A 72,089-nucleotide genomic window follows, 5' to 3' on the forward strand; every position below is an offset into this window, starting at 1 on the left:
CGCACCCTTTTGGGTATGGTGACCCACAAATCCAACTTTACTGTTTTGGTGACCCATCAATTTAATGTCAGATGGATTTGGGACCTCAGCTCTTCAGTAGCTGTGAGTTTTGTGTATTGTAACTGCGAGTTGGCCTCTTTCACAACCATTACTTGAAGGATCCAAATTTCCTTAACAGATTGGAATTGGCGGAATAGCACTTAGAAAGTTATTCACCATTTTCTTTATGGGAATGTTTGACCGTTGCCTCTCTGATGTTTGGGTTACAAGTATCAACACAGCATTGCACTACAAGCAATAATTATTTGGGGTTCACTTATAAAGCCTGTCACCCGCTTGCACAGCCTTTGCAATCCACAAGTTGGGAAATGCTTTAGCCACACCCGACTTATCTGTGCATTCTAAATCATGTGATTGAAGTCATGTGGCTCAAAAGAGCAGAGATGGGCCAATTGCTCTCATCCCCACCACCGCCCACTGTATATGCATTGGGTAAGGTTTGAGGGGAAGAACCTGCCATAAGTGCATAGGCTTTCTCCATTATTTTGAATGCTTTCCACAGTTTTCAGTAGAAAGCTATTGTGGCAAGCACCTGTGGATTGTGCCCATCTGTTCTCTGTCTTCCATAAACTGTGGACATTTAGGAAAAAGACACCAAATTAAGTGATGGATATGAGAAAATATTGGGAAAATCGCATTATTATTTTTCAGTTCTCTTCATTTTTCCAACTCTGAACACTTTCCCAACAGCTAACTAAAATTTGCCATAGCAAGTTTGGCTTTGAAAAACAGATACACCACTTCTTATTTGGCGATCACTTGTAGCTGAGTAAGATTGTCTTCCATAAACATGGTTTTAACAATGAGTCCGTAAGTGACTGTGGAGACCAATCCTGGATCCACACGTCCTTCCACAGTGGGGACATTGGTTTCCAGGTGGGAGTTGATCACGGTGTGGATTTGCCACGCGTGCCTTCCTCTTAGCACATTTCTCCCTTGCATCCTGAGTTCGAGTGTCTTCAAAGCCCATGACACCTTTGGTAAAGGCTGTTCTCCAACTGGAGCGCTCGCAGGCCAGTGTTTCCCAGTTGTCAGTGTTTATACCACATTTTTTAAGATTTGCCTTGAGACAGTCTTTAAACCTCTTTTGACCACCAGCATTACGCTTTCCATTTTTAAGTTCGGAATAGAGTAGTTGCTTTGGAAGACGATCATTAGGCATCCACACAACATGACCAGTCCAACAAAGTTGATGCTGAAGAATCATTGCTTCAACACTGGTGATACACCACTAAACTCTTCAGAATATGAATGCAGATGTTGCCATCTACTGGCCATCTGCAAAATTATCCCAGAAGGGGGGAAATGCACAGAATAAGGCAAAGATAATGCTTTTTTGACTGGGAGGCCTGTTCAGTAATTTGTTCCTCTTCTTCTTTCCCACTCCTGTTTTCAAAATCCAAAAACTACCACATGGATCCAGACTAAATTAGTTGCATTTGGTTCCCATTGAAATCAGTAGGACTTAAGTCATGAGTAGAATCATAGAATTGCAGAGTGGAAATGGACTACAAGCGTCATGTAGTCCAACCCCTTGCAATGCAGGAATCTTTTGCCCAGCGAGGAACTTGCACCCATGACCCCAAGATTAAGAGACTCATGCTCTATGAACTGAGCTATCTCACTGATTACAACATAGTGCTTTCAACTATCTGACTTTTAGAAGACATCTGAAGGCAGTCCTGTATAGCGAAGTTTTTAATGTTTCGCTATTGTTTGATGTTCTAATTTGCTGAAAGTTGCCCAGGCAGATGGGCAGAATGTTGTTGTTGTTGTTCAATATATGTTCTGAATGTGCCTGAAACCTGAAACCTGCAGTCTCAATCCCACTTAACCTGGGAGTAAGTCCAATCGAAATCAGTTTAAATGAAATCATCATCATCAACTTACTTCTATGTAGACATGGTTAGGATTAAGCTATTAGATAGTTTCACATAGTTCCTAATAATAATAATAATAATAATAATAATAATAATAATAATAATTTATACCCCGCCCTCCCCAGCCAAGACTGGACTCAGGGCGGCTAACAACCAATAATAAAAACAAGTTGATTAAAATACAACTTAAAAAACAAGATTAAAATACAACATTAAAACATTAAGATGCAGCCTCTTCACAGGAGGATACCTGTGATACCATTTTAAACCATGGCCTACCCAAAAGAATTCTGGGAGTTGTAGTTTGTTAAAGGTGCTGAGCATTGTTAAGAGACTCCCATTCCCCTCACACAATTACACTTCCCAGAGTTCCCTGTGAGGTGGCATTAACTGTTAAACCATTCTGAGAATTGCAGCTCTGGGAGTGGGGGAAGAATAGGGCCTTAACAGAAGTAAGCAAAATAATGATAATTGTAAGTAAAGCTGCAACATGATACTGATTCAAGGGCTATTTGCTGAGATAAAACATGACAAAGATGCAGTAACTGAGGGGGGTGGGATTCAGGGATGGAAATGTCGTTCTGCCTCATAAATTGTTTAGCCACAAAGGTCGGTAGGATTACAGCATAAGGGGTAGGGGAAGAAAGAGAAAGAACAAACCCTATCCAGTGTTTGAAATCTGCTGATTACTTCCCTAGGAAATAGACAGGGAGATCAGGTTTTGGATATCACAGGGAAACAATTAATGCGAAACCCAGAGATCTTGAAACATGTGTGTCTAAATCCAGCTCTTCTCTTCCAGCTGTTCTTTAGAATAGCCATATAACTTTGGGAGCACATTTTTTTTATGCTGCAGATTTCACATCAATGCCAGCCTAACGGCACCTGTGCCTTGACCTCTGCTCCGAGCGGGAGGAGAAGCCAGGAAGCCGGATGGATTTCCTGGGTGAAATTATTTCTGTATTATGAGGAATGCTGTTCTTCTTCAAATACGCCAACCTCCTTCGGCAATTGCAGTGCTCTTTGTAGCTTTTGCATTGTGGGGCACTCAGACTTCAGACCTACCCGAGAGATAACTTGGCAAACCAGAGATCTTGGATTTTGTCAAGTTGGTCTAGGCACAGAGGGACATCAGTGTGGCACCCACGGGTGCCCATGTGCCCATAAAGACCTTCCTTGGAATCCACTGGGTCCCTCCCCTGCCCACTCTGAAATTAGGCTTGAAAGAAGCATTCTGCGGTAACCAATAGAACAGGTTGTGGTTAACACCTTTGTGTCACAACCACAACAGTCTCTCCAATTTTGCAAATATGCTTATGGGTCCCCTAAAATATTGGTGACCCCTCTAGAGTTTGAGAACAAGTAAAGAGGTTGTGTAGAATGTGATTAATGTATTACTGATAAATTATTTTATTAGATGAAAGCTAGAGCTCAAGCTGGACAGCTCAGTTGGTTAGAGCATGGTGCTGATAACACCAAGGCTGCAGGTTCGATCCCCATGAGGGACAGCTGCATATTCCTTCATTGCAGGGGGTTGGACTAGATGATCTTCAGGGTCCCTTCCAACTCGATGATTCTGTGATTGAAAGGGAGGGGCACAAGGTCATCCAGATATACCTGGATGGCACGTCCCAAGTTCTCAACATTCGCAATACTGGCTGGTCCTGATGTGAGTTGGAGGCAAACAAGGCCTAGAAGGTCTTACTTTCCCTTCTCCTGTTGTAGAACATATACCCATTTCTTACATATGGATAATTTTAGGCATATTATGAGGAAATGACATTATGTCCAGGTGATCCCTCCTAATTTTAAAAGGCTGCCAATTGCTACATTTCTCCCCAAGCCATGTTTAGTCCTGACTTTGCATTGCAAAGCGAGACAAAACAGTCGAGGGAATGAAAGTGACGCTGAAACCATCCCAATGTGCGGGGCAGACCTTGGTAATATGGCACCCTGTGCAAAGCCAAAATTAGATGTTTTCCACCCACTCTCGTGCTGCCTTCCCAAAGTTGGGTAAGAGAGGCACCTGCTTTGGGAAAGAGTCATGAGGAGCTCTGGCAGGGTCCTGCGTCCCTCCTTCCTCCTTCCCAAAATTAGGCAAGTGCTAACTATGCTTTGGGAAGGGGGAAGGAGAACTCTAGGACCTTATCAGAGCCTCACACCTCCTCCCCATAGTCCAGAGCTTACTAGGCTTTGGGAAGGAAGCAGGGAAGTCCCCTCTGTCTTCTGTCAAGTTGTCCTAGACCCATGTTAAGGATAATGATTTGCTTTCCTGAAATGGAAATGTTTGTTTATGTTAAATTACTGTGTACTTTTTAACATGGGTTGCTGTTTTCCCCTCAGGCAGTAGCTGTCATGTGATTGGCTGACTGTGAGTCACGTGAGAGAGGCATTCCATTCTGTTGTGACTGTTATTCTAATAACTGTCATTTTGTAACTGTCTTTCTGCTTCTCTCTATCTGTGAGGGAGAATGGCTGCTGAGAGAGGTTTCTCAGGATACTACTGTGTGTCATTGTGATCTGTCTGAAGTGAAACAAAGAAAGATTCCTAAATGTTAATATGGCGAAACCTGCGCAGGAGCTCTCTGTAAGGAACAGAGAGAATACTGCTGAGGTAAAAGAAAAAAGCCGTTCATAAGAAACTGTAAGGCCTGAATAAGGTAAGACTCCGGTGCAATTCTCAACACTGTTTTGTTTATAAGTCTAAGTAAGAAGACTTCAGTCTACAATTCAAGTGAGAATGTACCCTTGTTTGAACAAGCATGTGATTGTAAATACAGTATTCTCAATTATATGTTTATGAAAGTCAGTCCTTTTTTTTCTTAAAAAAATGTTTAGGGGCACTCTCATTTTCCTAATATTGAAATACTGCCCCTCAATAAGGCCAAACTTAGATTCACAGAATGTTTAGGGGTATGCGTACCTCTGCGTCCCCCCAGAAAAAAAAGAAAAGCACTGGTGAAAGTAAACAAAGAGTCTGGACATTATATAGTCTTCACAAAGAAGCTATCAATCACCCAGAAGAGTTATTTAGCTTCCTAGCTGTAACCTACTCTGCTACTTTGCATTTCATCAAAATTTATTTTACATGCATAACAACCTGACTCTGTGGTATGTTTTCTCCATCCTAGACCCCACATCAGAGATAGCCAACATGGTATCTTCCACATGTTGTTGGATAACAACTCCTGTCATCTCTGACCACTAGCCCTGCTGGCTAGGACTAGTGGGAGTTGGATTCTAGCAACATCTGGAGATCTATCTCTACCTTACAACTGGAAAGCATACAATATATCTGAAATGCACTGTGATTCCTTTCCATACCCATCAATCTAAGCAAACTACAGCACTGGGGGCTACGCTAAACTCAAGGCATGTGTTGGCAGAGGTCTTCAGAACATAGCCCATAGCCTCCAAGCCCTGCAGGTTCCCTGTCATTCCAGAAATGAATAGCAACTAGCTCCACTGTGTCATCGCAAAGCGAAGCTGAGATAGTCCCTTGCCTGGAATTTTAAAAAGGATTGGCTGTATCTGGAGCATAATTAAATTATAGAAAAACACTATAAATAAGTATATGTTTCCTAGCCACAGGAAAGGAAGAGTTATAGATAGGTGCTCTTGGGGAAGTGATGGATATCTTCAGGCTGAGAACGGCAGAGAGGTAATTTTCCCCACATCAATAATAAAGACCTTTAATTCTTCGCTTCCACTTGAGCCGATCAATAGAGGTTACAAATGTTCGGCATAAGGCAATATATTCCAGCCTAAGTTTACATTTAAAATGCCAAAGGATTTGGCCCCCAGCCAAGTTTAATAAATAAAATAAAATAAAATCTCTGCGTGGAGAATAAATCACCCTTTGGAATTCTTGGCCAGCATGATAAAGCTTTAACACTTGAGGGAGTTTATTCACCGTTGCACAGCCTTACGTTTAGCTTCATTGGAATCAACAGGCCGCACAGGCCGGGCCTCAAGTTGAACAGAAAGAAGAGGCAATGAAGCATTTTATAGGTGTTTTCAGTATCTGTTTGGATTATTGCAAAGGACTGAGGGCCAGTTTGCTTGATCCATATAAATGGAGGCTGATTGGGATTATTACAGAGTTTGGCACATCCGTCAGACAAGACACAATGTTAAATATATCTTTCTATTTAATGTGCTTTTTTCTTAAATGCACACAGATAACAGTTACTGGGGGCGGGGGGAGCTGATAAGCATATGGGGGTATGCAGGCAGGCAGGGAGGGAGGGTAGGAAGGTAGGAAAAGGATTAAGTGTCCTTAACTCCCCACCTTAGCCACTGATAGGTAAAGGTAAAGGGACCCCTGACTATTAGGTCCAGTCGTGGCCAACTCTGGGGTTGCAGCACTCATCTTGCTTTATTGGCCGAGGGAGCCGGCGTACAGCTTCTGGGTTATGTGGCCAGGATGACTAAGCCGCTTCTGGCGAACCAGAGCAGCGCACGGAAACACCGTTTACCTTCCCGCCAGAGCGGTACCTATTTATCTACTTGCACTTTGACGTGCTTTTGAACTGCTAGGTTGACAGGAGCAGGGACCGAGGAACGGGAGCTCACCCCGTTGTGGAGATTCGAACCGCCGACCTTCTGATCGGCAAGTCCTAGGCTCTGTGGTTTAACCCACAGCGCCACCCATGTCCCAGTTAGCCACTGATATTCCTCTCTAAATTCCCTTCTCACAAAGATGCTTTTAATTTTTCTGAAAACAGCACTTAGACTTTGTCATGGGAGTTTTACAAGTCCCATGTCATTAAGCTGTGTCCAGGCCAACACTTTCCCCCTGAATTTCATTTCTATGTACTTCTGAATATCTCGTCTCTGGAATAGTACCTCTACACACGATCCCCATTCATCTAGGATTTCAATGTGTGTGTGTTTTTAACACCTCCCCACCAACCCCCTGAAATATATAGCACTGACATTGTGTGCTTGTAGAAGCAAACAGGGAGAGCTCCCCAAAATGGGGATGTGGCTTGAAACTGAGTCAAAGAACTGGGTTTGGTTTCTACTAAGATAAATGATCAACAAATATTAGCAGGGCATCTATGGCAGTGTACAGACTCCTGTTTACTCTGCATCCAGTGAACTCCCGCTGCTGGTTTGGAAAGCAGTGTACACACAAGGTTAGCAACCCATATCTCTCCTGTCATTTTAGTCCAAAACATTTGGAAGGCATCAGATTGGGGAACCCCTGCCACGATCAAAGTAGCATTGCTGTCATGATGCAGAATTTTTGGATACCAGATAAAATGCCCGGGAAAACTGAAAACTTAGGTCAAAAACTTCATTTCACTGGAGATTTTGCAAAAAAAGAAGAAGCGCTCAACAACTTTTGTGTTCATATTTTCACTTCTTGAAATATGGCAACCAGGTCTGGCAAGTAGAAGCTCACACAAGAAATTACATGTGGGTGATAGATCTCAGAATCTGGTGTAGACTTTGCCATGTTATTGGGTGACTGTATGGGAGGAACATATTCAGGTGTTTGTCTGAATGTGTGTCCATGGATGGAGAACAGGAGTGTGCCCACAAGCCCAACACATACCTCTAATGCCCCCCTGAGGCAAGACACAGTGATAACAGCAAGAACCTTTATTGAGCTGACAGAACTGGACAACAGGGGCAAAGCAACTGTTTATATACATTTCTGAAGGCCTGGGCCACTCCCACTCCCAACGTGATTGGCTGTCTAAACTTCCAAGCTGAAAATCAGAGTTTAAGGGCCAATGGCAGAGGCCCAAATCCTGAAATGTTCTGTGATTGGATATCATGTATCGAATCAGAACACAGGGGCTCAGAATCCTTAGTCCAGACTCAAGCTCAGGCAAACACAGTCCACTGAATACATAACACACACACCCTATATGCATTGTCCCACATGCTCAGTCCCTGGCCATCCCCATACTGAGTGAGGTAGGTCTTCAGTGGGCTTCTGCTCATGTTTGCTTGACTGTGCAACATTTGCAGAACCTTCTGTGCAATCAGAGCTGGATCCCCAATCGCATGAGGTGTCGTACTCAAGTTCAAGAAGACACATGTAGAAGCCCCCTAACTCAACACTGAGGATGGGGGGAGGGTCCAAGATGCAGGAGAATGTTGGGTGTGGGGCTTGAATACATACCCCTGTCCCCATCCAAACTTCCGAATGCTTGTGCATGCCAGCATATTCCCGAACACACTTGTGGTTCCACCTTGAACGGTGAAGAGATCCAAACTTGGGCAAGTTAATGCCATCATTCTGCCTCATAGATTTAAAACCTTGCTGATTTGACTGGATTTATCGTTGAGGTCAATAGCTGCTGTGCTGGACCACAAAAAGTAATGAGATAATTAAGCTAAAACCTATGTCAGAGGGAGAGGAATATCTTAGCTTTCGGCATAAATCCACTGTTAATGTACTAGTATGGTCATTTACTGCACAGAGAAATCACTCTTATTGAGCTTGAGACATATTGGTTAATATAGTACGTAGACAGTTTGGCCTACGGGGAAAAGTTATGTAGCCACAGCGCTGGAAAAGGCTCTATTGTCCTGTAGTGTTAATGGAAATGCAAAGCGTTCTAATTTATAAGGCCACAAATTTCTATAAAATGTGGTTATATTACCTCCCTCCATATATCTGAGGTGAAGAGGCAGAACTCCCAGGTCAGAAAGCACTGCTTTGAGTGACGGTTTGTTCCTCCTTTCTGAGGAATTAATTGCTTGTTCAAGGTGCTTGGCCTCTCAGCTCTTGGTCTCCCTGTATGGATTTAGAATAGCTGGAAGCATGGACAGCCCTTGACTTGAATTTCGTTCTCCAACTAGTTGGCCAGTCCACTGTAAAAGAGAAGGAAGAGAGAGAGAGAGCAAGCAGAGTCCATAGGGGAATTTTTATTCAAACTACAACACACTTGGATGTTTAACCCTTCCATCCCCAGCCATGAATCCCTCAAAAATCCCACCCAGGCTGCAATTAATCTTGAAAATAAGGGTTCCATTGTCTCCAATGGGAACATTTTTCCTAAGGCTAATTGCCTTAGAAAATATTCATTTTTAAACAGATCTATACTCATAATTTTGTGGTTCTGGCCCAACTGAATGTTGCCTGTATGGGACTGCTTCTTCCATAGAACACTGACTTATTGGTTAAAAAAATACCGTATTTTTCACCCTATAGGACGCACCGGCCCATAGGACGCACCTAGTTTTCAGGGGGGGAAATCAAGGGAAAAATATGATTTGCCCCCCGCAGCTCTGGGAGCAGCGGACAGGCTGCACGCAGCCTGTGCGCTACTCCAAGACCTTCTCCCTACTTTTGCGGGAGGTGGCGGAATTCCCCCACCTCCCGCAAAAGCCCACAGGAGCCCCATGTGACTCCTGTGGGCTTTTCGACCAGGAGGGAGAAGGGACTGAAACGGCCAGTCAGTCCCTTCTCCCTCCTCAGGGAAAAGCCCCCAAGAGCGGCGCGCTCTTTAAAGGGTGCACGGCTGCTGCAGGCTTTTCTAGGAGGTGGGGGAATCCCCCACCTCCTAGAAAAGCCGCGGAGCCCCTTTAAAGAGCGCACGGCTTTTGTGGGCTTTTGCAGGAGGTGGGGGAATTCCCCCATTTCCCCCAAAAGCCCGCAGGAGGGAGAAGGGACTGACTCGGCCAGTCAGTCCCTTCTCCCTCCTTGGGGAAAAGCCCCCAAGAGCCGCTCGCTCTTTAAAGGGTGTGCGGCTCCTGCGGGCTTTTCTAGGAGGCGGGGGAATTCCCCCACCTCCTAGAAAAGCCGCGGAGCCCCTTTAAAGAGCGCACGGCTTTTGCCTGCTTTTGCGGGAGGTGGGGGAATTCCCCCATCTCCCGCAAAAGCCCACAGGAGGGAGAAGGGACTGACTCGGCCAGTCAGTCCCTTCTCCCTCCTTGGGGAAAAGCCCCCAAGAGCCACTTGCTCTTTATTTTTTATTTTTTCATTGATAGTTTGTTTTTTTGTTTTTTTAATAGATATTTATTAAGAATTTTCCATTTTAATACATTAAAAAACCAAAACAAAAAACAAAAAAAGGAAACATATACATTTTACAATCCTTATTTTTCTATAACATATTTCCCTGACTTCCCCACACCTCCCCTTCTTATATTCCAATTCAAATTGTTAATTCAACAAGTTCTTATCCCCAATTTTTAACCTTTTTATATTTAGTTCAATTTAAAAAACCAATTTTACAACATCAAAATGTATACATCAGTGCTCATTCTTAAATCTTAAATCCTTTTTCTAAAGTCGACCCAAATTCCCTTCCACGAATTCCCCACTTTTCATACTAATAACAGAATAAAAAGAAAAAAGACGGATTATAATTATACACCCTTTGGATCCCCAAACCCCACCCCATCCCCTTTCCCGGTTTCAATCCCCAACAAATGTCCATCAGTCTTAATCTGCTATCAGCCTGGAGATCTCATGTCCGAGGCTCTTAATTCTCTCTCAGTTCCTTTCTGCCGGTTTTTTTGATAGTCCTTAGTATTAAACACCAAATCTCGGAGACGCTCTGGCCCGATGGGGACAATGTTTCTTCCAGCCAGACCTCCATACTTAAAAGTGGAGCCCAAATCTTGTTTCTTACTCCTTTCAAGTCCGAATGTCCCCAAAGCTCCAACTTTCACCTTAATCAAATTTGTAATCCTTGGGTCTTCAGATCTCCACATAAGGAGATCTCTCCATTCTTTAATCTCCAGCTCAGACCAGATTTTCATCATCAAGTTCTTATTTTTCTTTATAACCATCATGTCAGGCCTCTGCCTCTCCTTTGTCATCTGCAACATTGCATCTCCTCCTTCCTTTTCCTCAGAAACAACATATATCTCTTTCTCCACACTCTCAAAGTTCACAAATTTCTCCTCTTGTCCAGCTGCATGAACTTCCTGGATCAAGTCCTTATCAAATTCAATGAATTTGCTTACTCTTAAGTCCAGAGTTGCAACGTTGGTAGCCAAAACATCAATTTGGCCTTGTAACTTTCCCAAGAGAAAAAAAACTCTGTCCAATTTAGCTTGAATTTTCCCTCCTTCAGTCATTCTTGTAATGTCCCAAAACCCCCTCTAGAGGGATTTTGGTTACTTAGTATTCCTTCCAGTTCAAATCCAAAAATCAAGTTAGTTTGTGTCAGGGGTTTAGGAGCAGAGGCACGGGCAAGGGAGGAAACAGAGAGCGAAGGGGAGGAGGCAGAAGAAAAGATGAGTGATGACGACGACCCGAGATCTCCTAGTCTTTCCAGTGAATCAGAGGATTCACAGAAAGGAGCACCAGTGGCCAGGGCAAGGGGGGAGTCTAGGGGGGCACCCCAGGAAGATAGAGCCAGAGGGGACTCAGGGGGGAGCAGCTGGAAATCGGGACCAGCGTCACCGCCAGGAAGCAGGGAAGAGGAAGGGAGCCAGGGGGGAAGCGCTGGCAGCTCACCACAGGAGGGAGGGCATGAGTCAGGAGTGGCCACACCTCCATCGGGGAGCGAAGAAACGGTTAAGAGGAAAGTGGAAGGTTGGGCGCGCGCGCCAAGTTCAAATGCAGAGGAAGGCGGCGCAGTAAGCAGCCCCGAAAGGGAACCAGGTCCTAAAGCCCGGCGCAAGGAGGCAGGAGGGTCCGGGTCAGCGTCAGAAGAATCCCGGAAGGAAGAAGCCCCGGGGGGTAGAGGGACCCAGAGGAGGACAGTCAGGCGGAAAAGGTGGAGCAAGGCTAGGATATTAAGTTGGTGCACACGCGGCGGAGACTCAGACGGAGCTTCGCCGACCTAGCTACTAGACGTAGAGTTGCGCGCAGCAGCGTGAGAATGGAAACTGTAATTCAATAAAGACTTTTACTTAATGATCGCTGGCTAGCGTGATCCTCTGTGAGCTAGGATCTTCAAGCAGCTCTGACAGTTTGTATCAGTTTTTCCTTGTTTTCGACAAAATATAGCCAAATTGTAACAAATATAACCAGCAGAGACAATAAAACCAAGTTCTCTTTTCCCGTCTTGACAGCTACTTTGACAGCTGTCAAACTCTTCAATATCTCTTCAACAGGCTCTCTCGCGGATCACTCCCGGGTCCGGGGGGGTGGCACTTCAGCTCCCAAAATTAGCTCTTATCCTCCGCTTGCTCTTTAAAGGGTGTGCGGCTCCTGCGGGCTTTTCTAGGGGGTGGGGGAATCCCCCCCCCTCGTAGAAAAGCCAGCAGAAGCCGCGGAGCCCCTTTAAAGAGCGTGCGGCTTTTGCCTGCTTTTGCGGGAGGTGGGGGAATTCCCCCATCTCCCGCAAAAGCCCAAAGGAGGGTTGGAGAGTAGCGGGAAGGCGTCACACACCTTCCTGCTGCCCCCCATCCTCTGGGGCTGGCGATGGGGGAAGCACTGCTTTCCCCACCGCCAGCCTCGAAGCCGGGTTGGAGAGTAGTGGCAAGGTGTCGCGCGCCTTCCCGCTGCCCCCCATCCTCTGGGGCTGGTGATGGGGGAAGCGCTGCTTTCCCCCACCGCCAGCCTCAAAGAGCAGACTCTCCTGGCTTCAGCGGAAGCAACGCGAAGCCTCCGGAGCACAGGCTTCAGAGGCTTCGCGTTGCTATCGCTGAAGCCAAGGAGTCTGCATTCACCCCATAAGACGCACACACATTTGCCCTTCATTTTTGGAGGGGGAAAAGTGCATCTTATAGGGCGAAAAATACGGTAAATAAATCCTGATATGTAAAATTAGATTCTCTTTCCCCCTCTCTCCTCAAAATCCCATTTCCTGGATTTCAAAGATACTTTGGTTACACCCACACTCTACATTTAAAGCACTCTCCAACCACTTTAAAAACCACAGAAACTTTAGTTTGTTAAAGGTACTGAGTGAGCTGTGAGGAAACCCCCTCGCAGAGCTATAATTCACAGCACCTTTAACAAACTACAGTTCCCGAGATGGTTTCTTTGGTGGGGGGAAAACCATGACTATCAAAGTGATATGAGAGTGCTTAAAATGTATGGCATGCTTTTTTTAAAAGGAGCATTTCGTACAAAAATGCAAATGTATAATCTACGTATTTTGACAGATCCAATGTATGTTTGACGTCCTGCTGGTACAGCCTAACTTCCATCTGTGAAGGAAAATGAATTTCTGTAGTTTATAGCATATATGTAACTCCACATAACTGTACAAGCAACTCCCATTTGTACAGGGTTTGCATTTGGATGCACTGCACATGTCGGCGGGGTGCATGTAAGCCTGCCCCATTCTGCCCTGTTCTGCCCCCTTCTGGGGCTGAAAACACTGCACACATCAGTGGTTGTGTGTTTGCAGAACGCCTGCAATCAGGGAGTTACATGTACCATAGTTTACTAGCTGTAAAGGCATTTGATGGGTAGTGAGGCAGGAGGAGTCCACCTTGTTACCAGAATCCTACTCGCTCCTTGTATCCTACCTTATACTTCCACTCATCAGAATACATTTCTGCATATCTGGGGAGCTCCCCTTTACAGGAAAAAAATCACTATCTTGACTGTGGGTGGCCTCATTTTGCTGCCAGCTGATTGGCACAAAGCCACAAAGTGTGGCACTAGAAGGGGCGATTGCAAAGAGACCCCCCTTATTAACTTCTGCCTCCAGTCACATTTTGAACAAAGGCTAGATTAATTGCCATTTTGCAAATTATATGTTCCATGTTTGGGAATCCTAAACATGGCAAAACGACAAAGAAAGAAGACAAAACAATGGGCCGGTCCGCAAAAATGGTTTGATGAAACGACTTAGTAAAGTTCTGTTTAGCAGAGCCTGTTGTTGTCTCTCTTCAGTGTCACAATGTGCCAGGAATCAAATCAAAAGGCAGGAAAATAAAATAAGAGAGACGTTATTAAAGAGGGGGGAAATAAAACTTACAAAGGCTTTTCAAAAAAAATGTAGGCATTACATCCCCAAGAGCTCTTTGTACTTCAGCTCCAATAGATGACTAGAAAGTCTCTTCCAGGAAGGATTTCTCTCGCTTTTCTTCAGAAAATAGGCCACCTGAGTGTTTGGCTTCTTGCTTACCTTGCTGGCATGTGAACTCATAAGTATTTAATCAGAATTTTCTTTTGCTCAAAGAGAAATTTCTTTGAGGCAAATCCTTCTAAGGCTGAGCTTTGTTGTCCTGTGAAGCGTGCTTATTTCTCTCTGATTTTCAAGAATCGCTACATAAGAAACTCCAGAGTCTTCAATAAAAGTATGAATTTTTCCCACATTTTCTTGGCACACATCTTTAAACTGGAGGTGCAGCTGCCTGCAAGGGATCATTAGTTTAAATGAAATGAAGAGGTGTTTCTAATTCGGATCCATTCAGAAGGAGAAGAAAGAGGTAGGAAGGATGAGGCTCAGGTGTATATTTAAAAGAAAGGTTATGTTAATGTGTACAGGGTAACCTCCAGGCTGAGGTTGTGCAGGAAAGGGTCTGTGTTCCTCTGGAGAACTGAGACATGGCGGAGACTGCTGTAGCTTTAAGATATATGGTTTATTCGCCTACTTACACCTTCGTTCTGCATGGAGAGAGTCCAGATCTTACAGCATAGACATTTCAAGAAGGTTTTGTCCCCCGCAACAGTGCAGCCTGGAGTCCAAGGCATCTCTCCCAGCCAGCTTTCAGCCATCCTGCCCAAGATGGATCCCAATCTTTCTTCTCCCTTCTTCTTCCCAGAACACCCTGCTAAAAACGCTCCTTTCCTGTCACCTCACACCCAGTTACCCTAGCAACCTTCCAAATCCCCAGTTTCTGTGAGTGCCTGCAGGTGGTTGGAGGATGGATGGCAGCTAACAGATTGAGGTTGAATCCTGACAAGACAGAAGCACTGTTTTGGGGGGACAGGGGGCGGGCGGGTGTGGGGTATTCCCTGGTCCTGAATGGGGTAACTGTGCCCCTGAAGGACCAGGTGTGCAGCCTGGGAGTCATTTTGGACTCACAGCTGTCCATGGAGGCACAGGTTAATTCTGTGTCCAGGGCGGCTGTCTACCAGCTCCACCTGATATGCAGGCTAAGACCCTACCTGCCCGCAGACTGTCTTGCCAGAGAGGTGCATGCTCTAGTTATCTCCCGCTTGGACTACAGCAATGCTCTCTATGTGGGGCTACCTTTGAAGGTGACCTGGAAACTGCAATTAATCCAGAATAGACTGGTGACTGGGAGTTGCTGCCGGGACCATATAACACCGGTCCTGAGAGATCTGCATTGGCTCCCAGTACGTTTCCGAGCACAATTCAAAGTGTTGGTGCTGACCTTTAAAGCTCTAAACAGCCTCGGTCCTGTATACCTGAAGGAGTGTCTCCACCCCCATCGTTCAGCCCGGACACTGAGATCCAGCGCCAAGGGCCTTCTGGCGGTTCCCTCATTGGAAGAAGTGAGGTTGTGGGGAACCAGACAGAGGGCCTTCTCGGTAGTGGCGCCCACCCTGTGGAACGCCCTCCCTTTGGATGTGAAGGAAATAAGCAGCTATCCTATCTTTAAAAGACATCTGAAGCCAGCCCTGTTTAGGGAAGTTTTTAATATTTAATGCTGTATTGTTTTTAACACTCGATTGGGAGCCGCCCAGAGTGACTGGGGAAACTCAGCCAGATGGACAGGGTATAAATAATCTGTTGTTGTTGTTGTTGTTGTTTCTGTTCATACCTTGGGGCCAGGGGAAGGACAGTTCTCTTGCATTGCCAATGGCTCTCAATGGCTCTATATTGTTCCTTAATGGCTGCAGCTTGGCCAGGTTTTTTGCATTGGCAGGTTCAGGAATTCCTCTGCAGCTTGTACTTCTTAATTCATATCTCAAATAAACAAAATCCTACAATTTATTAACTTCTAGGGTTTGAGGGGGGTCTCCCCCAAATCTATAACAGTATAAAAGGGGTCTTCTTCCTTTTTAACCCGATGATCCCATGGAGGCCCAGTCTTCCTGGACAATCTTAGGTGAGGCTCTAGATTACTGTGTTCCACTTTTTCAGAGATTCCCTGTTGTCAGATGAAGCTGACATGGAATAAAAATTTGCACCATTGTTGCAGCTGGATAGCTCAGTTAGTTAGAGTGTTGTGCTGATAACGCCAGGGTTGCAGGTTCAATCCAGCTACATATTTCTGCATTAGACTAGATGATACTCTGGGTCCCTTCCAACTCTATGATTCTACCGAGAATCATAATTCTCAAGGCATTAAAAAAGCCAAACACACTGAAGCAGACACAAACATTGCCACACAATGTGCTCCAAATGATGAACAATATGTGTTGATTAGCAGCATGTATGAATGCAGACATTTCTGTGGCTCCTTCGGGAGCCACCTCAGACACTACCCTGATTGTCTGAAACAGGATTTCATGACAGTATTGGATAAGTTCTGCCTCAGAAGCTTATGCCTGTAGTTCTAATAGTCAATAGAATTGGAAGGGACACCAAGGGTCTTCTAGTCTGGAACAGAGCAGTATAGAAACTTTCCTTCTGGAGGGAGGAAGAGGGTGAGAATTCAAATGCCGATTTGCTGACAAGGATCCCCACATTGCATGAAATGTTTATTTGGTCCTGACAGGTTTGCTGTGCTGTGCTTTCTTTCAATAGTCCAAATGGTCAGGTGTTTATACAGTCTGAGCCAGAAAGATGGAACAGGCAGGCTGTTCCTCGTGCTATTTTCTCTTTTAGAGGCAAATGTTTTGCCTTTCTGTAAGCAAAGCCTGAACTGGCGACACAGAGAAACTTAGATATATGTAAACGTGCATAAATCACAACTGCGGATTTGTACAAAATGGGCACTGGTGGTAGTTGTAACAAATGCATACGCTGTTTTCCCCCCTGAGATCTGCCCATGCCTTCAATAATTTTGCGTACTAAGGAGGCTTCCAGACTGTTGCTATTTTCAAATCATTCTCTGAAAAGCCTTTGGATAAAAGTTCACTTTCCAACAAGTTTACTTGAGGCTTGTCTTGCCTTGTTGTGATGTCATTTTGACCAGGAATGGATTTAGTAAACTGGCTAAAGATAACATTGGCCGAGATGACAGGCAGAATCCGTGACCAACGAAAAGAGACGGTGGAAGAGGAGTGGAAAAAATTTAAAAGCTACCTTAAGGACTACTATAAACTTAATGAATGCTAAAATGTTGTGGTTTCCAGAAGCAAAAGGGTACAGGGATATAAGGTTAGACTATAAAAGAGGACTAAGATGATAGAGATTGGAAAGTAACAATTGGGAGTTGCTAGTTGAATTATGGACATTGGGATGCAGAGAGGGGGGGTATGGGGAAGTCCAAGAAAAGAGGTTTATGAAAATATGTTTGAAATTATACGTGTATGTTTGTCTTTTTTTTAGTGTTTGTTTGTTTTTCTTAAAAATGTTGTAAAACCAATAAAAATTTTATAAAAAAAAAAAAAATAAACTGGCTAAAGATAACCTGGCCTGGTGCCTGCGATTTTCATAGCATGGTGCTGTTACTAATATGTCCCTAAACTATACAATTGAAAGGAGTGCTTTCCAGTGGCCTGACCTGGGGCTTGTGATTCTAATATTGTAACACACCACCCCAATCTCAAAGTTGTGTGAGATTCCAGGGGGTTCCAGGTGCTTCCATTTGGGAATGAGGCACAGCAGAGATTGTGGTGTCTTTATGATATATGGTTTATTTACACATAATTTGTTTAATAGGTTATTGTATTTTAGTGTTTTGTTGGAAGCTGCCCAGAGTGGCTGGGGGGACCCAGCCAGATGGGTGGGGTATATTATTATTATTATTATTATTATTATTATTATTATTATTATTATTATTTACAACCTGAGCATGTGATGGAGGGGGTTCACAGCATTAACACCCACAAAGGGGTATTATTTCTCTCATAGCCCAGCCTTGGATTCAAACAGAAATCAACAATTGCTCTGCCTTTTCAGCCTGCAGCTTTTCCTCCAGCTTCTGGCTCACATAACTTACAGCTATCAGCTCTGGCTTTATTCCTCCTCAATATCTGCAAGCTGAAGGACCTATTTGCTGTCACCCACAGAGCACCTTCCTTTTCCCTCCTTATATTTCACTAGGACGGTAGTCTGGCTGTTTCTGGAAATTTGAAGGGTCCAGGGATTAAGTGACTGACATTCAGTTTAACGGCGCAAGTCTTGATTAAATTCTAACACTTACTGGATCCAGGAATTCAGAGGAGTCTGGCACCCACACAATACTATACTACTACTAATTATAATAGTGGTGGTGATGGTGGTGCTGTTGCATTGATGATGAGGCACTTAAAAAGTTTATTAACTGGTCCACCAATACTCCCAGTACAGTGGTACCTTGGTTCTCAAGCTTAATCCATTCCGGAAGTCCGTTCCAAAACCACAGCTTTCCAAAACCAAGGTGTACTTTCCTATAGAAAGTAATGCAAAACAGATTAATCTGTACCAGACTTTTAAAAACAACCCCTAAAACAGCAGTTTAATGTGACTTTTTCTATCTAATGAGACCATTGATCCATAAAATGAAAGAAATAATCAATGTACTGTACCATAAAATTAATAAGATAGTACTGTAGATGATAAAAATTAAAATTAAAAAAAAATCTTACCTGTACTGATGATAGTCATTGTTTGGATGGGGGCTTTTATCCATTTCCGCAGTCACACATTCAATCAATCAATCAATCAATCAGTAGCTGAACTGGGTTCCACACAGTCACAAAAACAAATTAACCGAAAAAGCCTCAAAACAAAAAGGCAAAATAAATAGCAAAAACAAAAGTGCTAAACTTAATCTATTCTGGAAGTCTGATTGGCTTCCGAAATGTTCAAAAACCAAGGCACAGCTTCTGATTGGTGCAGGCACCCCCAAAACAATAGCTGACAGCCGCATCAGACGTTTGGCTTCCGAAAAAATTTTTGAATAATAATAATAATAATAATAATAATAATAATAATAATAATAATAATAATTTATTATTTATACCCCGCCCATCTGGCTGGGCCTCCCCAGCCACTCTGGGCGGCTTCCAAAAAAACATTAAAATACTGTACTATATCAAACATTAAAAGCCAGAACACTTACTTCCAGTTTTTCAGTGTTTGGGAACCAAGGCATTTGAGTACCAAGGCGTTTGAGAACTAAGGTACCACTGTAATTTTAAAGTGAGCCACTTGGAGGTGATGAATCACAGAACCATAGGGCTTATCTAGTCCTAGACCGTACAATGCAGGAATCTCAACTAGATCAATCATACATGACAGATGGCCATCCAGCCCCCACTTTAAAACCTTCAAGGAAGGAGAATTCCCCACCTCTCATGGGAGTCTGCTCAACCCCCGAACAGCTCTTGCTTCAGAGTTAAGAAGTGCTGATTTAGAATAGTTTATTGATCTCATCCTTCAACAGACGTGCTTCTGAGATAGTTAAAGAAAGTTCCCAAAGCTAAAACAGTGAGAATCAGAAAGCACAGCAGGTAACAGATCACACTTAAGTTTACTTTCAGAGTAAATTATTCATTTGTACAGGAGCATCTCAGATCATAATATTCCATCTAAAGCTCAAAGACAAATTAGTTTTTCAGAGGTCACAAACTGGTAAAGAATAATTGTGAGATTTATTGTCAGCAGTGGTCTTTAAAAGCAAGCCTGCAAGAAGGTGGACATTACTGAAGGCGCAAATAACAGCATCTTAATAAATGGTTTGCATCCTTGCTGCCTGACAGTTTGGGTGTCTACTTTCTAAGGAGGCCCTTTGGAAAATAGGCTGAAACAGAGTACACCCATTTAAAATTTTAAAATAATGGGTGATAGCCAACTAAGCGCTACTCAGAGAAGACTTACTGAAATAAATTGGTTTATCTTACTTAAGTCCAATGGGTCTACTCTGAGTATGGCTAACACTGGATATGGCTCAATGAACTTTCAAACTGACCATTTTTCTTGCTTGGGTCATGAAGTTTGAATGGCTGGAGTTAAGTTACCAGAAGAAGAATCTATGGAATGACTAACTCCAGCTGCATAGCATGTCACTTTCACTTTCCTAACTGCAGAAAGGCTGCGTTGTTGTTTTTAAAGTGAAGTTTTTGCACTAGGGCTCTTTAATCCACCTTAATCCTAAATTTGCAGTATATGCTTGAATCACTCCTCATGCCCCATTTCCACATGCTCCTTTTCAAGATGCCCTCCACACCTGCTCACACACCCACACTTTATAGGTGATTGGTGCAATTTGCCATTTAGCATGGGGGTGAGGTGCTGCTGCTTGGGAAACATAAGCCCAAGGTCCGCTTGGACACACTGAAGCAACTTTGCAGTTATTTGGATCCCAGCCTGTGCTCTGGGGCACAGCCACATAGGTAAGACATATACAGCCACATACAAATACTGTATTTACTCCAATTTAATGTTCACCTCTTTTTGGCCAAATTATGTTGCAAAAATTAAGGTGTGCATTAGATTTGATGGCACATTTACATTCGCCAGCAAATACTTTTTTTTGTTTCAAGGTTCTGAAAACTGAGGTGCACATTGGACTCAGGTAAATACGGTATTTATGGTTAGGCTGACTGGAAGAGAGATTGTTCTTTTCTTTTAAAGGTAAAGGGACCCCTGACAATTAAGTCCAGTCGCAAACGACTCTGGGGTTGCAGTGTCATCTCACTTTACAGGCCGAGGGAGCCGGCATTTGTCTGCTTCCACAGACAGTTTTTCCGGGTCATATGGCCAGCATGACTAAGCCGCTTCTTGCGAAACCAGAGCAGTGTACAGAAACACCGTTTACCTTCCCACTGGAGCGGTACCTATTTATCTACTTGCACTGCATGCTTTTGAACTGCTAGGTTGGCAGGAGCTGGGACTGAACAACGCGAGCTCACCCCGTCCCAGGGATTCGAACTGCCAAATCTTTTCTTCTTTTTTCTTTTCTTTTGGAAAATATTAAATGCAAAGCTGTAACATACAGAGCATGCCTACATAAAACTGAAATTTAGATATAACCAAAATTACAAATATTTAACATACACTGGGTGCTCCATCATGGCAAGTTTAACCCTACTCACTCATCCAATTTGCACCAATGAGGCCTAGATTTGAAAGTTCCTTCTCTGTATGGGCAGCAGCAACAGAAGTGATTCACTTTAATATTACTAGCTTAAGTACCTTGGCATTCGATTTTGGGAAGCCCCCCTCTCTAGACCCCTTTCCCCTGTCAGGAGCTTGTCCTACACTTGAGTAGGACCCTGGCAGAGACACACGCCCAACTGACATGTTCTCTCCCTCCTGGTCTTTCGTTTGAGAGCTTCAAAAGCTTTCTTCAGCCTGAACATCACAGCGACTGATGTCAACAGACACCGGCACACTTAGGGATCCGCAGAGCCTTCGCAGTTTGTGTAACAGACCTCAGCAACTCAGCATTTTGGCTAATCTACTTTATTTACATATAAACACACACGGAGCACTGCAACATGGCTCCCTCTCTCTCTAGCATCAGATAGCAAAGTGAAAGAACAAAGGACACAGTAACACAAACATCCTGTCTCCGTCACTTCCCACTCTGTGGAGTCAAAACATACACCGTCATGTGATAGACAAAAATCCCATGACTGCAGTCATGGAGCAGGAATTCTAGCATCCCCATCCCTCAGCTGCCTTGTTCAAAATGGCAAGCCAGCGGACAGATAAGAGAGGCCTCTGTTTAGTCTTACTGCCTCCCATCCTGGAGTTTCCCTTCACTCAGGCAACTTTGCCTGGTTGCATCCTCTTAGCATCTGCCTGTGATTAAAGAAAGATAAAGTTGGGCCAGATTGCTGGCTCACCAGCCTTTTAGTTTTAATTTCTGTTATTGATATTGACCTCGGGTCTTGCCTGACTTTTACTTTCATTTGAAAGTAAGGAGCCTGTTTCCATGGTGACAAATGCTGGGCACTGTGATAAAGCAAATTGCTGATGAAATAAATAATAATTATGGGCCTCGGTTTGAAAAGTATTATTTTTCCTTTCATTCAAAACTATCAGTGGGCAAGATTCTTCATGCAGGCTTTATTCCTTCCTGGTTTGGCTCCAGGGAAATAAAGCGGAAGGGCTATTTACCCTTGTTTCCACCTCTACTGGGTGCTAATAGATGTTGTTGTATGTGAAGCAGAATCTTCATTGTCTGGGCACCCTTGAAAGAGTCACAATCTCCACACGTGGGGAAATCCAGAACAGGAAGCCATGTGGGGAAGGTACAACACAGTCTGCAGAAGGGAAGATATGAGAAAACGAGATTCGGTTCTATTTATCTTGCAGATGTTTAAAAGTAATCTATTATTTTGCCATTTTTCAGCTCAAGTAACACATGGTAGTGGTCCCATGTGGCACAAGGGTCAGAGGCAAAGGCTTACATTCATGCACTCCACTCTGTCTTTCATCCAGGCAAGGAAGAGGCATTATCCAGCCAGGCAAGAACACTCAAGAAGGGAGTGAAGCAGGACAAGTGAGAGGTGTGGTCTGGCAAGAGGGGGTGTGGCCTGTGGAGAGTCCTGAGGGAAAGACAGACATGGAGTTAAACTTGCAGTCAGGTGCCCAATCCTGTCACAGAGCGAACCAGCCACAGCAAATTACATCGCTCAATGTTGGAGTTCACAATTAGCAAAAACACAATCTTCACAGACTTGGCTGAGCATCAAGCCTAATGAGCACAGCAACTCATCCCTGGTAGGTCTTATGAAATCAGTTGCCAAGACTGAAAGACCCTACTTCCCCACAACCATCTAAATGTCCTTCTCTCCAGGGTTTTTTCCAAGCAATCGGAGACTACGCCTGCCTGCAGCCTGTCACTGCTCCACCCATTTCAGCCCTCTCCTGGTTCTGGGAGACAGGTAGGCAGCAGAGATACCCATGACACTGCACCAGCCGAACTCATCTTTGTGCCTCCTTCCACTCGCCTGCTTCAGCTTCTGCCTCTGATTCTGGACTTCTCTCTGCCACAGACTCTCCCCTCTCACTTAGCCCTGTTACCTCTTTGCCTCCTGACCCATCCTCTTCCCAGTCTTCATTGAGCTCCAACTCTCATCCTTCCCAGCCACCATGGAATGATGCAAATTGTAGTCTGGCAACATCTGGAGGGCCACCAAAGATTCTCCATTCCTGCAATAACTCCTGCAGGTGCCATTGTACTCTTTATTCAGAGGTCCTTGGGTAAAGGTCTTAACTCAGTCTGCTTTGCATGCAAAAGGTTCCAGATTATGTCCCCAATATCTCCAGGTTGATGGGGGAGAGACCCCTGTCTGAAATCCTGAAGCGCTGCTGCCACTGTAGATAATACAGTGGTCTAACTCGGTATAAGGAAAGGACCCCTTGTTGTCTTAAACCTATGCACACAAACAGTTACTCTGGCATAACAGCCCATTGGATCCATTTTAGCCTCTGTTTTGTTCTGTTTACACCGCAGGAGTGAAATCAGAGGTGGCCTTGGCTGTGATTTGACAAGATCAAAGGCTCTTGCTTCTTTTTATCCTCGGATAAATGATCGTGTGAATAATGTTATCACCCCAGGACGGTGCTCACATTTCTATACAGAAAACACAGTGACCTATTAATGGTCAGCAAGGAAGTGTGGCTGAACCACCCTAGAATTCCTTTGTTGTGTAATGGAATACGTTTGGTCATGGGGAATAATTTTATGCTCGCTGCCAAATTATAACACATGGCTTCAACAAAGAGAGAGAAATCAGTCTCTTTAAAGCCCCTCAAAATATCACTGCCAAGAAAGTTGGGGGTCTCAGGGAATGTCACTTGTCCTTTTTTGTGGTAACTATGGAACCAAAACACAGCACCACAATGGAGCTTTTGTAGATGGTATCTGCAAAGTGACGATGGGCCGAGTGGGCATGGGAACTGAACAGACGCCACATCCTTCACAATACCCCCTTCATCTCATGGATGAAGAGGTCAGGCAAGACATTTTAGAGGAACTTGTGCTTCTCTTGCCTGGGCCACACCTGTTTGCAGAGGCCAGGCGAAAATTCATCACGGCTAGCACCTTTCAGGAGATGGGAGAGGGCAGGTATAATGTTGGCATCTCCTGGAAATCATTTAACCGAGAGAGGCCGGCTGTTTACCTCCATACCTCAACCTGCCACTTTCTGCCTCTCATCTGCAATGTGTCCATTTGTCTTGCTTTGTAATCTACAGATCATCTTGCTGACAAGAAACCCTCCTTCCCCCAGCCGCTGAAACTCGAAACCTGGAAAATAACATGGCAGGAAACTGTTAATCTCGGGTTTTAAAATATAAGCTGCAACACACAAAGCTCACCCCTGACTGTCCGCCAAGTTCCTGGTGCTTCAGCCTTTTGGACTGCCAGTGTCTGTCACTACCCTGCCAGCGAATATGCCTCATTCTATTGTCCTGCCAGGCAGGGAGAGAAAAAGGGCAACAGTAACTTCATCCTCTATTCATCAGCAAGAGAGGACAGTTTTTTTATGTGCCTTTATTATGGATGCTCATTTCCTAGGGGTAGGCAGCTGTAATGTTTGAATAAAAGCCTTTCGAGAGAGGACGGGGAGCAAAAATGGAACCTATAATTTAGCAACCAGGTGTGTTGCTGAACTTTGGGCCTAAGAGCCGTGATGCATTGTTCTGTGTTTATTGAAGGATTGCATGGAATGTGGAAAAACACTGAGTTGGAGAGTTTCTCTGAAAACTACAGTAAATCTTTAGTGACAGTGCCATCCCATGTGGGACTTACTTCCAGGTATATATGCCTAGGATTGGAGACTTACCTGTGTCTCTTCCTAAGGCCTTCAGCTGTGTCAAATTTGACTTCCTGGGAGAGCAATACAAAGGTACCTAGAAGCAAGAAATAAATTCACAATGCATTTAGAACAGCAAATTTCAAGGACTCCATTGGAAGTCAGTGGTCACATCCACACCATGGCTTCCCCTAAAGAATCCTGGAAACTGTAGCTCCCAGAACTACAGCTCCCAGCACCCTTGACAAACTACAGTTACCACGGTTCTTTGAGCTTTAAATGCATGGTGTGGATGTAACCACTGTATATTAAATGGTCTGTCTTAAAAGTAATCAAGTTACATAAAGAGAATAATCTGACTCATATTGAAAGTTTCTTCTTTTTAAGATAACTTCCACACCGGTTCATTAGCATTGCTGGGGCACGGTTTTTCTGCAATCAATTGGAAGCAAAATTAAATGGGAGTTCTACACTACACAACCCATACGCCCCCCCCCAAAAAAAAATCCGACAATGCTTGTACCCACAGCCCAAATCCACCTTTGTACTTAAATTACAGAAAAGGCTATGTTTCTCCCAGCTGCTGTCCCTTTAATTACTAGGTTCCACCATGTCCGTTCCAGCCAGCAGTTTCTGCCACTGTAATTAGTTGTTTCCTGTTACTTCCATAGCTGCAGCCTTCCTAATTTGTTCCTTGATTAGTCAGATGGTCCTCTTCCATTTGAGGATGGGGGCTTTATTCTCTGGTTTCATCATTGCAGGCAAATAAATTGCTCCTTGCTTTTTATTTAACTGTTTGGCCTGATTCAAGCAGGGACTTTCTTGTGTTCTTTTCATGTGTTTCTTCCTGCTCACTGATCTCAGAATCACGACTCATTCCTATTGTTCATTCGTTCATTCATTTATTAACATCCACCAGATTCCATTTGGGAAGGTACACCATTAACAGGACACAATTCATTTGAATGAGCCCCCCTTGTATTGTGGAAGGTGAAGATCAGACTGTCACTCAAACTAAATCGGATATAAATAAAAGTTCAGAAGATGACGCATTCCTGGAGAAGTAAATGGTTCAGAAAGAATGACTCGGGGCAGCCTAAGAGTAGTTATAATGCTTTTTATTATTTAAAAATAATGGACTATGAGCAATGTGTCAGCCAAAAACAAAAACAATAAGTTACTGTTTAAGCTCACTGAAGAAGGAAGTATGAAGCATGAGAAACTTCAGAAGTAACTGGCATATAAATATCACTTACTGTTACAATGGATGAGTGGAGGAGCCAACATCACAGCTGCAGATGGGATTACAGACAATGCAATGTTTGATGGTGATGTGAAATTTAAAGCACTTTAATTCTAATTGTTAATTATCTCAGGGACCATTTTGTAGCATGCTGGGCCAAGCGGAACAGCATGAATCACTGTCTAGCCTTAATATAAATTATAATGCGGCTCATGCCAATGGTGGGATGACATAGACAATTTTATAATGGCATATCTCCTGGCATTATTTATTTGGGTGTTTCTGACCTACCAAGGCTTTTTTAAAGAAGCTTGAATTGGCTTTCTTTGGTCACATTGTATCCTTTTTTAAGGATGTATGAGCTCTTGTTATTAACTTTTGTATCATGCTTAGTCTTCATTGCTCAAAGTACATGAGCAAATGTATGCAGCAGATCTTGTCTTTGAGAAGAGCATTGTCTCAACGTTGGCTTTTGTATTGAAATTACCTGCCATGTAGTAAACTCAAGCAGCTGAAGAATGTAATTGTAAAGATCCGTTTACACAAACATGGCACTTGTGGTAAGTGAATTAGCTCTCAAATATCGAATGCACAATATGTTTTTCCAGTTCATGTCTGGCTTTCATGATGCCTCAAGATGGAAAAAAAAGAACCTCATCGCTGAGCCACACAACCTGAAAGCATCATTACAGTCAGATTTCCATTCCAATAAACATGTTCATCCAATGACCAGGACAGAACCATTGAGTCATGCATCAGGTGACTCACAAGTGCAAGATGGTGCCAATATAAATTTCTGACTCTCCTAACCAGATCTGAGCATGGTCTTTGCCCATTCCTAAATGTTTTTATCTGCTTTTCATTTTACCATCAATCCATCTGTTCAACCTTCCCCTATCTCTTATACTTACCCCCACTTCCAAAGGTTGAATACCTGGTTCTGCAATGTATCTCCTGGTAGTGCTCAAATTATGGCAAGGCCAGTGGGAGGCCAACCACTTTTTGTGTGTGGTGCCCACCTTAACTAACATTCTTAGGAGGCTATGGGGGTTCATGACCTTGCAGAAATGGGTAGGGGGCTGGCAAGTGGGGTTTATGGATTTTTACCCCATAATCTGAGAACTGTCTCCTAGTGTTCAGCTTGCTTTGCGCCTTAAGTCTTTCTCTTGACTAAGATTATTAAGTAGGGTTGCCATCTCTCTCTCTTTTTATTGGTCTTGCTCCCATGTGTTTAGCAGCAGCCAGCCTGATGTACAGAAATATAGCAGGCTATTTCCATGCTGGGACAATTGTCACCTGATAAATTTATGCTGGGTGCTGAATCATGTGTGATGTGCTGCGCCCAAAGCACAGATCCATACAGGAACATAATTTTCTTAACTACAGTTATTCACTGAACAATTACTTCTTCTGGTAGCAGACTCAAGCTGTGAGTGCTGATAGACATGGATCGAGAACACTGAGGAGTAAAAGGGAAGTATCAGCATGCTTTGGGGGAACCCCAAGATTTGTGAAAGTAGGGGCAAGATAAGGGGGCACTCCCCCCAAAAAAATCTGAATGAGGACTAAGCATGCTTAGTAGCCACAGAATTTTGAGTGTCTGTCAAAAAATAAAACAGAAAACAAGAGGTGTGAGATTGGATTGCCTTATTTGAGCCTCTTGTCTAATGATTTAGACATAGAAGGGCATTGCCATGTCCTGCCCCAAATAGACTCGGAGCTCCCAGGAAAGCAGGCTATAGTTGCACTCCTCTGAGCCAAGAGGCATAGCAGCCAATGTAGAAGAGTCACTTTCATCAAGGTCAGGTTTCCGTAGGCAATGTGAAGGTAAGCTTGGGCAAAGTGAAGTCTTGATCACAAGGCCGAGGCTGTTTTGCAGAGCAGAATAAGGGAGAATTAGGCAGCAGTGATCAGGACCTTGGACAGATCACCAGTTGAAGGTTTCTCACCTATAACAATGGGAGCTGTTGCTTCAGCAAGGGTGCAAAGATCTCCTGAGACCAGCCTTGTAGTACGGTTGACTCTGCTTCAACTGTTTAGAGTACTAAAGTTTCTGGTTATAATGCAAGGGCCATAGGGAGAGAGTCTTCTGAAACAGGTGAGTCCGGTTAAGCCACATCTTCTAATCTGGAAGGACCAAGTAGGGGGAATGAAGACTCCTTGCCCTGGTTGTTGTTGTTTTGAGCAATCGTATCTCTCTTGGTCCACAGTTAGCTGATACAACCACACACATTCCTACAAGTTGCTTTCTTTTCATGGGCAGTTGGTTGTAATCATACATAACTGGACCATAGATTAGCAGGGTTCGGGAAGCTTCGTCAGTTCTCAAGGATAGTGATAGACAGCAGGAAGACCCACCAGTGGATCATAGGACAGTTTCTCAAGGAAGGAGAAAGACAGAGGCAGAAGCATACCAAAAGAAAAACAAAGGTGAGGCTAGTCTGAATCTGGTATTAGTACCTTACGATAAAAAGTGGGATTTTTTAATATATATAATACAGTGTTACTTTTAAGCTTGAGGCTTACACCTGCCTCTTCCTTTATTTTTTCCAGTCTCTGGTGGTTCCCTAGTGCCTGCTAGTTGCTGAGATTCAGGCTGAAGCAGCTAGATTAAGTAGACCTATTTATTGGTCAAATGTAACAAAGTGCTATGCTATATTCTTAAGATAGGGTGCATGCTCACACTCACTTAACACCATTCAGGTATGCCTTAACCATGAAGCAAACTTGAGTATTCGCTCTTGCTTTATATATTGCCAGGAGCAGCCAGGTCTAGATCTAGGAACCTTTGGCTGTGTTCGTGGTTGCCCCTCCCACCCCCACCAATATAGCAGAACAGTGACTTGGAACAACTTTCATCAGGAAAGTCCTTTCAAGTTCGGGACTGGCACTCACCCATCCAAGCTGGTCATTGAGCCCTCCTGGACAGGAAGTTTTGTAAAGGGTTTCCTGTTTGGGCTGGGATTTGCCTGAGCAAAGAGGTCTTCCTGGCTCCAGTGAGTTTTTCTGTTCTGACTCCATGGCTCAACTGCTAATTTCTGGCTCACTTCAGGCTGCCGTCTGTGGCTCAACACTGACCCAATTTTTTAAAAACATTGGTAGAGCTAGGCTACACACACACTATATATTTAAAGCACATTTGAAGCACGTTCTTTCCCTCAAAGAATTCGGGACACTGTGGTTCACACCCCACAGAGTTGCAGTTTGCAGCAATCCTTAACAGACTTCACTATACAGAAATTCTTTGAGGGGGTAAATGTGCTTAGCCTATGCTTTATATAGTGTGTGTACACAGCCTAGTATTTCTGCAATAGAAGAAATGAATTCTATATAGTGTGTGTACACAGCCTAGTATTTCTGCAATAGAAGAAATGAATTCTTAGATGCACATATACTTTGAACATTTTTACATGACAGGCCACAAGTTATTTAGATTAAAACTGCATATTGGGTTCTATAGCAAGCTAGACCTTGGGTCATTGGGTAGCTCAAAAAACTTTTTAAAAAATCACACCCAAGCCAATGATATTTTTTGAAGATATAATCTGAGGAGATAGTTTTGCAGAGCCCCATGGCTTGAAATACTCCGTAGTCAAAGAGATGCAATTGTCATTCTTCATTAATGCTTCCCTTGTTACTGCACAGGGAGAGTTATTCTCACTGCAAAGCAATTCTTATGAGCCTCAGAGTCTCTGCCATTCTCCCCTGCTTCCATGGGCAACCTTTAAATTGACAAGGTTCGTTTTCTTGTCCCTGAAGACTTAAGTTTTGAAACAAATCAGCCAGCAGTGGAAGAGATCCAAATGCTTCCTTGTTAATAGAGTCTGAGAAGTCTGCTCCCAGGATAGTAAGCTTGTCTTTAAGATTCATTACAGCTTGACCATGTAACTTGCTGACTGTGCTCACGCAGCAATTCGTAAAATCATCAGAACAGTATTCGGTCCCTATGCAAAAGACTCCTGAATGGCTTCAACAGGTTTTTGGGGTGTTTTTTTTACCTGAGCCAAGTTCTAGTGCAGGAAATCAGCAGCACTGCTGTAACAGTTCTTTCTCTCTTCCCCCCGTGGGTTGCACAAGGTTGCAAACTATATCTCAGTCATGTGCTTTCAGCATTGTGACACCAATTCTCTAGAATTCCCTTTCCTTAGAAGTGAAACAAGTGCCAACATTGTTAGGGATTTCATTGTTGGTTTGGAAGCCTTCCTTTGCTCCCAAGCCTCCTCAAGTTAGTCTATCTTATCTTTGCCTTTTTAAATTCTTTCTGGTTTTGATGTGGTGTTTTTTTTTTAAAAAAGATTTAATAATACTGTTTTAGATCTGAACACCACTCATATATTCTGAAAATCAAGCAATCAGTGTGGAACTTTATATATTCTGTAAATCAAGCAATCAGTGCGGAACTTTACTTGGAATGGATCTGCCAAAAACTCCTTATAATGTTCCCTCTCACTCCATCTTATAGCCCAAATCCTCAGCAGAGGTGTAACTCCATGATATTATCTTGCCAGATCAACTGGGGATTGAGAGAGTTTACAGCAAAGTAACTTTAGCTGCAACTGCTAAGCAGCACTGGATAATGAAGCTGCCTGCTATAACCAAAAAGTCGGAGGGGGGGGGAGGTGTTTCCCCAGAAGAAGGAAGAGGAGGAAGAGAAAGTCCCACTCAGTTAAAGTAGAATCAGCGTGTAAGGCTGCAATTTGGAATTGAATCTTTCAAGACCAGTCCCATTCACTTTACTAAGGCTTGTCAGGATTCAGCCTTGAGGAATAGGGACTATTTTCAGGTGACACAATGTGTGCCCAGGAGGGTGACCAAGGAGGGTGGACTGGAAACCAAGCCTTATGAAGAATGGTTAAGAGAGTTAGATATGTTTAGCTTGGAGAAGAGAAGACTAAGAAGTGATCTGATAGTCATCTTCAAATATCTGAAGGGTTATCCATGGAAGATGGAGCAAGCTTGTTTTCTGCTGCTCCAGAGGGTAGGACCCAAAGCATTGGATTCAAATAACAAGAAAGGAGATTCTAATTAAACATTAGGAATATCCTTCTTACCATGGATTGGGCAACCTCAAAGGGGGCGGACTCTCAATGACTGGATATTTTCTAAACAGAGGTTGAAGGGCCATCTGTCTGGGATTATTTAGCAGTAATTCTTGCATGCCAAGGGGTTGGACTCATTGGTTTTTGGGGTCACTTCCAAACCCACAATTTTATTATACTGTTATTCTATTATTCTAATTCTACAAGCATACTGAACTTAAATAGAGGGACCTGGGACATATGATCAAACCCAATATTTGGAATGAATTATGGACTAAAAATATAAAATTCACGGCTTGCTTCCTTATGAGGGAAAATCTTATGAAAATGTACTATAGATGGTACTTGACCCCTGTAAAACTAGCAAAAATAAATAAATCATATAATAACAAGTGCTGGAGTTGTAAGGAACATACAGAAACATACTACCATATGTGGTGGTCCTGTCTAGAGATACAAAGATTTTGGAATATGATTTATGAAGAGATAAAGAGATTGATAAAAACTACATTTAGCAAAAAACCGGAAGAATTTTTACTAGGAATTGTTTCAGATAATATTCCCAAAAACAAAACCAGGTTATTTACGTATGGGACATCATCAGCAAGGTTTATAGTGGCAAAACACTGGAAAGATAAAAATACACCCACTAAAGATGAATGGGTAGTCAAATTGTGTGAGTACTTGGAGCTCGCAAAGCTGACAGATGCGATAAGAGATAAACCTTAAAAGATGGTGAAAGAAGTATGGGAATGTTTAAATAATTATCTAGGGGATAAGGGTTCATCAATAAAGACCTGGTTACGTTTAGAATGATACTGCATAGAGAAATGTTCCCTGATACCAAGATGAAGGATTCTATGGAATGCAGATAGAGAGAACTGATAAGTATAATGATCTGTTGTGACCTTGACGGAAGCGTACAATAGACGAGCCTTCTTGGCTCATACCCCCACCCTTTCTTTTCTTCCTTCTCCTTCTTTCCTCTTTCTTTTTTCTTTCTCATAACGTTCTATCTTCTATGCCATGCACTTTGATACTTTTTGTAGTTTTTTAGCCTTTTCCATTATTATTATTATTAAGGATTTTTCTTTTGTAATTTTGATTGTTTATATTTATCTGTATTTGTTTAAAGCAAAAATAAAAAGAGGGCCTTGGATAAGGCCATTTCCTTTTTTATGTAAAATGGGGAGATGTGGGGACAGCAAACCACTTCCAAATCTACTAGAGATGGATTTCGCCCCGATAAAGCACCATTCCTGTTTATATGCTTGTATGGTTTGTCATAGCAAAGATCTTGCTGTTACAGTACATCGGCCGCCAGGTGGCAGTCCCCACAGTGCCGTTCCTTGAGCCATCAGAAACACAATAAACGTGTTACCTCGCCAAGAAAAATGTTATTGCATTATCCTTTCCGCAAAGTTAGTTTTCTTCTGAGTGCCTGCGGAAGTTTTCGAGGTTCCCGTACCTTAATGTAGCTCACCAGAGCTACACTGTGTATTTTCTTTCCTAAATAGTTCCATGTGGTTCCTTGTTTAGATTATTGCAGATTTTCCTCATTGTCATGGGACCAGTTCCAAAAGCCTTTGAGGGGACGTGCACCTTCTCTTCCCTTTTACATTCATAGAAGGATACAGTCCCCAGGGGGGCGTTGATAAAAAGGTGGCATTTCTTGTGAATTTGTTTGTGGCTCCTTTCTAAATGAAAAGAGGGTGAAAGAACTGTAAAGGTGATAGCAGGAATTCTACACATTTTCTTTCTTTGGTCCTGGTACTTGGCAGCAGACAAACCAACGGATGCCATGGGTCCTCCAGTGGAATATAAGTGGCATGGTATATGTGGAAAACAGAAGGCAAAACTTCACTCTTGTGTCGATGAAGGACCAATGCACGTGTTGTGACTGCCATATAGAGATGGCTCTAAACTGCTACACATGGAGCTATGTCACTAGATTAGTGAATCATATGAAAGCAATGTCCAACCATATGAACTTAGTGCCTTGCAACATGCACCCCCCATTTAATGTTCTGGAAAAGTTGTGTTACCATGAGGGCATCTTTTTGCAAATAGGTAGCTTTTGTGTCATTTTCTTTGCTGGGTCCGGTCTACTGAGTGCACATAGTTGCATAAAGTATAGTAAGAATGAGGGAGGAAATAAACTGTCACTTCTGTAGAAGGGAGCATCTCTAAGAAAGTAGGAGGAAAGAGGAGGAAGGACCTGAGAGATCACAACCACTCCCAGGTCCAGCCCTACCATTAGACAGAGTGAAGCAGCCTCACCAGGCAGCTGGTTGGATGTGTCATGCAAGGGCGGCAAATGGTTAGTTAGTTATTTGGTTTTATTTACTTTATTACTCTCGCCCTGACCTAGCCACTGTGATCCACGCGACGGTCACCTCCAGACTGGATTATTGTAACTCGCTCTACGTGGGGCTGCTCTACGTGGGACTGACCCAGAAACTCCAGCGGGTGCAGAATGCTGCAGCGAGACTCCTTACGGGGTCCTCACTGCGAGATCACATTCACCCAGTGCTATACCAGCTGCACTGGCTCCCGGTGGAGTACAGGATCAGGTTTAAGGTGCTGGTTTTAACCTTTAAAGCCCTATACGGCCTAGGACCCTCGTACCTACGGGACCGCCTCTCCTGGTATGCCTCACAGAGAAACTTACGGTCTTCAAATAAAAACATCTTGAAGGTCCCAGGCCACAGAGAAGTTAGGCTGGCCTCAACTAGAGCCACGGCTTTTTCTGCTGTGGCTCCGATCTGGTGGAACACTCTGTCACAAGAGACTAGGGCCCTGCGGGACTTGACATCTTTCTGCAGGGCCTGCAAGACAGAGCTGTTCCACCAGGCCTTTGGCCAGGGCGCAGCCTGACTCCATCCCTCGGCAATCTTTGCGGAGCTCTGGCCCAATGGTTGCCAGTGGCTTGATTTGAATTAATTTTATAATGAATGATTTTAGAGTGTTGTTTGTGCTGTACTTTTGTACTGTTTTATTGTTGTTTGCCGCCCTGAGCCCGGCTTCGGCTGGGAAGGGCGGGATATAAATAAAATTTATTATTATTATTATTTATTGCATTTATATTCAACTTTTTCTCTCTCCAAGGAGCTCAAGATGGCACACGTGGTTCTCCAATTCCTCATTTAATGATCACAACAACCATGCTTCACTTATTGAAAAAGCGTACAGAGCCCATTAAATGGTGAAAACAATGTCAGGCTGTGTACACACGGAAGTTTGAAGTGGGTTTGATGCATCCCAGTCATGCATTTTGTGTGCGTCATCCACACGATGTTATTCTCATCCAAGTAGCAGCCTCACCATTTCATTAGAAGTTTCCTGAGCCATATACGATGCGGTAAAGAAACCGTCGTAGCATAAAATCACATGTCACTTAACTGTGGGTATACTAGATGACGTGTGATGGTGCACATGTGTGGTGATGACGGGGTCTCGCTGCAGCATTCTGCACCCGCTGGAGTTTCTGGGTCAGTCCCACGTAGACCCACGTAGAGCAGCCCCACGTAGAGCGAGTTACAATAATCCAGTCTGGAGGTGACCGTCGCGTGGATCACAGTGGCTAGGTCAGGGCGAGAGTAATAAAGTAAATAAAACCAAATAACTAACTAACCATTTGCCGCCCTTGCATGACACATCCAACCAGCTGCCTGGTGTGGCTGCTTCACTCTGTCTAATGGTAGGGCTGGACCTGGGAGTGGTTGTGATCTCTCAGGTCCTTCCTCCTCTTTCCTCCTACTTTCTTAGAGATGCTCCCTTCTACAGAAGTGACAGTTTATTTCCTCCCTCATTCTTACTATACTTTATGCAACTATGTGCACTCAGTAGACCGGACCCAGCAAAGAAAATGACACAAAAGCTACCTATTTGCAAAAAGATGCCTTCATGGTAACACAACTTTTCAAGAACATTAAATGGGGAGTGCGTGTTGCAAGGCACCAAGTTCATATGGTTGGACATTGCTTTCATATGATTCACTAATCTAGTCATATGAAAGCAATGTCCAACCATATGAACTTGGTGCCTTGCAACACGCACTCCCCATTTAATGTTCTTGAAAATCATATGAAAGCAATGTCCAACCATATGAACTTGGTGCCTTGCAACATGCACTCCCCATTTAATGTTCTTGAAAAGTTGTGTTACCATGAGGGCATCTTTTTGCAAATAGGTAGCTTTTGTGTCATTTTCTTTGCTGGGTGCACATAGTTGCATAAAGTATAGTAAGAATGAGGGAGGAAATAAACTGTCACTTCTGTAGAAGGGAGCATCTCTAAGAAAGTAGGAGGAAAGAGGAGGAAGGACCTGAGAGATCACAACCACTCCCAGGTCCAGCCCTACCATTAGACAGAGTGAAGCAGCCACACCAGGCAGCTGGTTGGATGTGTCATGCAAGGGCAGCTCAAGGTGGCACACATGGTTCTCCAATTCCTCATTTAATGATCACAACAACCCTGTGAATGGCAGAGATGTCTTCACCCCCCCCCCCACCAAACCTGTTTGATTTCCCTGCATCTGCAACCCCCCTGAAACTGAGTATGCACTTTCCCCTGTGCATGTGCAACGGCTGTCTCAAAAGTACACACCACACCTCAGCTTAACTACAAAGTGAGCATGTCTTACATTTTCAAATACGTTGGAAACTAATTGGAGGGAAAATGCAACAAACAGCAGTATTTCTCAAGAAACTGAAGGACAAATGTAGAAAGCAATGTTTGAACAATCCACTGTTCTTGGACTGAGCAAAATGTGTACACAACCATGCTTCACTTATTGAAAAAGCGTACAGAGCCCATTAAATGGTGAAAACAATGTCAGGCTGTGTACACACGGAAGTTTGAAGTGGGTTTGATGCATCCCAGTCATGCATTTTGTGTGCGTCATCCACACGATGTTATTCTCATCCAAGTAGCAGGCTCACCATTTCATTAGAAGTTTCCTGAGCCGTAGACGATGCGGTAAAGAACCCCCCCCCCACCAAACCTGTTTGATTTCCCTGCATCTGCAACCCCCACCAATATAGCAGAACAGTGACTTGGAACAACTTTCATCAGGGAAGTCCTTTCAAGTTCAGGACTGGCACCCACCCATCCAAAACACAATATATTTTATTGTATTTTTACTCCCAAGAAAATGCACATGGGGTTTTCTTGTGGCACTCAGTAAAATGTCATCACCACACATGTGCACCATCACACATCATCTAGTATACCCACAGTTAAGTGACATGTGATTTTATGCTACGACGGTTTCTTTACCGCATCGTCTATGGCTCAGGAAACCTCTAATGAAATGGTGAGGCTGCTACTTGGATGAGAATAACATCGTGTGGATGACGCACACAAAATGCATGACTGGGATGCATCAAACCCACTTCAAACTTCCGTGTGTACACAGCCTGACATTGTTTTCACCATTTAATGGGCTCTGTACGCTTTTTCAATAAGTGAAGCATGGTTGTGTACACATTTTGCTCAGTCCAAGAACAGTGGATTGTTCAAACATTGCTTTCTGTGGCACATGGAAAGCAATGTTTTGTGGCTTGTTTTGACTCAGCCTGCTGCTTGAAGGCTCTGTATATAAACTGAAATTCTATTATCAAGCCACGAGGACACTGCTTAGGTTGCAGACATTTTACATAGGTTACAAGATTATTGTAAGCAATCCATCATTATGATGATCCCTGCCTTTCACAGAACTTGTCAATTTGTCCTTGACAGAGCATGAAAATGTCCCCTATATATCTTCCGCCTCTACTTGCACACATTGACTACAATCCTGCACTGGTGGGGAATGAGGAGGAGGAGATATGTAGCACCCAAAAATAGAGGATGTTGATCTGCATAAAATGTGCACCTGTGAATTAATATGTATAGGAACAAATTTAGTACATATATACATATACACGTGACATTAGCCACAATCCACATTTGTCCTGCAGTTCCTTGAGAAATACTGCTGTTTGTTGCATTTTCCCTCCAACTAGTTTCCATCGTATTTGAAAATGTAAGACACGCTCACTTTGTAGTTAAGCTGAGGTGTGGTGTGTACATTTGAGACAGCCGTTGCACATGCACAGGGGAAAGTGCATACTCAGTTTCAGGGGGGTTGCAGATGCAGGGAAATCAAACAGGTTTGGTGGATGGGGGGGTGAAGACATCTCTGCCATCTCTCTGGTGTGTACAGAAACATGCAGAAGCGACTTCAAATGCTGGGTTGAGGGGGACGACCTCACTGCATTTTAAGCCACTAATGCGTATATAGCTTTAGTTTGCTTTCCTGGTGCTAACAGTTGGTGGGCAACTTCTGGTAGTTTTTAATCATTAAACTGGACTTGGACCAGAGAGCCATTCAAACACAGGTTGCCTTCAAAGAGAGAACTAACCGCTCTGAAGTAGGGCATGGGGCCACCCTAAAACAGAGTTGAGTGGCCAGATGGTGTGCAGGATCCCATGAGTGACCCTTAACTGCAGATTGTAAGCCTGTCTGTTTCACTTAGGATGTTCTGTTAAGAGCCATGTATGCTTATACAATAGAAGTTATAATAATTCTGCACAGAGCTCTGAAATGTATCTTGTTTGATGAATATAAAAGTCTCTCCCTGAAAGCAGGCTGTGTTTTCTGACCCTGTTTTCTGATGTTTTCATAACCTTCCTTTGTACCAATCAGTGCTACAAAGATGAAACATGAGGACTTTCTCATGAGAAATTATTTCCTCGCTCATCCTGTGCACGGTGGAAAGTTTGCCAAGTCTTCAGAGACTCCGTGCTCCTGAAGACTCAGTGCTGGCAAACAGACAACATTTGCATTTGTTACTCTTAACAATGTGCAAGCCTTGACACATAATGGAGCAACACCTTGATGTAACTTGAGGACAGGAAGACAAAATCCACAGATGACTGGTCAACACGTAATGCTTGCCAACATACAGCAGCAGTAAGTAACAAGGAAGGCACATTAATGTTCCATCCAAATGTTCTTCAGCCTCTGGGGGTTCTAAAAGCCTCTGTGGTCTTTGCCATCTTTTGGCAAGCAACAAAAGAAATGCTTTTTTGTTCAGCGAACCCCTTTCCCCTTTTGCTCATCTGCATATATATTGGCTTTGCCACCTGGTGGTAAGCAAGGCAAACTGCACACTTGTAGACTTCGAACAGTTTGGAATTATTTGTGTGTTACGGCGGTACAAAGAGCTGGGGTCAATTGGCAAGCAATCTGAGGTGATTTCTGTGTGGCAACACATGAGGAGAGGCCTTGGAGCCACCTCAGCCAAATGGTTGTCAATTAGCAAAGTGTCATTTGCTCTAACCTCGAAGTAGGAAAAAAATGAGTGTCCCAAATACCACAACCAAGGTACTTCATGGTAAATCAGGGGCCACCAGCCATTTGGGGCCAGTGGCCACCTTTTGAATGTTGAGAAAGTAGTGCAGGCACCAGTCACAAAATTGGCTGCCATGGGGACATGGAACAATGCAAAATGGCAGCCACTTCTATATAAGAACAGTAAAAGAGACAGGGACACAAAATGGTATAATTGTTTTAGTCTGTGAGGTACAGAGGTATGTGGCAGAGAGATATTTCTAAGCACTCTTTGCCATTACTGAATTACTTTTGGCGCTCCAGGTGGGACTGAGAAAGACTCTTGATCTGAAAGGCTGGAGAGATGTTGCCAGTCAGTGAAGAGAATATTGATCTAGAGATAGACCAATATAATGGTTTGGGTCACTCTAAAGTGACTTCCTATGATTCTATGAGTAGAGAAAGATCGGATAATAACACAAATATTTCAGGTTGGTTTTTTCACAAGGGGTAGTATATGATCTTTACTCAGCAAGTCAAAGGTTTGGGTATGTGGTGTGGATGTGGAGCATGTTTTGAACCTGTCAGGAATCTATGTAATTGAATTAAGCAGTGTATTTTCTGAGCTGTGTGGTCCTATATAAATGTGTTTTGATGTGTTACAGTTCTGCTTTTAGTTACCATTATAGCAAAGCATTTCTCCTTCTGCAATTATTATTTGAATTGTTTCATGATCCTTTCCGTTTGACTCTTATGTACTTCGTGTAATTGCTTTTCTTATTTTGAAGGAAACATGATTTGTTGTAGCTGTTACTGTTGTCGTTTGCTCTTGACTGCAAGCATGTTTGTGGAAGAGCACAGTATACAAATATTTGTTCAGCTCAAAATTCCTCTTATCATTCTTTCATTCACTCTTCCACCTCCCTACACTATGCCCCAAACAAACAAATAAAGGTTTGGATTTATTTGTCAACGGGGTCTAGGTGTAGTAGAGCATCTAAGAAGTAATTGCCTTACAAAGCACATTGTCAGTATTTGCTTATAGTTCCCTGGGGTGTTTAAATTCCCATCTGGACAGTGGCTTGTGCCAAAGTCTGTAGGCACCCGAGCTCATCTGAGCGTGATTGTTGGAAGAAATGCACGTTCCATGATTGAACGCTAGAAGATGATGGGTCCAAGTGTCTGTTCATATGACACATTTGTGATTCCTGTGAATGATTCTGTCTGTCCTTAAACACATCCCGGTATGGCAAAAATGTAATGTGCCAATCAGAGGATCAAAAACATAGCCCACTCTTGCCAACTGACTCACAATGCACCCCTCACAACCGGGTCGTGAAACAAACAGCTAAGCTGCTTCGTTTGAAAGGAGGAATTGAGACAGAAGAGCCTGGAATATCTTTGGCTATGTCCGTCTGTAAACCAGATTTGATTGTTGTCAACGGAGAGCAGGTGACTGTCATGGATGTTGCCATCATGGCCGAGCAATCAATAGAGAGTGTGGGGCTGGCTGCAGAAAGGACAGAAATATGGGAGACGATGACCAACAAGGCAATTGAAGACTTTGTAAAAAACTAAACTAAACACATCCATATACCTTTGTATCTGTTACAGCATTGCTTTGCCTTACAAGACTGTCTTTATCAGACCTCTTATTACTGTGCCCAGGGGCAGTCCGCCCTGTTTGACCTCCTGAGGCAAAACAGGAAGGTACCGCCCTCACAAGATCTCGCTGCAACCCAAAAGCCACAGCTTCTCTTCACTTGGGGGGGGGGGGCAAACCCGCAGAGGCAACTCTTGGATTCTGCCGCCTGAGGTGGCCGCCTCAGTCTGCCTCATTGACAAGGCAACTTAAAAAAGAGTGTTGTTGTGAAAAGTTGCTGCTGGGCACAAGCATAGTTCCATAAAATGGGGCTGTTTCAATGTTAGGGAAACCAATGGGATTATGCATTCTGCGCACAAGTGTGCAGGCCACCCCTGTAATATGGTTTGCATGTTTGATTTGTCCACACAAGTGAGGGGTCAAGGATTGTCACAGAGCCTAACTGTCATTAGTCACACAGTCCAAAGTTGGAGTTGACTCTATCAAAAATGCAATCTCCACAGACTTGGCTGAGCGTCAGGCCTAATGAGCATAGCATTAGTTCCCTGTGGGTCTTACTCCATGAAATCAGCTTCCGACACCTCCTCTTTCCAGTCTTCTCCCTCTAACCACTCATTGTTGTCCCACCACACTCCCCGGGCTTTGAGCCTTCATCCCTTGGGGGATCCCCAGCTGGTTCCTCCCATCATTCCTCTGTGTCCAACCAGTCCATGACAAGGATGGCAGGACTTCAGCCCATACCTAAATTGGAATATTTATGTAACTGGACACGTTCTTCTTGCTTTATGAAGCATTTATAGCTTTAAACCTAGTAGGGGGAGGAAATTAACAAGCACACATTCCCATTAAACAGATTTGTAAACATTTCATTGTTGGCTTTTAATCTGATTCTTGATTTCATCTGTGTCAGCCATTCTTCTCTGGCGTGGCCATTATACAGTTAAGTTTTTGTTTGCTTTTACCGACACAATTATACTTGTGCTTTTAGCAGAAAATGCCACAATTATTTAACAAAGGTATTTGGCTTGAGGACAAGCGATGTGTTTATTTAAATTGTATCCATTAATAAGGAAGGCCTTTAGAAAAAGCAAAGGAAGAAGATTACACAGCAAGATTAACTGCTAAATAGGTTAATTTTTCTATTGTGTTTTGTCCCCCTTTACAAGCATACACATTTTTCACAATGCTGTTTGACTTGAAAGAGCTTTCACTTGCAAAGATAAACAAACTCATATAAGAGCTGGCAGTCAGTGCATTAAACTGAAAAGAAAATTAATTGTGCAGGTGCTATTATAGCACACAAGGTGGGAAGGTACGTGTTTATCAGGCAACTCAGTTTCCTCCCTCACACACATGCCAACAGAGCTGTGACAGAAGAAGAAGAAGAGGAGGAGGAGGCAGTGGCGGAGCTTAATGCTCTGGTTGGGGGGGGGCGGAGAGCAGGTGGGGATGGCCTGGAGCACTCCTCTTCCTCCACCAGTGGGAGGGGGAGGAGTTGTTTGGATTTGAAATCCCACTTTATCACTACCCTAAGGCTTCTCAAAGCGGTCCTATACATTTTCTACGCAGAAGTAAGCCCCACTGAATTCCATTAGCCTTACTAGAAACATAGGATGCTGCCTTATACTGAGTCAGACCATTGGTCTATCATGCTCAGTACTGTCTACACCGGTGTTTCCCAAACCTGGGTGTCTAGCTGTTTTCAGACTACAATTCCCATCATCCTTGACCACTGGATTTGCTAGCGAGGGGTGGTGGGAGTTGTAGTCCAAAAACAGCTGGAGACCCAAGTTTGGGAAACACCAGGGGGGTCCAACTTTTCATAAGAGTACTTTGACACAGAACCTGCAAGCCATGCAGGTGGGGTGGGGAGCAGGCCAAAATTTGACACCTGTCCACCCTCATGCTGCCTTCCCAAAGCTGGATAAGCAAGGCCTTTGGGAAGGAGGTGTGAGGTTCTGGCAGGGTCCTAGAGCCCTCCTACCTGCTTCCTAACATTGAGAAAGTGCTGACTAGGCTTTGGGAAGGAGGATAGATGACTCTAGGATCCTGTCAAAGCTCAGCACCTCCTTACCTGTCAAGGAGCTGTCAACGAGCCAGGTCAACCACAGGGCAGGCACACACAGACACAGGAGGCACAGAATGCAGTTAGCTCTTTATTAACAGAAAACACCAACACAGCAGAGTCCCCTGGTTTGTATTAATCTAGCTGAAACATTGCTGAAACTTACCACTGGCCCCACCCTTCCCCCTCTATTTTTTATCTCCCAAAGAGATGAAGGATGCCTTGAAGCAGTGGGCTCCTCCTCTGGGACTGCCTGACCCATTGCTCAAGCAGGGAGTCAGAGAGGGAGGAGAATCAGCAGGACTGGAACACCTGCGCTCACATTGACTCTCAGCCTCTAACCCTGTCCTGAAAGACCCTCCTTCTCCTGACCCCCTTGGATCACTCAACCCAGTGCCGGATTTATGTACAGGCTAAGTAGGCCGAAGCCTAGGACCTCGAAATCTAGGGGGCCTCGCCAACCTTCCCGCTCCCCAGCGGGCAGTCTCCCCTCTCCCAAAATTGCAAACCCAAGACTTCATGCGAGGGCAGGGCAACTGCAGTTGTTTACATGAAGGAACCGTTAACAGATTTCAAGCCATCTAGAAATATTACGGAAGACTTTGCACATTGTTATTTAAATGCTAGGTGCATTGATGTGACTAAGCAAATCAATATAGATATATACAATACAATGAGATCATCAGAGGCTTGCTTTGTGGATGTGTCACAAGCTCTGTATCGAAGCACTGAGTGCAATATACCATTCTGCCAAGTCTCGTTTTTATAAAGGCTTTGCCTAGCTAACTAGCCTCTGCCACATCTAACCTGACCACATGAACTTTTGCCAAGTTTCAAGTGAGCATGCTACTCTTGGCAATGCATTTTCTGCTTTGTCGCTGCTTATATGGTGGGTGGAAATGTTGAGCTATTTTCATGGCCAGTTCTGAAAGTAGCTTCCACTGCTCACTTTGAAATGAAACCTCTATAAGAGAGAAGCCAGTTCACCTGATGGCTAAAGGTGTGAGCTGAACTTCACGCACCAAAGTGGCCTTTAAAGTTCAGGGGCCTCGATTCAACGCAGAAGTACGCATGATTGACCTCATAGGTATGACTAGCTTTTCAATGCAACCTTATGCATGCTAACTCAGAAGCAAGTCTCATTGTGTTCGGTGAGGCTTAATCCATAGTAGGCATGTTTAGGATTGCTGAAAGAATGCAAAGAGGAGATGTGTGGTCTCCAAAGTGTCAACTAAGAAGATTTATTGCAGCGCAGTGTCTTTCAGAACACAGGTTCCCTCTGCAGGAGCAATCTTAAACTTTCAAATTCTATGAAGTGGCTAAAGCACCATGCACAAATACTATCATGAGGTAGACAAGAACAGCAGTTTGTATTTGCCCAAAGTGCTTTAGTGTACTGTATAGAATTTGAAAGTGTAAGACTGCTCTTGAAAAAGGAACCCATTTGCCCAAACATGTTGAGCTGTAATAAATCTTATCAGTTGTCTTGGCCTTTAAAAAAAAAAATAAGCAAAAAATAATAATCATGCTTTTCTTTATGGTTTCTGTGCCTGTCTCCCCTCCTATTTTGTTTGTTTGTTTGTTTAGTATTGCCACCTTGACAATGTGTTGGATTCTGTTGGATTTAACATTGCAGCGCAATATATGCTTAGTTATAAGTACACTCAACTGTATTCAATGGGGATAACTAACACGTAAGTGTATAAGATTGCCACTTTAGATTAGATGGAATGCTGAAGGCTTATGGTGATCTAATATCTAATTATTTGTAGATATACAAACAGAGTGTAGCAAAAGCAAGCAGGCTTCCGCAGCAGGCAGCATCACTGCAAATACTGCACCATATTCCCCCCAAAAGCAACACAAAGTAAGCATAGGCCAATGGTATCAAATAGTATGGGGAACAGCCTTATTAGAAAAACTAACCAACAAACTGAAACTGACACAGGGACAAATAGAAGAAACCGCCTTCCCCTGCATATGGTTACCCTTTATCACATACTCAGCCCAAAAAGACAACAGCAAGAACCTGCCCACAGCATTCAAATCAATCTGGCTGACCTGATCCAAAAACACCCACTCACATATGAAAACAAAGTTCACCACAGCCAATCACAAACAAACAGCCACACCCTAGGCCAACCCCAACCTCTCTCACAACCAAAGGAATGCAAGCAAATAGTGTGATAGGAATTTTATGGTCTTAGATATATGGTAATGTTCATACGTGTACCAACCAAGCACGTACATAGATCAGCACAGGAAGGCCAACCTGGAACCATTTTGATTCCTAAACTGACCAAATGTTTTCTCTGCAAGGTCAAAGTGGGAAACCTCCCCATTGTCTCTTTCCTCACAAATCCTGTCTTAAGGGCACATTTACGATATGAATAGGGTGTGAGCCTGTGACCTGGCCCAGGAACTAAGTATTTATCACTACAAAAGATTGGTCAGGCTCCCCAGGCAATCCAATCAAGTAACCTGCCAGACATGAGATAAACAACAACAGGAGAAAAACAATATTCAAATTTCTGTTTTAGACCACCTTTTCTGTGATGTAGGTGTGATGTATCTGAGGGGTGGTCTTAGGTTACACCCCTTCTGTGATGTATGCATGATGTTTCTGGGGGTGGTCTTGATCTACAGGGTGGCAATTTCAAAAGTCTTTATAAGGCCTTGCGCACCATTTTTCTGGGTTCCTCCTCTCTCCTGTGGGTGAGGGGAGCACCCTGTTGCAACAGATCAATAAAGATCAAGCTTATTAGCTGCTTTGCTTCTCAATATTCTCTGGCTGGCCTCTGTTATTCTCTCCTACCAATAGGGAACCTATGTAAGGACTCTATATGGGCTCTTGGATACCCCATAAGGGAAAAGGGCAATTTTTGTTTACAACAATAGTAAAGAGAACCCACACAAGTGACACTGACACAAAACCCCACACATACACTAAGTAGAATAGTAGCATTGCCACCCAACCCCACCCCACTCACCGTTCCCCCTCCACTTCTTTCCCCCTTTTCTTCCTAACGTAACACTAATGTCTCAACAAATGAAATTGATCTGTGGAAAATGTACTGTAACTTGAAAAAAGAGACATTGCACATACAGTGGTATCTCGGGTTAAGAACTTAATTCATTCTGGAGGTTCGTTCTTAACCTGAAACTGTTCTTAACCTGAGGTACCACTTTAGCTAATGGGGCCTCCCGCTGCCGCCACCACGCGATTTCTGTTCTCACCCTGAAGCAAAGTTCTTAACCCGAGGTATTATTTCTGGGTTAGCAGAGTCTGTAACCTGTAGTGTCTGTAACGTGAAGCATCTGTAACCCAAGGTACGACTGTACTTTTGTAAAACGAGAAATTAGCGTGCAATACAAGGATGGTTTAGTCAACTTAAGCAAAAAGAGAGGAAAAGCCTCATAGCTTTATGTTTCAGTCTGAGTCCAAATTCAGACTAACAACAGCCGCCTCCTCCTTTTTCCCCCTCTCTCACCTACGCACACACAATGCAGAACACCGGTTAGTCTCAGATGCCACCATTGAAGTTAAATCCTTTTGTTCAGTCCCCGAAAACACTCTAAACTGAATCTGACCTCTTCACAATAACTGAATTGTGTTGTGGGCCCAACTACAGATTCCTCCTGGCCTTGTGATTCTTTAGGGTAGTATGTACCCCACCAATCCCAGACCTTCCAGGTGTCCCTATTTTCCAGTGACAGTCCTGGATTTACAAAAGCTGTCCTGATTTCTGATTTGATCTCAGGATGTCTTGATTTTCCATGGGACAGCCCTATTTTCATCGGGAAAACATTGGAGGGTATGGAGTCATGAGACCCCCGAGACAAGATACTACAGAGGTGCCCAAACTCTTTTCAAAGAGGGCTAGATTTGATGAAGTGAACAATCATTTTTTAGGACTCAAGTTGTTGAACGCTTTTTTAAAGGATTTTACCCTAGGAGATAGACTGCCACAGGGGCCGGATTAAACTGATCAGTGGGCCAGATTACGCCCCCGAAACAGACTTCGGACATGCCTGCTTTAGGACATTTGAACATAGCCCTATATAGGGAAGTTTTTTAATGTTTACTGTTTTATTATGTTTTTCTATGTGTTGGAAGCCGCCTAGAGTGGCTGGTGCAACCCAGTCAGATGGGTGGGGTATAAATAATAAAATAATAATAGTTTTTGTTATTATTATGGAATAGGGCATCCCTATTTCCATTAGAGAAATGTTGAAGAGTAAGCAATACACAAAACCCCACCAACACAACTGATCCACAAGGGATGTTCCACCAAAATCTTGGAATGGAACAAATGACTATTCTTAGGCTGATCAATATGTTTGTGCTGCCAAGCTGTGTAAACAGCAAAACAAACACAATACTGCAGCCTCAACAATACATCAAAGTGGGAATGCCTTGTAAACACTGCTCTTCCTCTTGCCCTAATGATCCTCAAGAGGGCCACTAATTGGATAGGTTTTGGCATAAGGCTCCGGACAGACTGTTTTGCATTCAAGAGGGGCTAGGGAGAAAATTAAAGTGGCACTCACGTCTGTGTAACTGTGCATAGGATTGGGTGCCACTGTTTATTTTGATGGAGGAAATGGTGGAAGGCCTTGGCTTCTGGTTATTGTATGGTGGGGCTGCCTTTGAAAAGTGCTTGGAAACCTAATTGGTTTAAAATGCAGCTACCAGGATGCCAACCAAGGCAGGACGTAAGGAGTGTATAATGCAGGCTTTATAACATCATCACAGACTTCCATTCAGTCTCCAGATCCAATGGAAAGTGGTGGTTTTGACCTTCCAAGGTCACACGGTCTGGACTTGGGAAAGGTTAAGGATCACCTTTCCCCCTATGAACATTAAAATGTTTCTTGGGTGCCCTGTGTTAGCTCTTCAATAATGCCAATGGAATCTAGAGAGAAAGGAAATCCTGATAACATGTTTCTGAACAAACTGAACACAGCAGAATATAACTGGAGAAGAAAGAAACGGAAGGATTTTTGTCTTTTAGGGGCAAAGCTTGTACATAAGCAGGGTTAGATACCATATTTTTCACTCTATAAGATGCACCAGACCACAAGACGCACCTAGTTTTTGGAGGAGGAAAACAAGAAAAAAAATATTCTGAATCTCAGAAGCCAGAACAGCAAGAGGGATCGCTGTGCAGTGAAAGCAGCAATTCCTCTTGCTGTTCTGGCTTCTGGGATAGCTGCACAGCCTGCATTCACTCCATAAGACGCACACACATTTCCCCTTACTTTTTAGGAGGGGAAAAGTGAGTCTTATAGAGCAAAAAATACAGTATACAAGAAAACTCCCTCCAAACTCCCACTGACCTACACAGCCTATCAGAGTATATCACATATATGGTAAGGTAAAAGGTAAATGACCCCTGGAAGGTTAACACCAGTCAAAGGTGACTATGGGATGTGGTGCTCATCTCACTTTCAGGCCGAGGGAGCTGGTGGTTTGTTCACAGACAGCTTTCCGGGTCATGTGGCCAGCATGACTAAACTGCTTCTTCCACAACGAAAACCAGAGAGCATGGAAACACCATTTACCTTCCTGCTGCAGCAGTACCTATTTATCTACTTGCACTGGCGTGCTTTCAAACTGCTAGGTTGGCAGGAGCTGGGACAGAGCAACGGGAGCTCACCCTGTCGTGGGGATTCGAACCACCAACCTTCCAATCGGCAAGCCCAAGAGGCTCAGTGGTTTAGACCACAGCACCACCCATGTCCCCATCACATATAACCACCCTGATGCCATGGTGAGTACGAATAATCATGTACCCATATTTAAAAGAACATTTAGAGGGAGCCAAGGTTGCTCATGAGGAAAGGTTCCCCATTCTTGTGCTATTGCTTCCAGTGATATGATGCTGAACTTAGGTTACTTAGAATCATAGAATCATAGTTGGAAGGGACCCAAGGGTCATCTAATCCAAGAATAAGAATAAGAATTTTTTTATTTATACCCCACCCATCTGGCTGGGTTTCCCCAGCCACTACAGTGCAGGAATCTAACCTAAAGCATCCATGACTGACTGCTTAAAAACCTGCAAGGAATGAGTGTCCACAACATCCTGAGGGAGACTGTTCCACTGACGAACAGCTCTTATTGTCAGAAAGTTCTTCCTGATGTTTCGTTGGAATCTCTTTTCTTGTACTTCAATGGCTGGGTCCTAAAGTTTTGTTGCATAAAATTGGTCTCTTCTCTCATGTTCGTTGGTTTACCTTAACTCCCATCTCAAAATAATTTTGATGCCTTTCACACATCCAGTCCTCAAGAAAAATAATGGCAAGCCCCACTATTAACATGAAATTGATCGCTGAGTAGATAGGCTTAGGAATTTGGCCTTTGATGGTTTTTATAGGACTTAGCTAGCACATGCCCCTCAGGGCAATGATTAAAACAAAACAAAAACTTGTGGAATTTGGGAAGTCTAAAGGTCTGATTAGATAACCTTATGTTCTCCCCCCCCCTTTTTTTTTAAACTCAGGAAGAGCAAACAGAGTGGCAGTCACAGGTGTGCTTTCCATGGTGCCTGAAGCTCAAATCAAATAAATCCTGTTCCTGGTCTCCACAGCAGCCACAGAAGTGAGAAAAACTTGAGGGACTAGGCCTATAATGCAAAATGGAACTGGAGAAAGGCACATACATAATCAACCGTGCTGTCTCTGAGGCACATCCCCTCTTCTTCTCCTGGGGTGGCAAAACTGCAAATAAAGCAGCAACCTGTGAAGAAAGAAAAATAAGTGTGCATTTCTGATAAGCAAAAATCTGCCTTGGGGAACCGCAAAGGCTTGCTGCTTGTTTGGGGAGCAGACTGATGCTCTTTCAAGGCAAGGAATTGCCTCTTTGTAGGTGAATTTATTCAGCCTGCATTTCACAGTGGACCGACCTGATCGGATGCTGCCAAACTTCCTTGAAGATTGGAAGACAACTCCTGGTCAGATTACACGGGTCTCAAAATTTTGCAAGAAGTACACACAAAAATACGTATTTTTTACATATAAATACGTATACAAAATGCTTACTTTAAGCATGGCTGCATTGAAAATCATTGAAAGGTGCCATGTGACATTTAAGAAGCGCATATTTCATAATAAAACGTGGCACCAAAATTTGTGCACGCTTTCAAGAACTTTGCATGAAACGGAATGACTCAGGCCTATGTTTCAGTGAGGGCCGTCCAAGACATTTTGGCAACCGAGGCGAACCACAAAATGGTGTCCCCACCATGACTAGGTCAGAAAGGGGAGAGAATATCTACATCAGGAACAAGGTAAGTGGAATCAAATCAACTTTACCCAATGGCTGAATTGGGAATAAAAGGCATCGCAGAAGAAAGGGGCCTATGCTGAACCATGACCAGCAGACCCCACAAGACAGACCCCACTGTTTCCTTCCTAGAGGTGAGAGGAGACCTATTTGTTGAGAGGCTGCTACAGAGGTGGCATTGTGGCGGGCTGCTGAGGAGGTAGCAGATCCAGCCTCTAAGGAGCTTGTGGTGACAATTGGCGATGCATTCCTTGGAGGCTGGGCCTCCTGCCCCTATGAATCCTGCTGCCAGAGGAGGTCACCTGACCTTGCCTCATGGTTGGGCCAGCCCTGGATTCTATACCAGTGAGACTTAAATGGACTGAGTTAAGCTGCGCAGCCTATCCTTACTCCCCTCTGAACCACTAGTGTCACATTCCAATTGAAATAAAAAAAATAAGGTCTTATATATATAATAAATGTTCATTTATACCAAGCACGTACATAGATATGTGGCCACATGTCTGGAGCAGCACAGGAAGACCATCCTGGAGCCATTTTGACTCCCAAACTGACCAAATGTTTTCTCTGCAAGGAAGGAGGTGGTGAGGGAACCTTCCCATTGTCTCAGGAATTGGGTAATCACCATCTCAAAGGAATGGCCAGACTACCAGGAAAGGCAATCAGATAAGGCATTACCAGATAACCTGGCAGAGAGGAAAAACAACAACATTCAAATCTCTGTTGTAGACCGCCTTTTCTGTGATGTAGGTATGATGTTTGTGGAGGGTGGTCTTGGGTTACACCCTTTCTGTTATGTATGCATGATGTATGGAGGGGTGGTCTTGAGCTCCAGGAAAGGCAATTTAAAATGTCTATATAAGGGCAGGCACCTTTGTTGTGGGTCCTCCTCCTTTCTCCTGCGTGTGAGGGAAACACCCTGTTGCAACAGTTCAGTAAAGATCAGGCTTACTAGCTGCCTTGCTTCTCAATATTCTCTGGTTGGCCTCTGTTATTTTCTTCTACCGATGGAGAACCTACAAAGGACTCTATAAGGGCTCTTGTGTCCCCCCATGAGGGAATAAGGGCAGATTTTGTTTACTACACAATACTTGGAAGTGATGTATTATTTTCCCTTCTAAATTATAAAACATTGCAGGTCTCCGTAGCTCCCACCCAAAGCACTCTGCACAGAGTAACTGTGGCTGCTCCCTCCTAGGGCTTTTAAAAAGCCAAAATCCTGCTGATTGACTGTTTGGCAGAGAAAAGGTAAGCAGGAGCAGGGAAGGAATCCAGTGCTGCCGTCTCCTCCCAAACGGATGATAAGTGGGGAGTTTTAAAAGAGCAATTTATGTCCAGCCTCAGCTACTGAGTCAAGAGGGAAAATGTGCTGTTTCCACTAGCTAAGGATACACCCAGAGAAGTTTCTGATAGTCTGTTACTAGATTGGGATGTGGGTGTTTGTAACCACTGGCAGAAAGTGGTCAGATTCATCTGGCCGTAGGCATTCCTTACGGCTAGTTGCCCTTAGCTGCAGATTCCTTCTTGGGGCTTCAGTGTGCACATGAAATTTTATTATGGACTTTTAAAATATTTCTATAGCAGCACAGTGCTGAACAAAAAAACAACAAAAAATCCCCTCTCCATCTCTGTTTTCACTTCCCCATTCAGTTTAATGGCGAGGGTGAGCAGATTATTAGAAATGAATTAAAATACATAGGCCCCTATAGAAGCAGCATTTTATGTCTATTTTTGTGGTAGTAGAACTGCATCTCACTGTTGTCGGGTTTTTCCCCCCTTGGTTTTAAATGTTTTTTTCCTACATCCTTGAAATATTGGCTATGTTTGCAAAGCAGCCTAAATTTATTTGAATGCATAAGTGAAAAATGCAGGTCACAATTGTTAATGGTTGGTATATGTACTTCTGTCCTGTACGTTGAGAAATGACAGTAAAGTATTTTTGTTTTAAAAATAAAGCAAATTAAAATATAATTAATTAACTATATGCTGGTGAGGACAGAGACTTTTAATATTGCAAATCCAAGTATATCAGGACAAGTACAGTTAAAGAGACTGCAATTTGCTTTAACACTGTCTCTTTTGTATTTATCCTTAAAAAAAACAACTCTCCTAAATAGTGCTTCTTCTTGGAAGCACTAACAGAATGTGAATATTTATTATCAGACATTCCAAACTAAGCAAATATGCAGAATATAAATGCTGACCTAAGTGATTCATATGATCATATTAGTTACTTATCTTCCAAGTAGGTTAGATGTCTCTGGAATGGTAGGAAACTCAAGAAGATAAACATATTGCAAAAGCACTAATGATATCCAGCAGAGTTGGTTTTGCTTTATATTCCCTTTTTAAAAGCCTCCTAGTTCAAATATCTGCATGTGTAAAGTTTTTAGTTAAAACCTAACAAGATCAGAATAAATGTCATTTTCCATAGCAATATGGAATTTGAAGAATCTGAGGTAACTTGTAACCTCACTTCCCCTTTACCAACACAAATCATTCCAATAATACTGTTACAGGTTTAGTGGTTGAGTTGGATCGTGGGTCCCAACCAAACCTGTTATTTTATAACTGTAAGATTGTAGTTGGTAGTAGAAGAGACTGTTGAAGAGATGAGACTAGTTTCTTTGTTAAGTTAATGGCCTGTAAGCACCCTATTTATATGTCTAAAGAGCTGGTAAAAGCATGTGTGTTGTCAGTAGAGACACCTGATGGGAAGGGGTAAGCCACTTGGCTGGATGGTATGTCACCCTAGGGGTCAATATGCCAGGGAGCTAGCTTTTATTTTAGTCTGGGCTGAAGCTGGGAGCTGGAAAAGAGTCACAGAAGCTTGTCTTGCTCCATGCTGAATCCAAAGCTATGGCCTTGAGCAGCCTTCCTGGAGACCTAATGAGGAAGCAACATCTGCTGAAGTGTTAATGCTGTGAATCATTCCATCTTATACAGTCATACATTGTGTTACGTTCCGCTCTTGTTACGGACTTTCAGCGTTAAGAGTGGTGGACTCATAATCTGATGAACCAGGTTCGCGTCTCCGCTCCTCCACATGCAGCTGCTGGGTGACCTTGGGCTAGTCACACTTCTCTGAAATCTCTCAGCCCCACTCACCTCACAGAGTGTTTGTTGTGGGGGAGGAAGGGAAAGGAGAATGTTAGCCACTTTGAGACTCCTTCAGGTAGTGATAAAGCGGGATATCAAATCCAAATCCAAACCCCGGAAGTGTTTACTTCTGGGTTCACCGCCTGCACATGCGCAGAAGCAATCTGCACACTTTGCACATGCGCAGAAGCAATCACGCCCTGCACATGCACAGAAGAGGCACTCTAGTTACAGACTTTTCGGGGTGCAAACAGCACCCTGAAACGGATTAAGTCCGCAACTAGAGGTACCACTGTACTCAGGTTGTATGCATGAGTAAATAAAAACATATCTTAAGAACACCACAGTCTCCAGTGACCTTCATTCTAAGGAAAGAGAACCCTAAGTAAGTGCTGGTACCCCTGAAGTCTCTTGCTACTCAGAGCCTGGCATGCATTCAATGATATATATTGTTATGAACGGGGGGGGGGGCAGTAGGCAGTTTGCCGAAACCCATCTAACTCCTGGATCCAGCATATGTTACAATATAAGCCAGGCTAGTTTCCTGGTGAGGTGCTAGCCTAGGTAATGGACCACTATGGGAACAAAGGAAGTGGATCAGTGTGAGACAGCAAACAGGTGGAACCCCTTCCTTCAACTGGCTGGTGGTTAGAAAGGCAAAAGAACAGGGTTGAAAGTTGAGTGATGTGAGCTAGAAGCTAGAACAAAAACTGCAGACTGGGCAACCTGAGAGATGCAGAGTGATACAGATTTCTGTGTGAATCCAAGGCTGCAGCTAAGGGGGAAGCAAAGTGGGTGTTAGTGTTGTGAACCTCTGCACCATAGGCTCAGATTGCATATACGTGTAAATAAACCATATATCACAGAGACACCACTGTCTCTGCTGCACCTCATTCCAAAGGAAACACAAATCCTGGGCAAAGTGGCTGAACCCCTGAATCCTGCACCATTTTTGGAGATTGTGGTGGTGTGCAACGATATCCTCTTACTTGTGTGCACTGCAATCCTACGAATCCTTTTTGAGAAGCAAGTCCTGTTGAGTTCAGTAAGAATTACTGTTTAGCAAATGTGTATTGGATTGTCACCTATAGGAACCGCAGTGACTCATGGCGCAACAGGTGCTGGACTGCGCCATTTCAGACTTCAGGTGGTGAGGGTCACATATCTGAATGCTCCTCCTGCTATATAAAGGGTGTAAGGCCAAACTTTCTTACTTGTTCCATTATGGCAAGAACCTAAGCAAACACTCTGGATTGATGGGGACATACACAGAAAGGTGACAGGAGGGTGATGAAGGGCTCTGTGCGAAGACAGGGTAGAAAGGATTTCTCAGGCTGGGGGAAGAAACAGAAGTTCCCAGGTGAGAGCTGGAAAGGTCTACTTTTATGTATATGGATAAAGGACATGATACAACTCTGATAGAGAGCTTTTATATCTATTTTTCTATTTCTTTTTCTCTCAGTCGCTTTTTTATTTCTTGCTTCTTATTCTCTCTTATTTTCGCTCCTCTTTATCTCTTTCTTTTTTAGATTAGATTGGTTTTTATTGTATCTTATGCTGAAAACTTTCAATAAAAATATTTGGAAGGGAAGCAAACGCTCTCACATACTGTTGCTGAGGGTTTTTCTTTTCTCAAATAATAGCTTTTTATCATTATTAAGGAACATAATAGGATGCATCTTCTCCATCTGTTTCCTTCCCACCCAGACTTGCGCTGAAGACATTGTCAACCCAATCTTGCAATGACGGTCAGAACAGAAGCATATTTAAGAGAGATGGACTAAGAACTGGAAGCCCATTTGAGACTGTCAGGTGCCTTTTGACATATGTCAGTCAGCAAGTTAAGCTGTTATAGCAATGAGTGATATTTTGTTTTTGGGTTTTTTTACAAAATAGATGTTATAGCTGCCACAACCCTTAAAAGCTTGTGTTTGTTTGTTTGTTTGTTTGTTTGTTTGTTTGTTTGTTTGTTTTGGACATCAACCAATTTACAGTCAAATCCATCTCTGATTTTTTTCTAGCTTAATTTCACTTGCCTCATTCTGTCGTCCAGATAAACAAGATTTCATATGCCATTTTGCAGTATTTGTGTTTTGTTTATTAGCCTGGCTTTCAGGATTTGTTGGAATGTAGCTTGAGATGGGATTTCCAAGGAGCAGCTGAAAATTGCAATGTCATAATTGCAGGAGGAGCTGAGAATTTGAAAGAGGAGCTGAAAATTGCAATGTCATCAATGCAGACAAATAGCATCAACCATCCCCTTTCTTAAATCATGAACTAACCCTTGCAAGGTACATGATCAAAAATAAAACAGAATAAAACCTGACCAACAAACCCTGATGACTGTCCAAAGTATGTTTACTTCACTCTGTCATTTCATTTCCATCTAGAGTTGTTTACAAATACTCCTTGGGCAGGATGAAAAGTTGGCGACAATAATAATGCTCCTATGCCAGCAATTTTGTCACATTTAATTGCAATTTTATCTCTCACTTTCCTGGTACTAATCCTTGCATAGTTCCCATATATGTTGACATGTTCTTCCTAGAACTAGAAATTTGAGATGTTTTTTGGGGGGAGGGGATGGGCGCTTAATAAAATCTGAAGTGCTACAGCTACACTCATAAACACTTCAATAACATTCATTCACTGATCCACAAATGGCATGGAATATCTGTTCTGTGCCTGCCTGCACAAGCCTTTCCACTTCTCCCTTACTTGTAATAAACCCCAGTGCAGGTACTTTCAAAGGTTATTGTGAAACCCAGGGATTCCATAGAATTAAGGAACAAAGTTGTGTTGACTTGGAATGCTGGGAAGTGGAAACAGGTGGATTTGAGGTTTACACTGTGGGATGAGTGTTTTCTCACGCGCGGTACACCCATAAAAGGAGTGTCAGTGCCACACTGTTTTTCACTCAGTGCTATTTTTCTCAAAAAAGAGGTGCCAGAACTCGCCACGAACGCCTCCCTTGTTCTCTTATAATGGAAATGGTGCTCACCTTAGAGCTGCCAAAACAGAGTTTTGGTGAATTCCAGCTGAAAAGAAAGCCCTGCATCACAATAAATCTGTTGGGGTGTTTTCAGACCAAAGGGAGAGTTAATTTGAGATATCACATAAATTTTAGTTTACTTGGGGGGCTGTACAATAATTTCAGGTAGTTTTTTAAAAAATATATATCTGGAGGAAATCTGAACCTTGCCTGGTGCTACCAATCAGAGAAGCCCATATGGGGAATTTTCTTGAGGCTAAGACATGCACTGACACCATGAAGTCTTATTCTTCCACCATTACAGTGGTATCTCGGGTTACATACACTTCAGGTTACATACGCTTCAGGTTACAGGCTCCGCTAACCCAGAAATATTACCTCGGGTTAAGAACTTTGCTTCAGGATGAGAACAGAAATCGTGCAGCGGCGGGGCAGCGGCAGCGGCAGCAGGAGGCCCCATTAGCTAAAGTGGTGCTTCAGGTTAAGAACAGACCTCCGGAACAAATTAAGTTCTTAACCTGAGGTACCACTGTATTGTAAACCCAGTATATCTGGATAATAGAGCTTAGCTGAATGTCTGCCCCTTTAAAGGCACACCCAACCTTTTAGGCTGGAAGAAGCCCAAGGTTGCCTCAGTAAGCAGAGGCAATAGGAAAAAGAACAAGTGGGATTACTAGTTCATAATAAACATAGTTTATGTATGTGTATTGATGCTTCTTTCCTGGAGTGACAATTAAACACAAACCATTTTTTCAGACCGATTCCTAGCTGAAATCAGGATCATGTAGATTAGTTGATTGTGGGAGTAATTTAAATCCAAGAAGCTCAATTACACTTTTTCCACTGTTGACCTTTAATTACTTAATTAAGAGTAGTTCTTCTGTCTTCAGAGAGGGAAATGTTTGCCATAATCACATTTTGCTTAGATGGCTCCTGCTGTTGTTAATACACAAAACAAACATAGGAGGAAAAAACATGTTATGGTAATATTTGTATCCAATGTTCCTAATAAACACTGTGCAGGTTACCTGGACTCTGCCCCTTGCAGCCATATAAAATAAGAATAATCCTTTGTTGCAAAAAAAAGTGAATTGTAGCATTAATGAGACCTTGGAGGTTTCTTTGTTGCCAATGTCCTTCTGCTTCTTTGCTGCTGCAGCTTCCTATTTTACCTGTACTTTGCCAGAAGACCCCAGGGCAGTTTTTAAAATAGACACAGAGAACATTGTTACTAAAAATCACAGTGCTCAAGATAAAAGATCTCATACTACATAAAGCCCTAATCCTTCACTTAAACATGCATGGGTAACCTCTGGCTTCCTCCTCCATACCATCCTACTGAGATAATACAATAGATATCTGAGAAAATTCAATCTGTGTACTTTCTGCCGAGACTGTCAAAGGTGAACATCTCTCCCAAGAGGCCCAGACTTAAATCACCTCATAAACATCATCAAATAGCCATCTATTTGTGGGTATACGGCTCCCAAGAGAAACGGAGTACTTAGATATTAAAACACGTGGGCTGCTCGGCTTGCGACACTCTGTTGAGCTACGTTTCGTCTCGGGATACTGGCTCAAGTGCACCAGTGGTAAAAAAATGAAACCCTTGAGATTTGCAATGACAGCCATTTGATAATTGCATCCTTGCCAAGAAATGAGAGGGGTTGGTACAATATTGTGTGGGATGGCTTTTAAATTTAAGCTGATATGGAAGGCTTCACTTCCACAGAGAGAAATGTGAAGATGGCCAGAATGAGGGGATGGCAGCATCGCTTCTCAAGCGGTGCTGATATCAATCCAGCCGAAGTTCCCCTCACCCATCCACACCTATTCTAACCTGTCCTGCTCCCCCTCCCCAGATCCCCCACCATCCTTATCCATAGAAATCTGTAGGAATAGCAAATGACTAACTGCATTATGTGTCAGTGTAAGAATGAGTAAGAGCAGCTTGCCTCATATTTAATACCTCTATAGCAGAAAAGATTAACCTTATCTACTGTCTTGCTTCCCCATTTCCCTGAGTGGTGAGAAGTTTCAAGAACAGCACTACTTGGGTTTGGCTTGTTTGGGGATAACATTTTGCAATATTTTCAAACGAATATTATGCAAAGCACAGCATAGGCAGAACTGGAGGAAAGCAGTGTGCAACACCTACTAGGCAGCAAATCCACTGTTTCGCAACAGATCCTACACTGGCACTGCATGCAAATGTGTTTGCAGTCTTTAGATCACTTTTGGTCATAGCTCTCTCTCTCTCTCTCTCTCTCTCTCTCTCTCTCTCTCTCTCTCTGTGTGTGTGTGTGTGTTTCTGTGTGTGTTTTTCTGTGCAATCCTGTATATTGGCTGCCATGTCACGAGCACTGTATTAAAGATACTTGTAAACGGCTATGAAAGCTGCCAAGAGGATTCCCTGATCATCACATTTGGGGGTTAAATTTTATGTACGAAAGCTAGTTCCCAGGCTATTTATTAACAACTGCATTTTGGGAGCAAATGTATTTGGGAAGGCAGAAAGTACGGGGGGGTCCCCCTGTCCACACAAGACCTTGAGCCAGGCAGTTTTCTTTTGGAAACAGTAAAGCTTACCAAATTAATATAAACCTATTAATGTCAATATAAAGACCTGTGATGGTTACAATGTGGTAACTGAAACTCAGTGGGACTTCCTTGTTTGCAGTACATCTGCCAGTGCTTGCTTAAACAGGTTTTATGTGTGGAATGTGGATTTCAGGGACAATGCGTACAGAAGCAGTGGGTCTATATTAAAAATTAATCTAGAACATTAATAACTTTTGAGATCATATCATGATTTTTCTTTTGCAGGACAAATATTTTATGGGGCTTTGGGACTGAGTTTGACATTACAATCCTCTGCACATTTCTTCAGAAGAAAGTGCTCAATGTGGTAATTGCAAATTCACACACAACTGGTAATGCAAGACTAGCTGCACGTAGCAGTCCTATTATTCCAACCTTATTCCTCGGTTTCTCATCTCTCACCAGAATAGGAAAATAGCACCCCCTCATTCTAGCCTAGATCATAGAATTGAGTCATCTAGTCCAACCCCCCACAAGGCAAGAATCTTTTTGCCCAGTGTGGGGCTCAAACACACAGCCCTGAGATTAAAAGTCTCATGCTCTACCCACTGAGCTATTGCATGGTTTCCTTCACAATTTTCTGCCGCTGTAGTTATTCACTCCACTGTTCCCCTCCTGAGAACTGAGGCTGAAAGAATGGGAGTTGCTTAAAGTTGGGACTATGAGTCTATGGCACAAGACCCTTCATGAATCTGCAGTGCTGTGTGCTGTTAATTCCATTTACAGATAGGGAATTTGTGACGACAGAATAGAACTTTAGCAGGGACAGGCAGCGAATCCATGACAGAAAATAGTTTAATGCATCAGGACATCCAAAGGGGCAAGCAGTTCTAAAGTGGAAGAGTCAACCTCAGAAATGATTGGTATATACACACTGTGCTACCAAGGTACACATTGTTCCATAACTGGCTGCTTCCCAACCTGTTGCTCTTGAGCTCAGTAAATACTGGAAGAAAAGTAGCTGTGACAATGGTTTTGTTTCTGGTGGGGAGGTTAGACCAAGTGGAGCAGAAGTAGATTTAGGAGAGGGCGGCCTGACCTGGGCACCGAGCCATAAGGGTGCTTCAGCGGGCACTGCAACAATGACGATCAATGGAGGGTGAGAGGCTTGGGGGTGCTGGAAATTGCCATTGCACAGAGCACCACTGAACTTTTAAAGCCCAAAGTCTGCCACTGGGTGGAGAAGGGAGGAGCCGTAGTTTTACATGCGAAGAGAGTAGGGGGAAGTGTTATGTACGGAAGTTCTCACCCTGGGCCAGCAGGGGGATACTGTAGATAGTTTTCACTCAGGTCCACATATGCAAATAAGGGATTGAAAGTGACATTCAGTGATTGGATAGTTACAGAAAGTGGTTACTGTTGCATTGTAGTGGAGCTCTATATAAGCAGGCTGGCTGAACCCTTCAGTTCAGTTCAGTTCTGGCCTGTGAATACACAAGAGATGTTTGAAGAATCGCTGTATTGTCTGATATGTTCACCCACAGCTTAACAGGAAGGAGATTGGCTTTGGTGCTGTGCAACTTCCCCCACCTTCTTCTTCTTTGGCGATCACTTGTAGCTGAGTAAGATTGTCTTCCATAAACACGGTTTTAACAGTGAGTCTGTAAGTGACTGTGGAGGCCAATTCTGGGTCCACACATCCTTCCACACTCCATCCACGGCTGCCTGTAGCATTTTTAAGGCATAGGGACTAATGGCAACCAGTGATCTCCAGGTAGCCACCGCTTCTCCAGATGTGCACATGCAGCCGAAGTTGTGTGCCCCATTGAAAAGAAAAAAGACAAGGCCCCTTCACTTTGAGTAGAAGAGAGTTTCAGTAGATGCAGTTTGCCTTCCGCACAACTATTCCAAAAGAAGGAACTCTGACTTCTTCCTTTCATGTGGCTACTCTAAACCCCAAGGCCACATGCTATTTCCGAACTGAGCACAGGAGCCAACTCAGAGGGGCCGTGGTTCCTCCCCCATTAAACATTTGAGGGGGCAGCCCCCAAAGTTAATGGGCATTGCCATTCATATGGTGCGGGTGCTCCCTGTCATGTGATCAGTTATGCAGGGTGGGGCTTACTTGCCCCCCTCCAAAATATGTTATTCAGGTTGGCACCCCTGTTGAGCAGCGAGGGTTTTGTCACTTATTGCTTTAATACGTGAAATGCACACAGCGAGCCCCAGACAATGAAAGGCTTGTTAACAATTGAAGCGCTTCTCCGCGCGCTGACGGGAGCTCCTGGGAAACTGCTTTCGTCCTTCCCCTCGGCGGGCCCTGGAAGCCCCGCGTTTCCTCCCGAAGCCCTCCTTCCTCTCCTGGCTTGAGAAGGAAAGGCTCGGGGAGGAAACCACCTGAGGCCTGGCTGGTGTGCTGGGGGGGGGGGGACTGAGGTGAAGGAGCGGGGCGGAATTGGCGGGAACGGGCCCTGAGGCGCGTCGAGCTGCTCTGCCTCTCCGCGCGCCAAGAGAAAGAACTCGCCACACGTTGTAGCGCAGTCGCTACTGAGCCAGCGAGGCGCGCTTTGCCTTTCTGTGGCAGCGAGCGAGCGCCCGCCCCGCTCCGGCTCCACTGGTGAGTCAGCGGCAGGTCAGGAGTATCGCGCGGGAAGGGAGGGGCGCGAGAGGCAGTGGCGGCGCGGATTTGCCGCTGGGAGCCGCCACCAGAGCGAGCGAGCGAGCGAGAGGGAGGCTCGGGCGAGCCCCGTCGGCGAGCGCCAGAGGTTGACTTTGAGGCAGCGCCGGCGGCGTCGCCGCCCTCTCATTTCCCTCCAGGTGGCTCAGGGAAGAGAAAGGGAAAGGGACGCTTGGCGGGGCGGCTCCTGGTGCGCTCGGTGGGACCGTCGGTGGCGGCATCCAGATGTGAGGCAACAGCTGCGCCCTCCCCGCCTTCCGCGAGCAAGGTACGGCCAAAACTACAGGAGAGCCCCGCAGGTTGCAGCGGGGAAAGGGGGGGGGGAGAACGGCGGCTGCGTCGGAGCGTGGCACAGCCCGACCCCGGACGCCCTTTCTTCAGGACCAGGTCCCGCTCTGTCGTGAGCGTTGTGTTTTGAGCGCGCTTTGGGCAGCAGGTCCGATCCTGTCTCGCTCCAATCGGGGATTGATTTCGGACCAGGAAGTTATTGGTATGGTTCGGTCTGGGCGCCTGGGAAAGTCCTGAGAGGTTGGCGCAGATGCGGACGGCCTTTCCTTGCCCCCACCCCCGCCATGAATCTGGATCCTAGGAGCCAACTCCTAGGGGTCGAGGTCTCTTCCCCCCCCTAAAATATTTGAGGGGGCGCCTCCCTCCAAAGTTGATAGGCATCGCCATTCCAATGATGTGCGTGCACTAGATCATGTGATCGATTATGTGGGGCGGGGCTCACCTCCCCCCCTCAATATTTTATTCAAGTTGGCACCCCTGATCCGGATTGAGGAGTCTTCCAGCCTCGCTCCTCTCCGCCGCAAAGGATGTGACATTTCAGGGGGGAGGCTTGCTTGGCGCCTCGTTTTGCAGCTCAGCCCCACGGATCTCTTACTCGGGAGGAAATCCCGTTTAACTTTATCACGAGGCTGATTCTCAGGTAAGTAAAAGAGGGTATATATAGGATCAGCCTGGGAGGCATTCCAGCGGATTCGAGTTGTGACGGCGGCGCGATTTAAGGCGATTGCACTTCCTCGTAGCGATCGCTGATCCGGAGTAAGCGGTGGCTGGCGAGTGGCTGCTTGATAATAATCGTCGAGGAAATGAGTAGCTGGAATGTTTCTTTGGCTGCCGCTGCTCTTGGAGATCAGCCTGGACTTGGCAGGGCTCAGCCCCCCAGACCTGCGCGCGGTGCCAGAGCTCATTCCGAGAGCATGTGCAGGGAAAGAGATGAGAAGGCTTTTAAGCATGTGCAAGGTGCTTTGCCTCGCCGAGGAAGCGCAGCCAGCAGGAGTGCCAACTTGAATTTAAAAAAATCGAGGGGGGGGAGGGGAAGCCCCGCCCCACATTATCGATCACATGGTGCAGAGCACACACACTATTTAAATACCAATGCCTATCAGCTTTGGGGGGCCCGCCCCCCTCAAATATCTTATGGGGAGGAGGGCAAAGGTCCCTAGGCGGTGACTCCTCTGGCAGCCAGCTCGGGTGCATTTGAGATGGTCAGAAGCGCCACGTGATATGCAGGTAGGGGTTTTCCTCCCCAGAATGACCCGGTATGCACCCGTGGGACTTGCATTTGCCTCCTCGCAAGGGATTCATGGTTTAGTCCCCCCTCGCGTATGGGATTTAGGGGGAAAGAGCTTCCAACAAGCACCTATTTCTTAAAATCGATAAATGCTATAGCTGTTGCTTGGATCTTGGGCTTCGCTCAGGATGGCCTGAGATCTATTCGGGTCTGGTGCGGTGATTTGATTCCTAGTTGGGCTGGAGCGCAAGGGAATCTGCGCTTTCTAGATAAAGAGCGGGTGGGTGGGAAGAATTGCTGAGCTCACTGGAAGGAGCCGAGAGTAAGCCAAGACCTTTCCTCGCTGCGAGGTGATTGAAAGGAGATCCTGGATGATTCAGGGGTGACTCGTTCCTTAAAGAGGGGGCAGAAAGAAGCGAAGTGCCTGGAGGAGGCAGCTTGCAACGCGGCTTGCTTACAAAGAAGTTTTTGAGCCACCAGCAATCTGACTCAGAGCAGAGCCGCTGGATAAGGAAGCGCAGGGAGAGTCCTCGAGGCAAGGCGAAGGAGAGGCTCGCTTCCCTGCACGCCTGTTCCGGCAGCCTTGCCCGGAGGGAGCGATTTCTTCAGCCTGACTACAGGTGGATAGTGCATCTGTTCACAGCCCGCCTAACTACCGAAGTTCCTCACTTCACCCTGAATTTGTAACTGGCGGTAGGCGGGCTGTCCTGCTGTGAATGTGGCCAGCGGTGGTGGTTGGTTGAGCCTGGCAGGGCAAGCCCAATAGCAAGTGGAGCCAGAATCAGTTGGTTGAGCATGAGGCTGTTAATCTCCAGGTTGTGGGTTCGAGCCCCAAGTTGGGCAAAAAGATGCATGCATTGCAAGGGGTTCGACCTTGTAGCCCCTTCAAAATCTTTGGGTCTAATCTTGTCCCCATCCTCCCTGTTGCTGACTTCTACAAGGGCAATTCTGTGGCTAAGGAGGAGGAGGTTTGTTGGGTGGTGTCAACTCCTGGACTGGTTGCAAGTAAGTAAGGAAGCAGGCAGGTGGGATGCACCACCCATCGCTGGTGGTAGGTATAATGCCAGCAGTGGATTGGTTTGAAAACAAATAATTCACCCTTTCTTTGAAGGGCTTTATTCCTTTCCCCCACTCCACCCCCATTTTTGGTATTTGCACTGGGAGGCTTAATGGGAGCCAGTTTGACTGTTATAATTTTGAGGAAGCATGACCTGCCCATGGGACTCTGAATCAAAAAGTGCAGATAACAAATAAAATAAAATAAATCCTGTGGGTCTATTTTGGAATAGTATGTTGTCTGAGATGTGGCTTGCAGCCATCATTTTTGCATTTCCAAACTATCTTAATCAAAGTTACTTTTTAAGTGATGACCCGAAATACTTATGCAAAGAAACTTGGGACACAAGCAATGGCGTGGCAAGAAATACTATATGAATGCATTCCATCCCGTTCTCTTGTGGACCCTATTCCATTCTTTTGAGGGTGGGCTTCTTGTTATAATACATGTTGCAATGTGTGCGTGCACACTTGTTTTTATGGTCCAAAAAGACAATATTAGCCAAGACTATGTCATTTACATCACATATTAAAGCATGCTACTGGAATTCATCATTGGGTTCCAGATGTTGTTGAAATGCAACTCTGATCAGCCCCAGCCAGCATGACCAATATTATTTATTTATTTATTTATTTATTCATCCATTACCCACCCTAAGGTCTCAATGGTTGGGGTTTATAGCAGTTGTAGTCCAGCAACATCTAAAGGGATATATCCCTCTGGTGTAAACGTAAAGTGATCCATTAATAACTTATAGTGCAAGCCTATACATTTCCACTCAGAAGTAAGCCCCATTGAGTTCAATAGTATCAGCAAAGTGTCCTTAGAGCTGCAGCCTTAAATTAAAGATGCTATACTATGTTGGCTAGTAGAGTAGTGTTAAAAAGACATTTTTAAAGAGTAAGACTTGGGTTTATAATCTGTACTAATCAAAAGAGATCAAGGAAATAATAGTAGTTGCATAGTCAAATACTTTAGACCCTTAATACTTTTTTGGGAGGGGGGAGTTAAGTTCTGTTGAAATCAGTGCTTCCAATCAGTGCTGATAAATGTGTTAGAACTATACATCTGGGGATAGTGGGGGCAGGTGGGAACACAAAATACTGCTCAATTCAAAGTTTAGAAGTGACCAAATTGTTTGCGTACAGCTGTTTGTAATGAATCTGGATATTGCACACTGCTTGTGCATCATGTGACTTGAGTTGATGCTTTGTGATCCCAGTGTGTGAAGGTGGATGGTATGCATGGTTTGTGTATAGCATGCTTCAGCAGGTATGTGCAAGTGGTTGCCTGGCCTCCCCTCGTTCTAGTAAACTGATAGGGTGACATATTTTGAGTAATTTTGCAAGAGAAGCTAAGAGAGGGATAAGGAAGCTATGACTCTCAATAGGTTGTTGGACTCAAGCTCCCATCATCTCATTCCTGACCATTGGAGTCCAGCAACATCAGGAGTACCCCAGGGTCTCCATCCTTGATAGTACGGAACTGTGCTTCTGGTGTAGAAGTGTGTTTTCTACAAATTTAGGACTGGAGTTTGTTTTTGTGGTGTGAACTTTGCTGATGAGGATTACATTAATGGCTCCAGTAGAATGGGTCACAGATAGTGTCTTGAATTAACCCCTCCAGATAAGAAAGAGATAGCTTGTGCTGGATCTTGTGACTTGGGGATTCATAGTTAGCCACCCTGGACCAGAGGGATTCCCAAACTGGAGGCCTCCAGATGCAGCAGCATAGCTAGCTGCTCAGGTGCCCCAGGGTGGCACTCATGCCCATTTTGGGCAGCAACCCCTTCTGATGCTATCATAACTAGTCTTGGTGCAGAAAGATGGGGAATCTTTTTATATTGCTACATGCACTGTAGATGGAGCAAAGTCATGTTGCAGCATGAGTGGGCATACATCAAAACAAAAATGGAGCAGCCTTAGCTAAACCACTCTTCACCTTCACCCTTCTTTTGAGCTATTCCATCCTACACAGCATGCAATGTGGTGGCATTTAAAAAAAAAAAGTGTTGGCCCATATTTCTTTAACACTATTACAGATTTAATAATATAAAACATGCCGGCAATAATATAGCTCTTTTGAACCTTTGAAAATACTATGTATTTACTGTTACGACACTGATGTTTGTTTTAAATAGATCATTGACTGCTTTGTCACCATGCAGTGTAAATTGTATTCTAGTCACCACTTAGTGCGGATCTACGTAAGGACTCGGTGGCCTGAATGTTCAACAAGTAGTTGGCTCTCTGCTCACCAGGCATTCAGCAAGACAACAGAGCAAGGAATTCACTGTGCTAAATAATTCAATTCCTTACAATGGACTGCTAATACTGGATCATATGGGGGAATTAAAAGCACCTTCATGGTTAATGTCACCTGTATATATTCTGTAGAGCTTAAGGGATGTGGGATTCCTTTATATCTCACCATGCATTTTTTTTATAAATCACATTTAAAATTGCTTCTGATTCCACTCTTGTAAAATTATCTACCATTTAATCTTTATCTATGAGGTTAGCACAGCATTCATTTGTACCTTGGTGGGCTGATTACTGCCATCGCTGGTGAGGATTTGGGGGGAGGACATGTTGGGGGTGACAGGGGTGAGATGGCTTTGTAGCTGGGTCTTTATATGAGAATACTAGCAGAAGAGCAGGTTGGAAAGCTGTAAACCCCATTAGATCAGGCTCATGAAGCCTGCAATTCTTGCTTACTAGGAACGATGCCCCATTTAGCATAGCAAAACTTATTTGCAAGTACACTTGCCTAGGATACTTGGCTAGGATTGTTCTCTTAGTGTCCCATGATCGTTTATAATATGCCTTTGGCAAGAGGATGACACAACTCTTTATCAAAGAGAAAATTAGGAGAGGTGTTGTATCTAACATTGCATTAAATTCAATGACATACTGACAACTGCATTTCATCGCAGTTGTTTCCATAAATCTGACAGACTGCCAGAAGACTTGTTGAGTTGCATCTTTTGGCCTTAAAGAGCTAAGATGTGCAGTTATGCTCCTATTGTTCTCTTTCCAGCTTTGAGAAGGAACATTTTGGAGGCCAGTAGCGAGTTTTTGCCGTTTATTAACCGGCTTGGGTTTGAATGCTTGCTTCTCTTAGACTAGTCAACGAGTGCCTAATTACTTACCTGGGTTATTTGTCCGATGTGACTAGTTTTAAAGGAGGGTGCATTTGAGCAATCGGGAGGGTGACGGACCCAGTTCCCACTCATTCCCAAGCCATGGTAACCTCTCTGTATAACTCTCTGGGTTGGCAACATGAGGGGCCTGTGGTACTTGACAAGGAGGTCGGGTTTGCCTCAGAATCTCCTGTTATTGATTCCCACTGTACATACTTCATATCTGCAACAATCTTGTGTATCATCTTGTTTCTACTGTAAATAGAGAGAAGAATCAGAACACAGTTCATGCCTTTTGTAATTAATTTCATTCTAGCACTAGTGGATGCAAATGACAAACTGAATCCAGGCACTCACCTACCTGTCAGAGGTGAATGGCCCAGACACAAGGAAATTTGCTGATCACTGAGGATTTGGTTCCATAAGCACAATCTGCCCTTTGATGCTATCTTTAGGTGGGCATTTTGACCAGGTTCACCTGGTTCTAACTAGAGTCTCTCAGTGGCGTAGCGTGGGTTGTCAGCACCCGGGGCAAGACAAGTAATTTGCGCCCCCTAACCCGTGGATTTGCGCCCCCTAACCCTAACCCCCAGATGTTGCGCCCGGTGCGGCCGGCCCCCCCTGCACCCCCCACGCTACGCCACTGGTGTCTCTACCTCAAGATTTGGCAACCATAATCCATGCTCTACTTGACAACTTTAATGTTCGTGTAAGGCAGACACCCCCAAACTCGGTCCTCCAGATGTTTTGGGACTACAGTTCCCATCATCCCTGACCGCTGGTCCTGTTATCTAGGGATGATGGGAGTTGTAGTCCCAAAACATCTGTAGGGCCAAGTTTGGGGATGCCTGATGTAAGGCTTCCCTTGGAAAGTACAGTGGTATCTTGGGTTACAGACGCTTCAGGTTACAGACTCCACTAACACAGAAATAGTACCTCGGGTTAAGAACAGTTTCAGGTTAAGAACGGACCTTCAGAATGAATTAAGTTCTTAACCCGAGGTACCACTGTATTCAGAAGCTGCAGCTAGTACTGCATATGGATCCCCATGTTTTTTACTTGGGAGAACCACAGTTATCTTACAAGTGCTGCACAGTCTTCCTATTGGCTTCTTCTGGGCACATTTCAAAGTGATAATGCTTCACTCTTTAAATCCAGATGTTTCTTAACCTCTGACCATTAGGTCCAGTCGTGACCGACTCTGGGGTTGTGGCGCTCATCTCACTTTATTGGCCGAGGGAGCCGGCGTTTGTCCGCAGACAGCTTCTGGGTCATGTGGCCAGCATGACTAAGCCGCTTCTGGCAAACCAGAGCAGCACATGGAAACGCCGTTTACCTTCCCGCCTGAGCAGTACCTATTTATCTACTTGCAGTTTGACGTGCTTTCAAACTGCCCTACTTCTGCCTTAAAACCTGTTTGGCTCCAGTGTACCATGGGGAATAGCTCTTGCTTTATAATTGGCACTGTGGCTAGTCCTTTTCTGTATCCATTGTAATGCAAGATGCATCATCTTTGAGCTTAAGAGCAGGACCTTTCTGACAGTATCATCAGGAGAGTATCTATTCCTAGGGATATCTGGGCAGGCAGAACTTTAGACACGTTTCATAAATGGTTGGAAAAAAAGGACATTTTAGGAGGGTATTTGGTCACCCTTCAGTTCTGTGAAATAAGCTATGTATATATTAATTTGTACATTGTGGGACCACTTTGGTTTTAACAAGAAAACAAAAATTGTAGTATTGTGTCAACTCTATGTAGTGTGTCTTCATATTCTGCAAATAAGAATAACCTCTCATTCAAAGTGAGGCTTTCCATTGTGTCTGGGTCTTTCTCCTAAACAGCACTAGGTTTTTTCCCCCTTTCCATTGGCAATTATTTTAAAAGTATTTATAATTCATACATAACAGCTGACACAAGCATGTTAGCAGAAACGCTTTTAAAATCAATTTCTTCACCCAGGGGAAATGTTGTGTAGATGACACTTTAAAGACAAGAATAATTAAGTGACCTTTCTCTTACGCCCCCTCCCCCACACCAATTTAAGCACAAATCTGGTCTCCTCTGAGCTCTTGGAAAATCCAAGAACATTCATTACTATGGGAATCTTTAACCTTGTTGTGTGTTGTTTCATATACCTTTTAGGAAATCAAATCAGCATTACAATCTAATTTCCACAGTCATCCCAACACAGAGCATTGTGCTAACTTGTTCCTTTCAGTGTTAACAAATCTTTGGAATTGTCAAGCTATTTGCCTCCAGGAAGGCAGTGTGTTATATATAGGGTAATGATTATTGTAGGACCAAATTTCTATGGTCCACGTGAAATTAATTGGGTGTGGGATATAGTCACAGAAGGACTGGATTTCTTTCATTGGGTTGTCCATTTGACTTTGCTGGTGGTCGCAAAAAAAAAGTGAGCTAAAGTATGGAATGGAGCAAGTGGTATTATGATAGTTCAGTTGTTTAGAGCGTGGTGCTACTAACGCCAAGGTTGCAGGTTTGATCCCCGAATGGGACAGCTTCCTATTCAGGTTGGACAAGATGGTCCTCAGGGTCTATGATACTATGATATTTGTATGTCACCAGTGTCAAAGCTTAGCTTTTTCTTTTCATGTTTTAAAGAAATGAGAAGTATTCTGGAGAGGTAATGTTAAGATATCGATATCTACATTTTAAAGTAGTGTATAACTGGCCACAGGGTTACAAATTACTTCTGTGTAAATATATGTTCTACTACCACAAGTCTTCTTCAACAAAGAGCTCATTGTGGAATGGCCTGCTGATGTCCTGTATTTTGAATAACTGTTTGTGCTATTCAGAAGTCAGTCTTGTATCCTGTGCGCTAATGAATGGGATCTAAGGATACAATCTATAGGAATGTGTCCAAGCAGTTTCTTATTGATAGTGGTGGTACTCTCCCTATTTTGGGGCAAGTAGCAGGGAAAGTTGCCACCACCCACATGGATTTCCCAGGAGACTTCCTCAGCATATTCTTGCTATAGAAAAGGGGTTATATCAATGCCTGAAGAACTACCAGTCTTCTCTAACAGAATGGATAGAAGAATGACTCAAAGCAGGGAAATGTCATGGAATGGTGGGTCATGCAAGAGTTAGAGAAGTCTTCTCCAAACTACTGTTTTCCAGTTGTCTGATCCAAAACATTTTGGAGGGCACTCAATAGGTTGAGTTAGAGTGATCGTGGAGAATGAGACATAAGACAGGGAGTAAAGAGCTTTTTTTTTTTTAAGGCAATAATTTCTTCTAGTTCAGGATATTAAAGCTATTTTTTTACTTACCAAATGGATACTTTTTCCAGCTCTGCTATCAATGACAATATTTACTGGTATTTAAATTATGGTGTTCAAGATTCTGGATTAGGAGGTCTCTCCATCTCTGCTGACTTTGAATTATGCACTTGAGTAAAGATCATCCTGCTCTCTGTGGATCAGTATATGTTGGTAGCAGACTGCTTTAAGGAATGTTAAGGAAAGTCTGAACTTGGTGGGCCTATTGAACATTTTAGCCAGTGACCTCTAAGGAGACAGGACCCTGGAACTTTGCATCCTAAAATTTGGCTGTAATACCAACTAGGAGTGTGAAATATGTTTTTCCAGCTTTGGCTTGTACCCTTGGCTGTGAAAGTCTTAGAAAATTGTTCTTCCCATGCAAATCTGTAATATAAATATGTTTTGTGTGTTTATGCTTATTGAATTTTAGCTCTCACAAAGCACAAAAAATGTGAAGAAGTGTTCTTTTTAATTTTCACAATTTTCATATTGTATATTAGTCCCACCAACATTTCTATGGTTGCTTTATACTTCTTTGCACTGTCTTTTCTTTCTCCTCATTAAAGTTTCACCTTATATGCACCAAACTTTTGTGTTCGTCCTGTGTTCATCCTTTACATGAATATTAACCCCATTTAAGCAGCATAAAGTGCCCCAGAAACATTTTTCTTTCAGATAAGTTGATCCAGACCTATAAATTTTAAGAATTAAGCCTAGCAACTAGATACGTGACATTTATTGAAATTCATTCTTTGCCATTGAGCTCATTGCTTTTAGAAATATTGAGAATAGTACGGAATTGCAAATGCAATTTGATTAAATCTGCAGTTGTTACTCTTTGCCTTCTGAAAATTGATTTCCCTCCCCTGAGCTCCAGTTGACTGCTGATTAAGAGCTCTGCACTGAGTTGAATAGGTTACATTTGTTTGTTTTCCCCCCTTTGTGCAAGTTTTAACTGGCCATGAAATGCAATGAAAACCTTAATATAATCCTGCCTCTGCTGCAATGTGTAAGTTTACTTAGAAATAGCTGTTTTGTGTCTGAAAACTGGATGACACATCTTTATGTTCCATTGTAGGAAGACAAATACCTTCTTATTGTAGATGTTTCCTGTTTTTGTGTGTGTGCTGTGGCTGAACAAGCCTTCCTTCCCATGTGGACTTTTGTTAAAATTCCTTAATCTCAAAATGGTTAAATTGAATATTTAGCTGCCACATGCAACATGGCATGTTCTGGCAAAGGGGAGCCTGGCTGACATTACATATTAGATCCATGTCTTGGAGTCTCGTGGCTTCTCTTTAACTCTGGATCTGTGGCTTGCTGAGTCTCACAGTGAAGTTTCCCTTGTGTGTTCATATGAATTCCTAGTTCCTACATCTCTTCCTGCCACACACCCTTTATTTTGGACAATCTGCCTACTCACTCTTCTCTGCACTGCTTAGTGAATCTAAAAACCTCAAATCCTAGCATGGCAAGAGTCACTCCACCATAAGTGGCATCCAGCCAGGGGTTTACTTTGTTCTTTCCATTCTTCTCCATGACATCAGGGCCTTCAGGCAAGCAGAGTGGCCACAGGAAGGGCTCCCTCAAACCTGGCAGCACCTCTGGCCACAGTGCAGTGATGTCATGATTCCTCAGCTTGGAGCACATTTGAAAATAAATCCCATTGGTTATAATAGAACTTAAGTTAGGTATACTTAGAATTGTACCCCAAGAGCTGACCTACCTGGAGACAAACCCTGTGATAGCTGAGGTTTTTAGGGGGTGGGAGATGTGTACACAGTTATGTTTGAAGGGTAGCTAATGAATTTAGTGTGCTGCAAGTGCAAAGACTGGACAGCCAATACTGCTGTTTGATCTTTGGCAATTGCTTGTGGCACAGTTCAGGGACAACATACCGGTAAATGCTTTTTCTTTCACAGAAACAAATGTCACACATAAAACCAGCCCTGATATTTTTATTTGGAATTCCCATACTGGTAACAAAAAATGGAAGAATTTGCCCAAACAAGCCTTTGTCTTTGAATCATTTTCAAAACATTTTTTCGTAGAAGTCTTCAGGTGTGTTGTAATTCAGAATTTCCCCCAGGAAGGTACATTCTGTCCTACGGAAGGAGTTAAAATAAAATATTTAAGTGAGTAATTCTTAATCAGATTGGTATTCAAATCTAAGAAAGAGATTCGAAAGTACTGGCAATTAACTGGATCTGTTTCCTGATCCCATTCATGTAACCTAGGCAAGAAACAGAAGCTGATGAACTTGCTTTTAACATTTGATTTTATCCTTATTTTTAAGAAACGTTTTACATTCCGATTAAACAGTATTAAACAATCTTGAATAAATAAATAGCTGCCAAATTCACAATCAATTTTATGATTATTCACAACTGACCATTTCACATAACTATCAACTAACAACAAATAATGAGTTCACTTCTTGCTATCTTCTGGAATGTGTTTTTTGCCTTGTAGTGCTAGCTGCAGAAAATCTGGTGAGAAATTCTTGAGTAGGTCACTTGTTGTTCCTGATAAAATGCTGATAAAGATCTTCCAGCTGTTCTAGAATTTATTGGACCTTTGGCAAACCTGCAAAGCCCTGCCTGTTCACTGAAGTAATGTGTTCCCTTT

General features: G+C 43.7%; 1 protein-coding gene and 1 long non-coding RNA gene across 2 annotated transcripts in view; both read left to right on the plus strand.

Annotated features, from left to right (window-relative positions):
• Positions 1-3,937: 3,937 nt before the first annotated feature.
• On the plus strand, positions 3,938-54,323 carry LOC310687937. Its single transcript, XR_014516657.1, has 3 exons — positions 3,938-4,600; positions 48,368-49,153; positions 53,956-54,323. It is a non-coding gene; the product is annotated as an uncharacterized lncRNA (long non-coding RNA).
• Positions 54,324-60,452: 6,129 nt separating this feature from the next.
• MET (MET proto-oncogene, receptor tyrosine kinase) overlaps positions 60,453-72,089 on the plus strand; it is a gene marked incomplete at its 3' end in the record, with an annotated part of 87,080 nt that continues 75,443 nt past the window's right edge. Inside the window, exon 1 of the mRNA XM_083464309.1 lies at positions 60,453-60,726. The remainder of the gene's footprint in view (positions 60,727-72,089) is intronic.

This window comes from Podarcis liolepis (genome assembly GCF_965112155.1).
Source record: "Podarcis liolepis genome assembly, chromosome: 10".
In the NCBI taxonomy this organism is placed as follows: domain Eukaryota; kingdom Metazoa; phylum Chordata; class Lepidosauria; order Squamata; family Lacertidae; genus Podarcis; species Podarcis liolepis.